Source organism: Pyxicephalus adspersus, chromosome 2, assembly GCF_032062135.1.
Source record: "Pyxicephalus adspersus chromosome 2, UCB_Pads_2.0, whole genome shotgun sequence".
Lineage (NCBI taxonomy): Eukaryota > Metazoa > Chordata > Amphibia > Anura > Pyxicephalidae > Pyxicephalus > Pyxicephalus adspersus.
Window position 1 is genome coordinate 116,962,767 of NC_092859.1, and position 72,089 is coordinate 117,034,855.

General features: G+C 36.7%; 3 protein-coding genes and 2 non-coding genes across 6 annotated transcripts in view; 3 read left to right on the forward strand and 2 right to left on the reverse strand.

Moving 5' to 3' along the window:
- The window catches only part of ALPK3 (alpha kinase 3), a 66,223-nt gene extending 60,941 nt beyond the window's left edge, over positions 1-5,282 (forward strand). For both annotated transcript variants that reach the window (XM_072402051.1, XM_072402052.1), the window contains 4 exons: positions 1,055-1,143; positions 1,681-1,898; positions 1,998-2,046; positions 3,378-5,282. In XM_072402051.1, coding sequence (XP_072258152.1) covers positions 1,055-1,143; positions 1,681-1,898; positions 1,998-2,046; positions 3,378-3,720 — 699 coding nt within the window. In that variant the 3' untranslated portion in view covers positions 3,721-5,282. The remainder of the gene's footprint in view (positions 1-1,054; positions 1,144-1,680; positions 1,899-1,997; positions 2,047-3,377) is intronic.
- Positions 5,283-15,293: 10,011 nt separating this feature from the next.
- LOC140324295 (sodium/nucleoside cotransporter 2-like) lies at positions 15,294-36,128 on the reverse strand. The gene is given in 18 exon segments (XM_072402054.1): positions 15,294-15,482; positions 16,454-16,565; positions 18,121-18,219; positions 18,314-18,395; positions 19,340-19,537; positions 21,064-21,232; positions 22,255-22,385; positions 22,490-22,615; positions 22,780-22,860; positions 23,069-23,150; positions 24,183-24,259; positions 24,390-24,503; positions 26,233-26,374; positions 27,547-27,736; positions 29,106-29,197; positions 30,278-30,369; positions 34,288-34,340; positions 35,777-36,128. Coding segments are annotated over 17 exon segments (1,959 nt in total). The 5' UTR covers positions 34,339-34,340; positions 35,777-36,128; the 3' UTR covers positions 15,294-15,361.
- Positions 36,129-50,564: 14,436 nt separating this feature from the next.
- TRNAH-GUG (transfer RNA histidin (anticodon GUG)) lies at positions 50,565-50,636 on the forward strand. Its single transcript has one exon. It is a non-coding gene; the product is annotated as a tRNA-His (tRNA).
- A 459-nt stretch (positions 50,637-51,095) lies between these two features.
- TRNAH-GUG (transfer RNA histidin (anticodon GUG)) lies at positions 51,096-51,167 on the forward strand. The gene has a single exon. It is a non-coding gene; the product is annotated as a tRNA-His (tRNA).
- A 3,750-nt stretch (positions 51,168-54,917) lies between these two features.
- LOC140322508 (stimulated by retinoic acid gene 6 protein-like) overlaps positions 54,918-72,089 on the reverse strand; it is a 19,381-nt gene continuing 2,209 nt past the window's right edge. Inside the window, exons 4-16 of the mRNA XM_072399069.1 lie at positions 70,097-70,145; positions 68,821-68,943; positions 68,670-68,743; positions 67,464-67,575; positions 66,625-66,745; positions 66,459-66,534; positions 63,634-63,703; positions 61,565-61,613; positions 60,337-60,454; positions 58,389-58,508; positions 57,907-58,070; positions 56,526-56,645; positions 54,918-55,797 (exon numbers count right to left, since the gene is read on the reverse strand). Coding sequence (XP_072255170.1) covers positions 55,535-55,797; positions 56,526-56,645; positions 57,907-58,070; positions 58,389-58,508; positions 60,337-60,454; positions 61,565-61,613; positions 63,634-63,703; positions 66,459-66,534; positions 66,625-66,745; positions 67,464-67,575; positions 68,670-68,743; positions 68,821-68,943; positions 70,097-70,145 — 1,459 coding nt within the window. The 3' untranslated portion in view covers positions 54,918-55,534. The remainder of the gene's footprint in view (positions 55,798-56,525; positions 56,646-57,906; positions 58,071-58,388; positions 58,509-60,336; positions 60,455-61,564; positions 61,614-63,633; positions 63,704-66,458; positions 66,535-66,624; positions 66,746-67,463; positions 67,576-68,669; positions 68,744-68,820; positions 68,944-70,096; positions 70,146-72,089) is intronic.

The window sequence follows — 72,089 nt, forward strand, 5'->3', positions numbered from 1 at the left end:
TGCTAGGAGTTCTGAAGCCTTCTTCGATAGTCCCAAATTACGTGCCAAATCACTCAACTCATGCTGATCAAATCCCTTTCAAACAGAGTCCACTTCAATTTCAAACTCTTCCTCATTGTTGTCACCTAGTTCATCACCATAATCATGTTCTTCAAGAGAGGGTAGTGTAACGAAAACCCGGCACTGGGATTTCATCTAAATGAGCAGTGTGGGCGTATAGCCGATGGTGGATCCGTGTTCCCTTTGTCCACATCCGTAAACCCTTGACACACTGTTTGCACACCTTATGAGGGGCCCTCAATTAAACTGATGTAATTTCTGGATTCAGCAGACCTGAAATACACTAAACATCTCAGGAACAGAATTGGCAGAAACAAAGATATTTTGGCAGCTTTATCAGAATATTTAGATCTTTTTCTGGCATTCAGCTGTATTCTGGATTAAACTTGTAAAACTGGGCTATGTAAGTCAATGTGTAATTAAAACTGAAAGAAAAATTCAATTTTTTAAACAATATAAATAATTCTAATATATTAAATTAAGTATAGCATAAACAATTGTTACACAAGCTATTTTAAAATACACTTACCTTCCATTTCATTAATCAGTTGATGCAATTTTCCAACAAATGTCCAACAAATTGACTAAATGCAATATTGCAATCTTTGGAAGTTCTGTGCAGTTCTGGTATATAGAAAACCCCCAGTTATATAATTTCGTATTTCTGTGAATTGCTAACTGATTTCCTCAAACATTTGCTCTGGAATACAAGTTCAATTTTACCAATCCCTTGTAATCACAATTTCAGTTTTGGTGAAACACTTTTAAACGATGCAGACACTGCAACGTTCCTTATCAGAACACTGCAAGTGCACCAAGTATGTATAATAAACCAGAATCTCATATTTCATAATTCGTTTTGTGAAGCAGATTAGAACAGAAAAGAACTACTACTTACAAATATCTGGGGGGAATGATTTTTTTCTCTTCAAAAGTAAAGTTACAATTTAGGGTAACATGTCAACACCTTAATATTTTTTCTTTTGCTCTCAAGGAATGTAAAGTTCAGAATACTACCCGTGAATACTGCAAGATATTTGCAGCTGAATGCAGAGGAATCGCTAACTTTGGACAGATCCTTGAGTAAGTTTTGAGCTGTGGTCTCCACTGTGGTTATCAGAATATGAAATCCTTTACTACTGTAAAATTGATAGACTAGGCCTTGTATATATATTAGGTGTTAATCCAAAATTTTAAAAAAACTGTTGGATAGAATAGAGAAGGACTAGAACTCCTTTTGGGATCTTACTTCTAACTGGGGCTTTGTTAAAGAATTTTCTTCTCCCTGTTTTGCCAACAATGGTTTCACTAGACAGAAAGTGAGAGAAAAAGGACAGAAGTCTAGCTTTCCCCCACTCTTCTAGAAAAAAAGAATTACATTTCTGGCTTTGTTGCTTGTGTCCTATCTTCTAACTCTTCCCCACCTCAAATGAATAATAGTGTTTTGACTCTTCATATACCGGAATGTTAGCTGATGGCCATAGCCTGTATGAATGTAACATTCTAGAAGTTGTATTATTTAATCAAGTGTCCTCATCACTTTGCAAGGGCTTTCTTTGTATAATATGGATGAGAGTGTTGCAGTCATGGTAAAATGTGATTTTTTTATTACTTTTTTAGGATATTACCCCTAAATTTGATCTATCGACCTGCCAACAACATCCCCTATGCTACCATAGAGGAGGACCTAGAAGGAAGATTTGAAAAGTATTGTGTCAAGGATATTACAGGAAAATTACACTTTAAGAACTCTTCAGAAATAGAGCAAAAATGTTGCACTTTTCAGCACTGGGTATACCAGTGGACTAATGGCAATTTCCTTGTCACCACTCTAGAAGGTGAAACTTTAAATTAAGTGTATTCAGTGCGGAAATTCAATATTAACAGGCAAATTTTGTCATTAACCTTCCTATAATACCATTTGTCTGTTTATACAGGTGTTGGATGTAAAATAACCAACATAGCTATTGCCACAAAGTCCAGGGGGTAAGTAGACTATAAACTTTGAGATTATTTAATTCATTACTGTTAAGTTAAAATGCATGAATGGCAGCGTTTCATCTATTTGATTGCTACTGTAATTTTCCCACAAGTAGAGAAATTTTAAATAGGGAAACCTGAGTCAGTACACGTTTAAAAATGTGGCATATTCTCTTCTATCAGTTACTAAAGGTATTCAGACCTGCAGTGAGGTTATGGAACAGTTCCTCCCTGGTAACATGCCAGCTGGTAAAAGCTACACAGGAATCGTTGTTCCTGCTCCCAGTCTAAATAATTCCTTAATCATTATGGCTTGATGTATCTCCAAAATTCTAAAAGGCACTATTTCAGGTATCTACTACCTGTAAGATAACCAGATTGAAAGCAAGAGGAAAAGGATGATATTAGAGTGGGTAGTTTCCTTGCATCTATTATTTGTATATAAGCATACTTGACTTCCACAAATCCTATGCAATTTTTATCAATGTTTTCATTCATAATATGCATTCTAGTCATTATATTACTAAAATGCTATATAAACAATTTTTGAAAACTTAATTTCAGCTTTACTCCCTTTTTTATAGTCGTACAGGTTCCTCTACTGTTCTGAAGTTCATCATTGTGATTTTACTTCACATAGTCAAATTTTCACAGTGTGCTTTTGAATGTTGCCTGGCTGATGGAATCCAACATCAACCACATCCAACCTTACTGTCTCTAGTCCTACCCTTTCATAGGATTTTAGTTCCTTTAATCATGGAGACTCAGAATAACATGTGGACATTAGCAAGGCTTCCTGTTTTCAGGAAACTTTAGACATTGTCCTGTCAGCCCCCTCAACCAGCCATTATCTGCCTGCATTGCAGATACCTAATGATATAGTCACTGGATCTATAAATGGGTATGTACTGAAATTGGAAAGGTTTTATTTAGTAGTTTCATTAGTATTTACATAAGAAAGGAAAGTAGCCACCAGGGAAGGCAAAGTATCAGCAGATTAAACTTCAGCTTTAAAGCTAAGCCAAGCAGATATACAAACACCAATTACTGCAGTAAGCTGTTTATTATAAACAATTACATTTCATTTCTAATGATTTAGTATCTTAATTGTCAAGACTGTTTAAATCTCAGAGCTTGATGGAAAGAATTACAAGTTCTTTCCCCCGTAAAACAACTACCACATATAGTATGTACAGTATATTTATCTACTTACCTAGAGGTCAGTTTTAATGTAATAGTTATTTTAATTCTTGTAAACTGTCCTTCATAAAAATTTTGGTGTAATTTGATGTCGCCTTAGGTATGTTTATTCTTCACAAAACTGTTTGTTTATTTAGATATCAAGGACTAAAGGAGAGCTGCTATCCAGAGATCCTCGAGGAATTCCCTTCAGTTCACCAGTGCAATACTTACTGTGAAATGTTTAGCTTGAAGTCACTCAAAACAGCAGAGAGTCTCCAACCTCCTGCCAAACCAAAAGGCTCAAGAAGTCCTCAGATGCAAAGGAAATCTGGCTCCGGGTCTGCTCAGTCAAGTCCTCAGATACAAAAGAAGACTTTAACAACCCCACAAAATAATAAAAAAGGTGGGCACAGCCCTAAATCTACAAGAAAAGCAGTTGAAACTGAAGACCCACAACTTGGTGCAAAAAATAAAGGAAATGGCGTAAAACTGCAATGATGGCTACAGCTATTACTATTATGACTCTCTATACCTTGAACACGACTGAAACTGGACTATTTCAAAGAACTAATAAGACATAAAGGACATCAACTACGGTGACATATTCTTCTTCTGCATTTCACATCATAAGCAGAAAGGCTGTTGACGGTCTGACCTGCAGAGGATTTTGTTATAAGTAGAGGATTAGCATGTTCTATGGACAGGATAAAACTTGTATGGAAGATGTCTCAATTTATTATGCTGCAAATACAAGAAAAGCTGTATTTTAGAACTATTGAATCCCAAAATCATATGTTGGGAAAAATGGAAAATGGCAAAACCAGTTCCAATGAATTATCCTAATATGTGAGATGATAACTGCACCTCTGTTAGACAATTTGGTCTACAGGATACACAACAAAAAAAGCACAAAAATGTATAAAATATTTTTACACTTCCAATACACTCTTTCACCAGCTTTGGTTTGTATAGGAGAATTAACAGGACATGTGTTTCTTAAATAATACTTTGTGATGTTTACTGGCCATAAGCAACAAAGGGCTGGTCCAGTGCCTCACTCAAACAGAAAAATTCATAAAAAGTCAGTGGAAGACTTTTATTTACACCATCAAATCCATGAAATAAGTCTGACTAAAACAATTGTTTTAAGTTTTTGATGATTGTACCAAGCTTCAGAAGACACATGTAATGCTGTTAACCTTTTTTCTGGAGCAAAAATATTGATATATGCACTAGCATGAACGTATTTTGCTATAACTCAGGGTGATTTAGTATTAAGTCTGTAGTCAAATGGTGTTTCTGAATCACTACAAGATTTACTAGCAGAAAATCTCAAGATGCAAGAAAACACAATTCACAGAAAACTCAAAGTATGTTACCGAGCACAAGTGTAATCTGTGCTGGTATTCATATGTATAAGGCCATGCCTAAGCTCATCTGGAACCTGATCCAAAACATGAACCGGGAACCAACCACAGCTGCTCATTTCTACTAATACTGACCACACAAATGTCTCTTCCATGTTGGAACCATGTTGGAATGATTACATCTTTTACCTAATGGTTTCTTTAAGGCCTCTTCTGCATTCTACTTCTACTCAATGCCTCCATTAGTGTAACAGTAAAGAAAGAGACAAGGTCAGAAATGGGCCCACTTGTAGCAATAGTACCTCGATAGCAATTGCCCTCCCTGCTACCCTTTTTTCTACACAGCAAGGAAACTCAGTACTACACTTCTCCAATAGTACCCTTGTGGTGCATAATAAAGAATGACTAAATGCAGTTATTCTGGGTATCCACATATAGCAGGGCTCAAGGCTAATCAAGAATAGGTCATGTCATGTCTAAATTATTGTTACCAAGCAAAACCATGATCTGATCTTCAGCTTATCCTCTGCATAAACATTAATACCATGTTTAAAATTTCTCTTCGCCTCCCCTAAACTTTAACTTGCATACAAATCACAACCAGAGTCAAAACATACACACAACATGAACACAATATACAGGCTGACTTCTTTTTGCTTAACTAAGATTTTCCCAGGACAGTTCCACTGTATGTTAAAAGCTACATGTATATGTGTTGTGGAAAAATACTGCATTCAGTTCAATTATAAGACCGTTATTCATTACAATATCTTTGTGGATAATCATGAATAATATTGTTACAAACTAACTGATGCCTGCCTCAATGGCTATTGTAGTATGGGCTTACATTCTGGCATTAACAAATTATGTGGTCTGTCCTAGGAATTGTAATTGTAGATTTTATTTTATTTTGGACTTTTCATTTACTGGTGTCTGCCCAATAATATAAGCATTTGTGAGACTGGTCATTAGCCCATAAGCAGCAAAAAATGCATGGTGCTCTGGAGGCAAAGTGACTATAGTACCATCAGCTTTAACACTAAATCTTACATAGATCTCGTACTAGAGTAAAATTCTAGGATGAATATCTCACTAGGTAAACTGTGTTAGCAGAAAACTAAGCTGTGTATATGGTGCAGACTTCAACATTGGCTTTGAACAGGTAGAATAGAAACTTCATGCATCTTGATCACATCTGAAAGTGTATGTGGTCAGTAAACAACAATTTCTATAGCCTCCCTAACAAACTGTTTGGCAGAGTTGCTAGACTTCGTGATCATGAAGATTTAGCTACACAAATATACAGGTAGTGCCTGAGTTAAGGGCATCGGACATACGGACAACTCCTAGACGCAAACGGGGCTTCCCTGCTCGCTCGTGTGCAGGACGGAGGCTTGATGGGGGGAGGGGGCAGTTTACATGACTTGCAGAAGATATCTTTTGCTAAACACAGTTGATGTTGTAGGTGTTCTTAAGAGCTGAGCTGATCTGTAACCTCATGTAACTCTTTAATGACCAAGACAAACTCTGCAGTTGTTTCTTTCAGAATATCAAAGCACAGCTTGCTCTAAAATTTAATGAATGTCTAGGCTCCAAAATGTTTTTTTTTTTTTTTGCTTTGTGATTTACTCACAGTGAGGATTTTAAACACTAACTGACACCTCACTGCCTAATATTATGTTGAGACAAACATCTGTCCTAATTGCATTTAATTAAATAATGTACCTGTTCCGACCTACATACATATTCAACTTAAGAACAAACCTACAGTCCCTATCTCGTATGTAACCCGTAGACTACCTGTATGGCTAAATCTGGTAAAGATTTGGCAGAATGAGTTAGAAATGTATATGGGGAGCCTATTTGTACTGTTTACCTAAATGTACTGTTAACGTGTAACCACTCTGCAGGTAAAGATATACAAACAATTATTCTAGCATCTTTAAGTCTACTGTTAGTGTAATGTGAGGTTCAAGTTTAGCAGAGGGTGGTCATGCACTTAAACTGTGACCAAACTTCTGTACATATGTGTAAGCAGGGCTGTATCACTTTGCACTATGATCGGTTGCTTCAGAACTGCCTGGCAGTGTGCCACAAACAGTCACTTTGCCTCGTTTGGTATGTGCTTTTCATCATTGTGGATATTTTAGCCTTGTTTATTAGACGTGACATGTGATACATTGAATGTTCCTATTTGCACATTTTGCTGTACTGGAATTCTTGAAGCACTTCATTAAAATGTAGCAGTGACCGACAACTGAAAATGGTTATTGATCATTAACTGCATTTACATTAATATAAGATTCTCCATAGACTAAGCCTTATATTAGTTATCAGTGCTCGCGTGTTAAGTAAAAACTAGTTGTATATTTGAATAGTTGAGTAAATATTTGAGTATAAACCAATATTGTTTTGCCCTCGAAATTAGAAAAAGAATCTCGGTTTATACTCAGATGGCACCTAGTGGCATGTCATCAAAATAAATTTATCTCTGGTGTGACAGATCAGAGCTGTCAAAGACTGTCAAAGCTGTCAAAGTTTGTAGCAAACTTTACATGAAATACACTTTGCAATAACATTTAACAGCAAATTACCCATTTTAACCTAATCAAAAGTACAAAATCTTTTAACCTGTAAAAAGGGGGAAAAAAGATATACAAACTGAGTACATGTGATTTTAATTTTTTTTGTCCTTTTAAATAAATGTTTTAAAAAACAAGATTTTGTGCCTTGAGTTTATACTCGAGTCTAAATGTTTTTTTCAGTTTTTTTTTCAGGTAAAAGTAGGTACTTCGGTTTATATTTGGATAATTTGATATTCAACTATATTTAGTGTATTTCTTGTAGTCTGTGGATAAGCATGTAGAATACAGAAATGTGTAAAGCCTGATAAAGGTATATTTATGTTAACTTAATAGCTTGGATTCATAATAATTTAAATGAGGTAATTAAGTCCATCACTTAAAACCTAAAACTTTTTGTAGTTATTCACAGACAGTAATGTATCTAGAGAAAATGTTGTAGTAACTGTTGAATAAGGTATATGAAGAGAAATCACAGATGATCTTCATCCCTTATAGTTTTGGTATTTATAATTTGCCAGCCATACTAAGGGCTTTTGTGAGTCTCTGTGGCAGTGAAGATTTTCTGTAACTTGTACATGATAATATTTACCGTATTTTTTGCCGTATAAGACTGGGGGGGAAAAGTTAGTGCGTCCTATACGACAAAGGTGTGATAAAATAATTAAAATAATATACTCACCCGATACCCGATCCTGCGTGTGTCTCTGGCTGCAGCAGCGTCTGTCTCCTCTTCTCTCTGGCAGCAGCACGTGTCTTCTCCTGTCTGTAAAGCAGAGCGAAAGAAGCCGGCACAGCGCCACCTGCTGTTCCCTGTCCTAACTGCCCTACAGTGGAAAAAAAGCACAGAGTGATCAGAAGGGGAATTTGAATGACAGAGTGATCAGAAAGGAATTTTGAATGACACAGAGTGATCAGAAAGGGAATTTGAAAGGCATAGAGTGATCAGAAAGGGAATTTGAATGGCACATGAGTGATCAGAAGGGGAATACCGGTATGAATGGCACATGAGTGATCAGAAGGGGAATAATCTTTCAGAATCTTTTTTTTTCTAGATTTTCCTCCTTTAAAATTGGGTGCGTCTTATATTCCGGAGCGTCTTATACGGCGAAAAATACGGTATATTATACCTGCAGGTGCCATACACCTGCATGAATAGCAATCCTTGTTTACAGCAATACTATTATTAGATACTTGTCTGGATGGTTGTAAAATGTGAAATTTGCTGTTTTAGTTCTGATAGTGTGACAGCAAATCTACTAAATGACCTTTTCTAATGGGTATATTGCCAGATTTAAATCAAATCCATGCATTGATAAATCCATAAATTAATACAACTTTGTATTCTTTAATACATCATTAAATGTGTTTTAGTCATCAGCTTCTCTTTTCACTATCCAGTCGCATGTTAGGGATGAGGAGGGGTCTTGTAAGTGTTACTGAACTTCAGCAGAAAATGATGAGGTCCCTTGCTACCAGACGGGTGTGCTGTATGTGTAAGTACAAAATGGGCAGGAATATTCTTTGACCAGAAAACTACCTGTTTGTAATTTGTATGTTACCTTTGTTTTTGTGTGAGCTTCCTCTAGGCACTCTAGGTGGTTATCCCCCCCATACGAAATAAACAACATTTTTTGGTAGGTTAAAACCACAGCTATATCAGGGTATCTGCCCCTGATTTTGCCAGGGGTGGGAGATTGGCTGGGATTACCCCAGATTAACACGTTTATATGGAGATTAAATTTAATTCTGCTATACAAAACACAAATATAACTAGATTTTAGGATTGGATTATTGGATGCCCCATACGAGTTCAAATCAAACAATTTTTAAAAAGCTAACAAACATATCTTGAGAAAAAAAACATTTGTCTGGTAGCATATGGACATACATCTACCACTTCTTGTCTGTCTAATGAACATTCAGATAACAATTGCCTTTGCTGATCAACAAGTCAGACTGTCTGCACGTGTCTATGATTTAGGTCTGTCAGACTTCTCTCTGTTCATACCCTAAATTTCACCTGTAAATGGTTTTGAATTTATTTGTACCCAACGGTCTGTGCTTATCCTGGTCATCCTACTCAACTGCCTCTGCAATATTTAGTCTGCAATCTGTTCACACATCTGGAACCTGGACCTATTTAGGATCAGTTTGTTTGTGCCTAATTAGACCATCATCTTACTGACTTTGCTCTGATCATCAGATCTAGACCACTTTGCTTAAGTCAGTAGCATCAGCCTTACCTATTATTTGGCTGTGGACTCCTGAACTTTTAAATTAAAATAGATGCAATGCTGTCCAATGACCAAGTCAGTTACTGAACCTCAGGCCCATTGCATGTCTCCTGCTGAATATGTATTTAGGCACGAAGAGCAATGAATGAGCAGTATCAGTAATGAGCATTGCACCTCTTTTTATCCAAAAAAGTGTTGAAAATGATTATTATATGTATATTTTGTTAGTTTATTATGTGTAAATGAAGCAGGCCAGTGTCAGAATAATTATGTTCTTTATTTTTCTTGGCTCTATAGAGAGTAATACAAGTTATCAGTTATACAAGTGTCTATTGCTTGTGCATAGGGATGAGGTCCACCATCAGCAATTTCTGGACCCCATACTAAGAAAACTTTCTATTCCCCTACCCCCACATTACACTTCATCGAGTTTCAGGCTGTAAAAATAGTATCCATTTCTTCAGTTTAAGTTTGAAATTAAATGATATTTGCTGATCCTTACCCAAAAAATTTGTAAGCCTGTTACCATAGGAAAACTCTTTCAATAAAGCCCTCACATAAACTAGTCCTAATCTAAACAACATAGTTATGATGCCACCACTACCAGAAATATAATAGCAGAAACACAATTTATACTGTATTGATGTCACCAGAAACTTGTAGGCATAGTCAGTACCGTTGTCACACTTACCTCTTCCTCACTAAAGCGCAGGCGCCTCTCTCCTGCGCATGCCTGCAATTCTGAGCACAGAGGCCTCTACTCTTCCAGATTTTATCAGTATTGCCACTGGCCAATCAAGAAATAGCCTTATAATAACCCTTGGCTATTTAGGTGGTTCAGACACAGCACCCAGCGTTCATGCATCGTGTCCCCACTAGGGCTGAGCCCCCTAGCTCTACTGAGCATTTCCTGTACACCTTTTGTAAGGTATTAGTAAGGTATTCCAGAGAAAAGTGAGCACAACTAATCCCTAAACTTGCAATCGTGAGTAGAAGGTATCCCATGGATCCCAGATCTGTTCAAATCTGTCCACTTTGTTTTGTATAAGGGCCGTAAGATATTCCATTAGGCAAACATCCTGGATACGGGTATATAGATCCTCTAAAGAGGGGGGCAAGGTGGACTTCCATCTGGTCGGAATCAGGGTGCGAGCTGCCACCAGTATATGGGCAATCAGTTTACTAGTAAGTTTGGGGAGGCCCGTTAAGGGTAGCCCGAATAGATGGGTAAGCGGATCCAGTGACAGCTGTTGTTGAGTTACATCTTGAAGCAGCTTATGGACCCGGTCCCAATAACTCCGAATAATGGGACAGTACCAGAACACATGTTCCAGAGTTCCCCTCTGTGTCCCACATCGCCAACAAATAGGGTCCACAGCGGGAAACAACCTGTGTAGCACATCTGGTGTGTGATACCATGGAAATATTTTTTTGTACAGATTTTCCTTATCCCAAATATCTGACCACTCCTCACTGTCCAAGGTGCGGCCTAGAATAGATTCCCAGGTGATCATATATGCAAATTTTCCAGAAATCCCTCATATACTTGTGTGAATGAGGCGGTAAATTGAAGAAACCAGACTTTTGGTGTATGGGCCAAGCATGCATGTCCTCTCAAAGGAAGTAATTTCTGTAAACCTAGATGCCTGGGTGAGGGAGATGGCATAATGTCTAATCTGCACATACGCGAAAAAGGCAGTTTGGGGGAGGTCAAACTGGGTTTGGAGTTTCGAAAAGGAGAGCAACCTCTTCTCCATGAGTTGTAAGATATCCCGAAGATGGAACAGTCCCCTCTCCCTCCAGGATTGCCACATGGCTCTGGTAAGACTATCAGGCAGTAGGGGGTTATGAATAATAGGCGTCAGAACCGATGCTCTGGAGGATAGACTATATTTATTTGTATAGGTCCGCCATAGATTTTTAGTACACAGCATTGGTGAAAGCAAATCCTTATCTGCCAATAGGAGGGAGGAGCTCCAAAGCATCACATTAGGGTGGATTGGGGTGATCCAGGATTCCTCCAATTCCCTACAAATAGTGGCGGCGAGTAATGAGGTCCAAAAAGGCAAATAGCATAAATGGGCCGCCACATAATATTTAAGAAGGTCTGGGGCTCCCAGACCTCCAAACTCCCATGGTGTACAGACTACTGACTTAGAGAGTCTATGTCTCTTATTGGCCCAGATAAAGTTCAAGAAACCCGCTTGTAGCTTCTTCAGGGTCTGGACAGCAACCCGCACTGGGAGGGTTTCAGATAAATTTAAAAGTTTAGGTAGGAGAATCATTTTTACTAAAGCTATACGTCCTAAAAGGGGGGTTGTTTTGAGGGGAATTCCCCCAAAAAGTAAGGTCCCCTTTTTAAAGGCCTGGTGGCTAATGAGCATCAGGCTCACGAGCACCTCCCACTCCTCAGGAGGGGGTGCCAAAGAAGGGAAGTGAACTTATTTTATGAGTTACCCAGTTAACTGTGTGCATGGGTGCGTAAGAAAAACATAAATAAACAAAATGACATATGTATATAATATTTTTTAATTATTAATATTTTATAATTAATGTAATTTTATCAATAATTACCTTGAATGTACCAGCAGCATTTAAAAAATTCTGCAATAGGTCTCAGCCACGACTGGAGCTCAAAAAAACCCCAAAACACAGCCCCTTACCATTTCCCACATATGTGTTCATATGTAAAGGATAAGGATTTTCTACAATTTTTGTAATATTTATACTTGTTTCAGGTTAGTAATTCAGAAAGTATTTAAGCCAAAGAGTTTACATATTAGCCAGGTAAGTACATTATCCTAGGACAGGGGTCGGCAACCCACGTTTCTGGAGCTGTATGCGGCTTTTCAGCCTCCTTGTTGTGGCTCCTTTCAGCCGCTGACTGGAAATCCCTGATGGGGGATCCCCTTCCTCCCGTAGACACTGCAGAGGAAGGGGATTCCTCTTTTGGTGTTCTAAGGAAAATATCTACCCGTGAAATAAATCTACCAGGGGGCTTGTACAAATAGGCGTGTACAATGATGTCATCATCAGGAAAGTTTCACAGCTGTGTTTGTGTATGAATGTTGCATGTCATGTTGTGTAGCCTTACATCTGTCCAAGTACAAACCTCCAGATCTCCTAAACAGTATGTCCTACCGACTTGAAATTTTCAGGGGACCCTCATAGCTAGCACTCCAAATTTCATCTCCCCACCTTTAACAACTTTCAAAATATGGGGGTCATAATTATAAAAAAATAGTAAAAATTGAACATTAGGGTTGCTGTTTTAAAAGTAAGTTTGTCTAGAAGCCCGAAATTAAACATACAAATTATAGACTCCCATGTCCACCTACATAGCAAGGAGGTGCGAATCCCAAATTTATACCTACCTGTCACAAAACTAGAAATGTCATACAACACTAACCTGTCCCCTTCCCTACTTTGAACCCCAATTTCTCTGGAACGGGGAGATGTACAAAACCAAAAATGTAGATGCAAGTGTGGGACACCTGTGACTAACACCCCCTAAAATTTTATTATTAGGCCATCGTCGGAACATAAAAAACTCCACCCATCAAAAAAATACACCCTGTTACACATTGCTGGAAGCTTCTAGCACCTGAACCCAATTTCTCAGGAATTGGAGGGGGGTAAAGGTGAACAAAATTGGAGGTGCAAGTAGGAGACACCTGTGACTAACACCCCCTAAAATTTATTCGCTAAGGCGTCATCAGAACATAAAGAACTCCGCCCTTCCAAAAAGCCTCCAACTTCTAACGTAACAGGATGACAGGATGATACATTAGAAGTTGAAGGCTTCTAGGGGCATAGTTCAGTGTTTAATTTATTTGAAAGTAGGCCTACACATGCTTTTATAAGTTTATAAACTGTGTTACGTTTTGCGGCTCCAGACTATTTTTTTTTAGTGGAATAGGGGGCAAAATGGCTCTTTTGATAGTAAATGTTGCTGACCCCTGTCCTAAAAGGTCAGCAATAGCATCCTTCATATTTCTTTCTTGACATGGCTACTTGAAGCTTGTAAATATGCTTGCAGGTTTTATTTACAAATATAAGAGTATTTTGTGCTTGTGTGTGTTCTTTAATGCATTAACTTCAACAATGATGCACTAACTTCAATGTGAACTATATTTAGGTAGGATTTTATTTTTAGTCTTGATCATTAGAACTGAAGATGAAATATATGTGTAAAGTAATATATATATGTATATATATATACACACATTATATTACATTTAGTTTTTTAATTGTTTGTTTTACTGTATTAGGCGACATATTCACATGACTATTTACAATGTTTATCTCAGGTATGCGTTCAAGGCATCCTTGTTGCCTATTCCAGGTGAAAATGTTTGTACTGCATGACTGGCATGAACAATAAATCTTTTTACAACGTGAGGCGGATGTGGGTGGTAAAGTCATTAACAGCCTTGGTAGAGTCAGAACATATTTATAGTAGATCAGTCAGCATATTATGTTTGCTTTGTGCTAGGGTTAGGGTGGGTATCACAGATAAATGATCATGTGAAATCAGAGTGTTGAAAAGGGTGAAGACTTTCTTCTGGCACATGTTGTAATGAACTGGGCACATAAAAGAAAAGATTCATATCAGAAGTGTCCAAGTGGATTGCAAAGCTTAGTCATGGTCTGTGTTATTTAAAATGAACATGATGTAGTGGGATATTTTCCAAAATGCATTTAAATTCTTGGACAGTAATCCATTAAAAACATCTAAACCCATCTGCCATTTATTCTGCAAACATCAACAGACACAAATATGCATGTTGTCCCCAGGTTACATACGAGATAGGGAATGTAGGTTTGTTCTTAAGTTGAATTTGTATGTAAGTCGGAACAGTTACATTATTTTAATAAATGTAATTAGGATAGATGTTTGTCTCAACATAATATTTCTTTTTACCTTTCTAAATGCCTAAACATTTTCAAATACAGTACAGCCTTAAAAAATGTTGGTAAAACTTCATGGAGTTGATGAAGAGGGTGAAGAGGGTAAAGATGAGCTCTTCTGCACAGCACTGTACAGTACACACTATCACAGCAGGAAGGCACCACTCCTTAACATGTCTGATGTATTGTACTGACGAGAGACAACTTCCTGCTATGTACGTGCAGTACAAGCAGTCCTCCAATGGAGAATGATTGTGGGCGGAAAGGGTCGGTTCACCACTTGCCAACCACACAGTCAGTTCTGTCTAGTCACAAGCAGTAGCTGCGGGACCGGGACCTAATTGGCAGGCAGTAAACTGCGCCCCTCTGCCCCATCAAGCCTCCGTCCTGCACACAAGCGAGCAGGGAAGCCCCGTTCGTATCTAGGAATTGTCTGTATGTCGGATGTCTTTAATGCGGGGACTTCCTGTATATCTCACAATCAGCATATTCTTCCGGCTTCATATTTGCCCAAATACCCCCAGTAATCTATATATAATTTATAAAGCCACATGGATAATAAACCTTTTATTGGCATTCATGAAAATGACAACCACCAGAGCATAGGGTTTCGGTGTGCCACTGGTTCCAAGGAATGATGGTAGATCATTAATAGGTAAAGATCAGCCACATGGAGGTCACAGTACATATCGATGACTCATTGTATGTCCTCTCCTTTCTTTTTTGGGTAGCTGATTAACTGTATAAAAGATGTGCAAACTTATAAAAGTCATAAACAGAAGTCAAACAAAAAAAAAACATGACATTTCCAAGGATGCCTTTTTTTAAATAATACAACTAAAAAGCATACAATTTCATAGAACATAAATACACAAAGGAGGAATGTTATCTTATACATAATTAGACAAACAGTAGATTGCAGTGCACTTTTTGAGGTACTGGTCAGGATTTATTCTTCAGGTTGTCAGTCATCAAAGTCCTGTGAAGCGTGTTTGTCTATCACTAAAAAAGTCCACAATTTAGTGTAGAAAGATGTGGCTGTTTATAAACCATTGCAGAGGTCATTGTTGTAAAATGTACAACAATTTCTTACTGCCATATCAGCAATGCCTGTGTTTAGCCATTCATCTTTAAAAGATAGTGTCCCATTGATAATGTCGGTCCTGTATTAGGAAAAAAAAACATAAAATTATCATAAGATTATCACAAAATGATTATTTACTGAAGGAGTTTAGGTAAAGTTAGAAAAATGAAGTATCTCTGCAAGCGTTATTAGGGAGATGGAGCTCTGCTAAATTCAGAGCAAAGCAAAAATCAAGTTTTTTCTATTCCCTTTGCATGTGTTTCCGTATTCTTTGCAAAGAGAATTTTCAGCACATGTACCTGGGCCCTGTCTTGCAGAGTGCTAATCCAGTTTGCTAAGTGAACAACTTAAACTCCTTCAGCAATTACCCGAATATATATATTACACAAGATTCAGAGATAATATATTCAAAACTTTAACCCTGCCCTCCCAAAAATGAAAGGAAATGAAATGAACATAACATGGTATGGAGGGTAACAGAAATGAATTAGAGTTAATAAATGAATAGTACAATGTGCCTACCTAATGGGTCAGATGAGGATTGAGGAGGAAGGGGTTTACATAAAAGTTCACAGGGTTGGTTTAAGGCAACTCTGCATACAGACTGGTGTCTGAAGGGCATCTCCCTTCAGCCCTCCTTACAGTTTTATTTAAGTTGTGATATGTCTTGGCTGCTGCTTACATGTTCCAAGGTTCTTTGGTTGAGAAATTGGATGGGAAACCCATTTTAGGTATGGCTTTGATGAACTAGTTGAACTGAAATACTGTAAACTGCAATTATTTTGCTTTATCGACCCAGAGAATGTTTGTTTGGGCTGGACGCTTAGTTATTTATACAGTACTGGGGTAAAAAAAATAGATGCTGTCAAGTACATTCACCCTTTAGATATTTCTTCATTTCTTATGAATTGATGTAAAAATCATAATTGGCATAATCTGTTTAATTAACGAGATTGGAGAGCGTTGGGTTGGTTTGCATAGCCACACTTTGCAATGATGGCTCCGCCTAAATTACTCATCACAGTTATTCTAAATGATAGGCACACTTACTTTGTATAAATGTCTTGACAACAGAAGTAGAGGTTATATGTTTTATTTTGGAAAGCCTCAGTGTTGCTGAAGAAGTCCACACAGTTAACATTTCTTTGGGTATATAAAATTCCTGCAATGAAATATGTAAATGTTATATTTCCAGTATTGGGTTACAAAAAACAATTTCGTGTGAGTTTTGGGATTGCATCCATGGAGTAAATTCTTTGTTGTTAAGTTTTACATTTTACACCTTGATATTGTGTACTTGCTTGTTGTACATTTTTTTTTACTATTATTATTATCCAGTATTTATTTAGCGCCAACATTACGCAGTGTTTTACAAAATCTATAGTCATTTCAATTGCTGTTGAACTAAGGCTAATAGTTGGGGAAGGGCCCTATTGAAAAAACTGCAAAAAAAATCAACACAATAGTTAAAATGTGCATATATATATGTATTTTTTTCTTTGGTGGAATGTCCCCATAATGTCAGGGTAAGTGTTACAAAGGCTCCAGGGAATAGAGAGTAGATATGTCTGTGTAGGTTTTTAGGAAGAAACCAGGTTCTTCAGGGCCCTGGAGCTAGCCAATGGAGTGAAAGGGTGGGTTCCTTGGCCCAACTCTGATTCTGGGGATATATCTCAGGTGCAAGGGGAGTAGTAGTAATCAGTCAGAGGAATCCAGGCTGAGAGAGAGCCAGTGTGTTCCAGGGAGGAGCAGGAAAGGGCCTGAAAATCAGCTTGTGGGGAGTCAAGCTGGAAGGAGGTTGCTGTTTTGTTTTTATCGACTGTGGAAACCCAAGGCTGACGTTTGGACCTTTATGAGAGACTGGATATGGATGTATCCTTGCCGTGGGGACATTCGAATGGGCTTTGGACATTCTCACCTAGACTCAAGTAAGCTTTCCTGTGTTGCTGAAACAAAGCAGTTTTGTTTTAGCTTTTTCCCAATAAAACTTGTGTTTTGATGAAAAGCGTATATATATATATATATTACACACACACTGTATATATATATATATATATATATATATATATTGGGGAAATGTATCCAGGCATTAGGAATCTGACTCACAGAAAAATGTGGTCTTGGGTGAAACTTAGTGTGCCCTGTAAGCTGGAATTCTGTACTAGGAGATATAACCTGACTATAAATCTTAACTTTTCTGAGGTCTTACTAATTTAAATCTTTAGTATCTAACTATTTTTCAGCTAAAGGACAAGAAACCTCTACAGAACTAAAATGCACACTGTAATTTCAAATAATATCGATGGCACACCCTAATATACAGTTTTGTAACAAATGGAATGGGATAAATTCTTACTTTAGTTCTTACTTTTTACAAATTCTTACTTTAGTTCTGACAGTGAAGTATATTACATAATGTGTATCTCTGTATATGTCCATCACTCCAGCTCCAGCCACAATCCTTTATCAATTTTGAATAGAATGTGAAAAGGTTGGTGCCTTTGTTCTCCTCCCCAAAATCCCCCCCCCCCCCCCCACACACACACTATTATACACACACCCCCCCACACACACACACACACACACACACACACACTTTCTATCAGGGCAGGATTTGATAAAAAGTTAGGTCAGATAAATAAAAACCTAAGAGAAAGTCCTAGACTCTGTCCTAAACTAAGCTTTCCATCAGCTTTAGATGTCAGGATTAGACCTACCTGCAATACAAGCATTGACAAATGAGACACAAGCTCCAGTCATCAGGGCCCGCACCACAACCTTGGCTAGATCGCTTTTCCGTTGTGGTGCCATTGAAGCTGTGAGATACAATAAAAACATTGTAAACATTTGATGGCATGCTAAGATGCTGTAGGTAACTTTTTGCAGATCAAAAAATGAATGTACACTTACATAATCCTCCTAGCATGATGCCAATGGAGCTGATATTGGCAAATCCACACAAGGCAAAAGTAGTGATGACCTCCGCTCTCTCCTGTTAAACAAAAATGGCTTTAGGACATGTTCTTGGACAAAATAAAAATGTATGACATTTCTAGTAATAATTTAAACAATCCCACTAAAGAAAGGTTATATATATATTTAAAGGTAACATGTAGTGTTGGGGGGCTGCCACTGATGAGGCTAGTTGCCTGGCAGTCTTTTAAGACATGTAGAATATAAATTCTGAGTGACACATCATCTAATCACATAGAGCAGGCATGTCATACTGGATTTTTGTGGTCCTTATGAAACTCTCTCACTTCTCATTTGCTCCATCAGCTGATCTCCATATGATAAAAGCTACACTTCCTTTTAGAGCTTTGCAGCTCAATACAAAAAATGTTTTTCAGTCTCTTTTATCTAGGTTGAAAAGTTGGAAATGCTAATATGATGTTAGTACCAAAATGCATTTATCCTCTGATCGAATTATGTAGTCCTGGCCCCCAGTAGACATAATAGGACCCCTTCAGTGCATTCCCATCAGTGCAGTCTTATGCTTCATTTAAATCTGACATACCTGAAGTTTACTTTTTATATCTATATAACTTTTATCCGAATGAACTTGCAGATTACTATTCTTACATAAGTGTAGCCAGAAAACATTCCATGGTTTATTCTTGGAGTGAAGCCAAAACTCCTGATATGCATACTTGTTCCAAGTGAGAAACTTAACTTAGGATGGCAACCAGGCAATGAATATTTTCAAAATGAGAGCATACATATTCCCATAGCATTCCGGAACCTCTTAGTTCCTGTTTTTCATATGGATCAGTTTTAATCCATTTTTAAATCAATGGTTACCCTAGCTCTTTTATGAACAGCTTGCTTTACAAATACTGCAAGTGTTGCTCTGTTGTTTCAATTAAGCAAATTTACATATTTTTACATTTAAAGTATGGTTTAATCTAATGTTTTTATGCATTAACCTTTACTTACTGTTATCCATTGCCTGGATCCATTTAAAAATTCTTCAGCACCTTCCAGCCGTTTAGCTTTGTAGTCAGCCAGTTGTCTATATGCAACAAATTCATTCAGAATGATCTTTGTTCCCAGCATCTCACCAACTGCATCCGCTTCATCCCATCTTACTCCCATCATGAAGGCCACAGGCATGAATATGTAGGACAGAATCAGCTATGGAAAATATAATTTAATAAATAATTCTCAGAAGTAAACCGGTGTTTGGCAGCAAACAACACCATTGTAGACTCACATACTAGACTAGATGGGCTCACAGATACTTCCAGCAAAGTTTAGTATACATCCAAGGATGTGATCAGAAAATCCAAAAATACATTTATTCCACATCCAATTCAACAAAATTTTCCAATCTGTTAAAATTATGTTCTATAAATGACGATTCAAAATATATTGATCTGTGTGTGTAAAATTGATACTTTATACTTCTTTTTGGATCAATAAATGGGTTTATTTAATAAGGCGCTCTTCACCATTATCAATTTTTTCTATTCTGAAGAAACAGTATCCACTTGAGGATTCTCATTTTGGATGTCAAATGTCATCTTCCAGTATCGAGTTCCAGGTATATTTCTGTGGTTTGATAATATGCAGAATAATCCTTTGTAAGGGTATGGTTGAAAAGTATTTGACTGGTATATTCAGGTTATACAGTCACATTGGGAAAATTAGAGAAGCTGTATTTAGCCAATACCTTTATTAGCTGACTTAATATATATTTATATATTAGTTTTTATATAGCTGATTGGCAATTTTGGAAGACAGCAAAAGGTCACGCTCGCTACACTGAGACACAAGACGACACATTAATGTATGTGTATGCTTAGGCAGATAGCACAAAAGTATTGCAACAGAATACTGATATGCACGAACTTGGGAGGGGGGTCAGCAGTTCATAAGGACCAGACTGGGGAGCTCAGGAAAACTGAGCAGAGGGAAGCAAAGAAACAGCATCTGCCAGTTTCCACCTAAAGATTATATTGTTTTAAAATTAGGTCTTTTAACAGATTTTTGTTAACATGCATAATGTACTTTTATAACAAAAAAGCAAAGAAAGTTTTGAAAGCATTAAAAATGTTTGTAAGGCAATGCAAAATTAAGACTGAACTCCAAACAAACAGCTCAACACAAAATTGTGAAGAGTCTTGTAGTTCTTTTCAAGCATCTTACTGACCCAGGCACCCTAATATTGTTAGATTCTCAATCTTATAATCTTCTCAGTTCCTTTAGGAATGTTTACTGTCTCTGCATGCAGCAGAACCTGATTGCCTTCCATCCCTTGCTTTCCCAGTCTGCTCTTTAGGGGCTTAATTTTAATAAAGACAAATTCAGATACCTTCACCAGTGAAATTGCTAAATTCATTAAATTATTTTTGCAAGGATGCAGTTTAAGTTTTTTTTTTTCAAAAAATGCAGGAAGGTTGGCTTTAAGCCAATCATATTAAATGATGAAAGGAAAAGTGATTATCCTATAATCAGCTTGTTTTTTGTACAGCTAAATATAAATGATTCTTTAGGTCTAAAAGACATTTTTCTGTATAAATATAGTTGGAGTCTCCTCTACTATCAACATGAACAGTATCGATATTATGAACACTAAAAAACAGCTGGAAACCTTACTACAAGTGAGCAGTCTTGTACAATCCAGAATACAGAACATTGCTAGTGCTGACTTAACTTACCTGTAGAGTAAGTTTGGGATAGTCTACCATTCCTCCAATCCAGGAGAAGGCAGCATTAATGAATTCAAGCAAGGCCATAAATGCAATCAGATTGGCGGCAATATTGGCAACCAGTCCCACTGAAGCAGAAGCCCCATTGCTGGCAGCTTCCAGTATGGTTCTTTCTTCCCTTTAAGCACATAAGAACATACACAACATGATCAATAAACATGCCACAAACACATTTGGGTTTACTTAATAAAGGGTTTAGGCTGTTTATTGTTGAATTATCACTGTTCAAGGAATAGTTTACTTAAGGTGGAGGCTAATGTCAGCAGAGAGATCAGAAGCTCCTTATTAGATGAAGAAACACACAATAATATAAGAAACAGGAAAATAGATTTTTTGAGCTATCTGTAAATCTAGCAAATGTTCTAGTTATGCATGTTAAAAGTTGAATGATTCCCATCTAACATATTCTTGCCCAGTACAATATGGATCTAGGTCTGAGAAAGAGAACCCCTCCAAAAACACAATAAAGTCTGCCATCCTGCTGTCCTTACCACCAATTGGTCCTGAGGTCTCTGTGAAAGCAGTAAAAAAATCTATTGTTGATTTACTTTCAGATTTTTTTAAATATATAAATGGAAATCAGAAGTGAAAATCGGTCCATTTGACTAGACCTCACATTAGAAGATCTAATGAATGATCTAACATCCTTTAAGGGTTTTTCACACAAGCTAACAAAAGAAATCCATTCCAGGTTTGCTGGATCACCATGGTTCACTTATGAAAGTGTATCCTGTCCAGCCCTGGAGAGCTTTCATAAAGCAAGCCCATATATATACCTTTTGTTCCAATCATTTAATCCTCACTGAGACATTCTTCTTCCCAAAACAATACTTTTACTACTGTGCATGTATGCAGCCCCACTATACTCTGAGCAACCACTGTAGACTCCTCTTTGTGTAGCTTTCTCTAAGGATTGCAGCACACATGTGTAGTGAAAAGTGGCCATTTATAGGAAAAAAGTTGTGTTCAATTCAGGATGCACAGTGAAGATCAGTAGATCTTTTTAGGATGACACTGTCCTTATTCTGACCTAATATTTGATTATTCACTATTAAAATCATTTAGTACAATGTAATGATTATCAAGCTGCTGGTGAATGTTGTTAATGAGACAAATAGTTTTTAGGAATGTAAAATATACCCTTTTTCTATCCTGACACCATCCTGATTTTTAAACTTGGATTCTTCTGTTTCAGGATAAACCAACTTGGAGAGAGCCAGAGCACAAGGTGCAGCCATGACAGAGGCAGCGATTAGGGAGGATGGGTCAATCTGAAACAATCATATGAAGTCTGTTTAGGTTCAAAATATCAGAAATTATAGTTTGGTTTTTGTCTATTGTTTTTTATTGGTAAAGAAGCATAGAACTTTCTTACCCCAAAAGAAATATATGCACCCATAACACTTCCGGCAATGGTGCCAAAGCCCCCTGTCATTACAGCGTGTATTTCAGACTTGGTCATATCTGGCAAATAGGGACGGATCAGCAATGGTGCCTCTGTCTAAAGTTTAAAAGAAATAAAAAAAAGGTTAAAAATCTCACAATATATTAGCTCAAAAATTACTTAGCAGACAGACATAAAATGAAAAAATATTTAAAATAGTTTAGTGTGCAGTCATTGAACTATTTACATGGAGAGAACATTTTGTTGAATAAATTCTTTACCTGTCCAACAAATATATTGCCAGCTACACTCAATGTTTCTGTAGCTGTTGTTCCCATTGTAACTTGCATGAGCCACGCAATCTGTAAATATAAATAATAATTACCATACACAGAAAAAGCAGTAATAATGACAACAATTACTATTGAAATCTAGGCCTGGACAAAGAGACCTCTGCAGGTTAGAGTTGCAAGTGTTGTTGGACATACAGATATCAAAAATGCCTAAATCATTGCTTACAATAAACTCTCTCACTTGTACCAATACATTTAATTATTTAAAAAAAACAACCTTTAAGAATGAATACCTCCATAAGGCCATTAAAGTGAGGAACTACAAAACACAACCAAAGAAAGCCAACAATAGAAGGGCCCTCCAAAAAAAAAAAAAAAAAAAGAATTATTAATTTGGGAGAAACAAACTGGTAAACAATTATCTATTACAAACGTTAAAGCACAGCGCTAAAAGCATTTAAACACACACTTTCTTCATTGCTTCTTGGTACATTACTGATGCACTAAGTACAAAACTTGATACAAGATACCAGCCTAAATCTTCTTGAGCTCAGATCCTGAATGGCAATGTTTCACAAAGTGTTGACTATGTATCCCTAATGGTACACATCCACATTGTGCATAGAATTGTTCTTCTCTTGGTACAAATTACCTTTACATTTTCAAAATCACAGATTTCGTGGCTTCTCCCAGAAAGCAGGAAGAATTTGATACTAAGGGTAAGCCAGATACATTGCCTTGTCTTAACCCACAATAACTTTGTCTAGCATTAAGGTGAATGCAAACACCATATGCCACACATTAAAGGCAGAACACCATTGAGGAGCAAGTGTCAGCTTCTCTGTGCTTCAATGGTAATGTTGAAGAGAATCGTGTCCTGATTAAGTGGACATTGTGGAAGTAGTGCAAAGAAAAGGAGAATTCCTTTTTTGAAATAAAAATATAGCTGCATGCTAGACAGCTCATGGCATGTATGTATTCCTTAGGAAAAAAATCAGGGCTGTTGGTATGACTGTGAAAGATTAGGGGTGTTCTTGGGCACCCTAAGGTGGAAAAATCACATGAAAAATAGGTGTGATAACAGTGAGAAGAGAAGAAACAATGTCTTTTTGCACATATGTCTTTCTGCATACAGAATATAAAAATAACACTTTGTCTTCATCCTAAATGGAACTTGTTTTTTTACTTAGGTTATCTAACAACTGCTGGGAGTCTTCTCTGCACCCCACTGCCGGGCCACACATTCTTTTCTCTTCTGCAGAACACTCAACAACAATTCCCTGGGAAGCGTAAGTATGTGACGGCTTGGAAAAAGCTTTGTGTGGGTGAATCACGCTTGCATGCCCAATAGGTCATTAGCACGTAAAATAGATCTAGTGTCATTACAAACCTGGAAAGCGAAAACATCTTTGATCAGCGTTTCTCCAAAAACAAATCCTGATCCAGCTGTAGTATAATTCAGAAAAATCTACAAAAGACAAAGTGCATATTAGTGCCATTACTTATCATCTGGTTCAAGAAACCATATGAAGAAATTGTGCATTCAACAAAAGAAAGACTATAATCAATGAGAGGTATTTTGTAACACCTGAATTTACCTGAATTTGTTTACCAAGAAAATTGAAGGCCTGGTACCCTGGCTCAGTGCGAATAATAAAGATACCCAAAACAAATTCAAGTCCCAACCCCCAAGATACGGCTCGCCAAGACACCTAAAAAACAGAGGACACTTGAGAACACATTGCAGTAGACAGAATGCATCTCAACTTAACTTCATTTTAATTCTCTAAATATTTTCTAATTTATTTCTTTTGTGATTCTAAACATGTATCATATACTACTACTAGTAGTAGTTCTATTAGAAGTACTTTTACTGTAAATCTGTTAGGTAAACACTGGATATTTGAAACAACAGCAATAGAAAAAACAAATAAATTAAACAAAATTTGGATAAAAAGAAAATATTCAGATCAAAAAATATTTGAATAAAATTTTTACAGAATCTAGACTCTGTCAGGAATACAAAAATGTAAACTAATTGGACAATATCAAGATAGGCATGTATTTTGTGTCCTTAAAAATCTTGCAAAAAACAGTTTAATTGATATCCTTGACAGCCGGCAACAGCATTTCAATGCCGGTTTCTGGACACTTAATGCATTGTCCTGGGTGGTTAGTCACCTCTGCAGCCTCCAAAGATTTGTAGTCCTAGTAGGTGCCCAATAACAGTAAAACACACATTTATTTTTACTGCAGATCTGAACAAACTATAATTCTCCAGAGCCATCATTTATCTTCCATTTACAAAGATTTTTCTGTGTTTTTCTGACAGAAATTGGAAAATAAGCTTAGAGCTCTGCCTGTTATTAGATAAAAGTAGTACATAAAAAATATTTGCATGCAAGTTAATAATTGTAATATATAAAAATGTTTTTATATGATTATTTAAACATACCAGAGTTAAACATATTTTAAAAATGAAACATGTCTCCAAAGGCTTATTTGATTAACTTGCAGAAAACAGAGGAAGATGTGTGATGGAGATGGATTTTTAGAAACATTGTAACCAGACCTTGTTGATCATTAAAATAAAATGTTTTTTTTTGTTCACTGGTACAGGATTATACAACAGCTTTATGGTTTAACACCTTTGATAGGCTTCTACTGTTATCCCCTCCAAATATTTCCAATATATATGCATTTGTTGCCTACTTTTACAAAAGAGTTGTTGGCTACTAATGTGAAATTGTGGCAAGCTGATTTTCCTGATCAGGACATAGTGGAACATGCTATACAAGGTTACCTGATGGTCAGGAAATGTATGGTCATCGAGACATGGAGGGAGTCACAGTTTATGATACTACATAGGGCATACAAGGTATATGGAGCCTCCATGGATGTACAACACACAAGAGTATGGCATCTTCAATGCCCTAAGCCCAATTGTGCTAATGCATGGTTATCTCACCGTCTGTGGTTTTGCCCTAGTATTAATGTATTCTGGCAACAAGTGTGGTTATTGATAACCACTGTAACAGGTCATAGTGTTCCAAATATTCCTGCACTGATGCCGTTTGGATATTGGGATCATCTCTGATCACATGGACTGGACGCTAAAATACAAGGCGATGACTTTATAACTTGTTTCCTCCAACAATGGTACCTGTTTTTGACCCATGCCTTTACAGACCCTGACAGGAGTCTAATTATGGACTCTTTCAAGTATTCGACATGGTATATTACCAATGTATCTGGCTAATACGCCAATGTTTATCTTTCCAGATAAAATGATGTGAGTGCTCCTTTTCCCTTTTAATTTTTTGTTGCTGATCCCCCACTGGTTGTTCTTGCTATTTTCCATTTTTACTGTTCTTTTGTATGTACAAAACTCTTTAATAAAAACAGTTTAAAAAAAATAAAATGTTTTAAAAATGCACTTACTGCTCGATGATGCTTGGACACAAGAAAGAGTAAAAGTATAAACATGCAGACACCACCAAATGATATAAGATGTGTTGGCCTTTTCGCTGTGTCCACTGCCAACCAAACAATGAGACCAATAAGTGCCAAGGCAGCAAATACCCTAAAAATTTGAAATGTTAAAAGTGAGGCCAAGTGAACCAGGATTTATCTGAATGTATAAAATCAAAAATCATAATAAGTAATGAAAAAAAACAAGAAGACAGCAATCCTTAATTTTCCTTTGTAATATAGCAAGGAGCCTTGATTTTATGAGAGATATTTAAATGATCTTTTGTAAATGATATACTGTTCCTGGGAATCCTATTTTATGATAGCTTAGTAGATATACATTCAGTGCTTACAGTTGTTTTTTAACAATCAAGCTCCTCATTTATGATTTTCTAGTCATATTCAAAGACTTTTTTTGCCGCCTCTGATTTCCCTTTTGTCTCCTCAGCATGCCAAGCACAGTAGGTTTGGCTTAATAACTGCAATATAATCATATAAATCATCACAACTTTAAAGCAGAACTAAAGTTCCACTTTATAAAATCAGAAATCAGGCAGGGCTTTATTGCAGAAAGGGGCCGGTGATGTCTTTTCTGCAATTACCCCGCAGCTGCTGGGACTAAAGGAAGCCTTGCACACCTGTGTGACGTGTGGTGATCCCGGCCCAGCCAAGCAAGATAGTTAAACGAACAACCAAGCAAGAAAAGAAAGAAACAAATAGATGGAGGTGCCCAGTGAACAAAGATTGGTAAGTGAATTTTTTATTTAATATCAGATAGGTAACGGTGTTTTATTGCAGAAAGGACAAGCAATATCCTGAAGAGACATTATTTTTTTAAAAAAAGGGTTTAATGCCACTTTAAGCCAGGAACTAATATGTGCTTCACACTAAGTTCCAGGATTCAACAAAGAAGCCATTCTTGACTCAGTTATGCATAAATATCCTGTGCGTGATGCAAAAGTACAGTAATTAAAACTTTTATTTGGCGATATCCACGTTCTATTGGTTACCTTTGAATATTCAGCTTTTTTCATGTAGACTACTCAGCTATATATCACTGCAAAGTAGAAGCAAAATAATGCAGACCATTTATTAAAACAACAGCAATTTATTAAACTCATAGGATACCAAAGCATTTAAAAACATGCTAACATGGGTAAGAATAAATATTTCAATCTTCAGGGAGCTGAGTAGTCTGTATGAGAAAAAGCTAAATCTACAAATGTAACAAGTGAAATCTCAGGTTGTCTCTGGAAAGTATTCTTTCACCTCTTTGCAGCTTACCATGCAAACCATTTTTTGTATTTTTTAAAGAATCGTCCAAGTGGTTTAAAACATTTTGTGATGGTCTTGCCATAATACTTCACTACAAGATCAAAAGCCAGAAAAAAAAGAACCACGCATGTGATAACCACCAGTGCCAGGGCACGATGAAAATTCAGCACACAAGCTGCAATGAAGTAGGCAGCATAACCTACAAAACAAAGGAGAGTAAATGAGAAAAATGTATTATGGTTTAAAATGTATTTTAAATCCAATTTAATGTATTCCCAATATCAATTAATAAGTTTATTTATTAATACAATTAGATAAAAACATTTCTAGCCACCTGCTTTGTATGTATGATTGGTGAATAAAAGCAATTATACAACTCAGCACACTGACTATACATTAATGCAGGTTTGTGAACATTTGTAGCTGGTATAATAGTAGAACAGAATCTTTAATAACATCAGCTGTCAAACTAAATGATCGATTGTCAATTTATTGAAAATTATTACATTTTTTTCTTATACAATGCTGGTGGAACGAATTCAAGCATAAAGTTGACCAAACAATTAAATAATCATAGCCTGACCTGGACAATGACTGTACCAGTTTCTGTATAATCTATGACCTCTGCAGACACACTGGCCAACCAATCTTAGGAAGTAAAATATTATTTAATTTAATTTATAAATTTTTAAATTTTAATTTATTTAATAATAAATTATTACATTTTAAAAGTTGAGTATATTTGTAACTTTATTCTTTACATTTTTTCCTATAAATAGATGATTTGGGGAGGAGTAGGGGGACAGTTGGCATAAGCAGACCTTCCTTTTATAGTCTGCTTTATATCTAGTTACTTGTGTTCTCTCTCTTTGCAGGGGAAATGGTCTTGCATCTCTCCCTTTCTTGTAGTCTCCTGTTGGCAGCCAGTAGTGGATGGACCTTTCACTTCTCTACCATGGCCCTACTTTCTCTACAGGTTATGTGCAGCACATTCATAATTTATTTGCTAATTTTGCAAAATAATACCTGGGTTTGTTAAAGCATTTGCTGTACACAATGTGGTCTTGTAACCCTTAGATATAAGGGATATATTTCAGTAAAAGTTTTTATGCCCATCTTTAGGTTTAGAGTGCTCAAACTACAGCATTTATTTGTCTCTATCCAACTGTTTTTTTGTTCTCAGCTTGCAACTGCATAGTTTAAAGGAAAAAAGAAAGCAAAAAGTGAAGTGTTCACCTAAATTTTTATCACCCATATTCACTGTCAGCCCTACCTATACTCATAAAATATAAAGACATGCATATATCAGTTAGGCTTATTATCTTTGCAAAAAGGTACCTTGTCTTTGGCCAATTTTACACTGCTTTATTGTTGTTAAATTGGAATTAATGCACGATAAACAGTTATTTACCACCTGTTAGCATACATCATTGTAAGATGCATTGACTTCTATGGGAAGAGGTTTAGGAAGCAATTGGGTTTAAGTGAGAGGTGCTGAGTTTTCAAATATTTATAAATATCTCAGTTTTCAGATGGCAATTCAAGAGAATTTAGTAGAAACTAGTTACCTGCACAGAGGATCGCAATTACAATGTATTTTATAATTCTGGAATGCTTCTTGGCATATTCTGCAGCTCTATCATATGGCTCAGCTACTTTGCTACAAAATGATCAGAATAAAGATGTCAGATTTTCAAGCAATATTTATTATTACTTATATTGAATGTTTATTAGAAAAAAAATGCCACATTAAAAAATAAGCTAAAATTAAATAAAACATATTGCATTTATTCAATGTTTTTATAAAGATTTAGCTAGCATAAAGAACAATATGAATAATACTTTAAAAGAGATCAAGGCATACGGTCCCCAACCCCTCCCCTCTCTCCTTTTTGTTATAATTCCCTGTAACATATGAGACCATTGTTGCTGATATTTTTACTTAGTTTTATTTGTGACGTTTATTTTACTGAATTACCATATATATATATCTTTGCTGAAAAATGTTATATGTTTTCACTGTTTCCATGTTTTGTAAAAATTTCTCAATAAAAATATTTAGAAAAGAGTTCAGCGGTATCTTTTGTAATGTAATCCAAAAATTTTGTGTATGATGTGTTAAAACATACACTGGCATGCCATTTTTAGAATGCGTTAATGCCCCGTAATTTTGGTGGTAAGTATAAATGTTAACAATACATTGGTGGTTAGTGTAAATACTTTGTTACAATTGCTTTTTTACGTTAGTGGTCTGTGTAAAGCAGGGGTGTCAAACTCAAATACACAAAGGGTTGAAATTAAAAACTTAGACCAAGTCTGGAGCCAAACTTGACATTTATTGAAAAAATTGAGGAAGTTTACTACTTCATCCATACCTAACAAAAACAAACCCCTCTACACACACTATAGGGTTGAAAAGACTAGTTTCTATCTATCTATGCAGGCTGCATATATTGAAAATGATGATGTGAGTTGGTAAGGCGGGCGGGTGGGCCAAATGCAATTTATTTTTGGAATTCTTTGGGGGCCCAAAAAAAGGCCAGAGTTTAACACCCCTGGTGCAAAGTAAACACCCCCTGTTACAAAGGACTGAACATCTGACACTATTAAAAGAAAATAATTCTACTTGAATAATATATATATATATATATATATATATATATATATATATATATATAGATATATATAAAATTATATATATAGATATATCAACATTTCAAGTTCTTTTGCCATCACTTACCTTAAAAAATTTCTGTGGTTTACATTTGCATTACTTGATTTGCTGTTTTCTGCATCATCATAAATATCAGCTGGTTTTTCATAATCTTGTTCCTATAAATAAAATTAACATACAACATTTAGAGAAGTCATAATTGTCATAACTGATTGCCTGCACAGCTGATGCAGAACATATTTTACAAATAATAACATAAAAACATATATGTGCACATAAATCAGGTCTTGGTCAGCTTGTAAAAAATCTTATAACAAAGAGAAAAAATCAGGCTCACGCTGCACATTTTAGTTTTCATAGACATTTTCCTAACTGGTTTATCTATAGCTACTAAATTATCATAAAATGTTTTCACAAACTTGCTTTTTAATTATACGATCACCATGTATTGGTTACGGAAAATCTGATTTATGTATAAGGATCAGCTTTTGTCCCGCGTACCTTTCTGACCTGGTAAATAAATATTCCCCCAGCCGCTCTCTCTGCTCCTCTGATCTCTGAGCTGCCCCAGTTCCTTGGAATGGTCTTCCTCGTCCTATTTGGCTTGCTCCTACTTTCTGCTCGCTTAAAAGAGCACTCAAAACCCATTTTTTCAAACTTGCCTACCCATCTTCTTCTGTCTCTTAAAATTTCACTATTCACCCACCATTCCATATCTCCCCTACTATTGTTTGATACTTCCCCCACCTCCTAGATTGTAAGCTCTTCGGGGCAGGGTCCTCTCCTCCTGAATCATTTTCTGTATTCGTCTGTCATTTGCAACCCCTATTTAATGTACAGCGCTGCGTAATATTTTGGCGCTATAAAAGTCCTGTTTAATAATAATAATAAATATATATATTCTACAAGTATAACCAAATTCAGTCTTTAGTCCTATTTGCAATTCATAGGGGCCTATTTATATCTCAGTGAATCTGATATTCACCAAACATTCTTTGGTGAAGAATCATCTATGTGCATACATGTTCAATGGCAGAGACTGATTCTCCACCAGAGAATGTTTGATGACTGACAAATTTACTGCTGCATAAATAGACAGATAGAAAGTCATAAAACACAATAATTGTTTATCACAAAGGCTAAACACTTTATTCACTCATTTTAGCAATGTATTAGATCATTATAAATAAGAGAAATATGAGCTTGTTCCATTAGGTATGGTATGTAGTCTTTATATTTGCATCTCCTAGAAAACAGTTTATTCTTTATAAAGTATATGAGCATATACCTCGGAAAACTAGTCAACAAAACAATTTATAAAAAGTTAACTAGAGATGGTTGAATAGAAACTAAACCAATGCAGTCCAATGTGAGATTACAAAGTCCACATGCCTATACCTAGCTGTAGTCATAAAGAGGTGTAGAAAGTCTTTACATTTCTTTGTAGGACTTTGGTCTGGCACATATATTACTAGATGGTAAAGGTAAAACTATCATTTGAGTTTATTTAGCGTTCATTTAATGAATTACCAAATAATACTGTGTATGTAAACATAAGCTTTCTTTAAACCTTTTGTTTTGACTAACTGAATATTTACCATCCTCTGCTTTGTTCTGCCATGTCTGTGCAGAGGTGACATGAAATTTTACCAAGCATTCTTACATGCATTAAAAAACTATGTTTTATTTTATGATACCCATTTATAAAGTGCTGACACTTTAAAGTTCTTTCACTGAACCAGTCACATTGCTCCTAGGAGCACACACCCTAATGTTCTATGGCTCATGTCATTCAGACACCCAAAGGAGGAAATTTATCAGTAATGTCAGGCAGCAAGGCAATAACAAAGAGAAGCAATAAAACAACATCTCTAATGGAGTTTAGCTTGATTCATACATTTCTCTCTCTGCTGCTCAAAAATATATGACAATATAAATCTTGCCCATGACCAACTCCTTATTGTATATTTACTACTTTGCTAATTCAGAAGCATCAAGTTCTACACAAAGATTGTAGCACTTTGTTACAATGTGGCCCTTTAAATTACCTTAAACGCCTAAATATTACACATTTCCTGAAGGAGAGACTCTTACCTAAAAAGTTAGTAGTTGGTGGCCTGGAGTATTTGGGTGCGCGTTAACACAATATCAAGAAGGAAAGACATAAGCAATGATCTTAGATCAGCAATTGTTGTCCATCAACCTCAAAATGGTTATAAGGCCATTTGCAGATAATGAAGTCTAATATTCTACAGCCAGAAGACTTATGCACAAGTCGAAACAAGGTAGTTTACCAATCTTCCCAGAAGTGGATATCTCAGCAAGTTTACCCCAGGCTCAGTGCAGAGAAATTGCAAGAAATCCAAGAGCTCAATCTTAAACTCTACAGGCCTCACTTAGTGATCCTGATTTATGAAAGCTCTCCAAGGCTGGAGAGAATACACTTTCATCAGTGAAGCTGGGTGATCCAGCAAACATGGAATGGATCTGGTCCAGGATTCAAAACATTTGCTGGCAAATAGCAAATTTTTTTTTAAATCCATTCCATGTTTTCTGGATCACCCAGTTCACTTCTGAAAGTGTATTCTCTCCAGCCTTGCAGAGCTTTCATAAATCAGGGCCAGCGTGTTAAATGCTAAAGTTCATGACAGTACAATTAAAAAAAGACAAAAGGGTACACTTTTATCAGTTAACCGGGGTGATCCAGAAAACCCTGGGATAGATTTCTTAAGTTTTTTAGCAAATGTTTTCAATCCTGGATCAGATATATTCCAGGTTTGCTGGAATCTCCCATGTTTACTGATGAAAGTAAATCTTCTCCAGCCTCTCCTGAGCTTTAATAATCAGGGCCTATGAACAGGATTATAGGACCCCATAAAGATGAAAATGTAAAATTTTCCATAACTCCAATATTGTCCTTCAAGCTACATAAAATGTTTCCCCCAATGCTGTTCTCCTTCTTCTCTTTTTCTTATTTAACCCCATGTTCCTTAGACATTTTGTGTTCTCCCTACACAATTTTGGTAAAACTGACATCAGTAATGTCAGTAAACTGTAATCAGTAACTTCCTTAGGCTGGAACCTAAGTATGAGAATTTTTTCCCTACTGACTTCACTGATGTTCTCTTTAGGATGTCCTAAACACCAAACATTTGGACCACTTCAGCCAGAACAAAGGCGTGCAAGCAAGAATACTAAGCTCCAAAATCCTGTCGTGTTCTGCCCAGTTTTCTCTTTTTTCAAACTACTTAGACCCACATATTTTTCCAACTTCACATCATAAGGGATAATTATTTTTTAGTCCCGAGATAAGAAATAGATGCTAACTGAGACAAGACCTGAGGCATTGGACAGCTCTGGTAATTATTTGTTATTAAAATTAACCATGATCAATATTTAGGTAATTTCTGCCCTTATCAAAGATATACTTAAAAATAAAGTAAAAGCTATGAGTTGTTTCCATTTTCGGTTAATAATCTGTTCCTTCAATATAGTCAACATGCTGATTTTGCCTTAAAGGCTGATCAAAAAGAATTAGGTTAGCATGCTGTGCCAGTGAGAAAGGTGGAACAGGGTGTAACAATACAAGGACAATGTTCTAACCACTGAAGAGTGTTTTCTATACAGTGGAAGTGTTTTATCCTTTTCTTTCAACTATTGATGGGTTTGTGTTAATTGCTCAGCTTTATTACAGCAACAATGAGAATTCACTTTATTAAATCAGGTCAATATCTGGATTTCTATAACTTCCTATAAACTTCTGCTCTTAACACTTTAGAATTAGAATGAATACTAAAAAAAATAATAATTATATTCAATGATATTATTTTTTAGCCTTGGGACAGCAGATGTGTGATAGACTAGTTCAACTGAGGCTTAGCAAACATTCAGATTTTTGACCTGACTACAATACCAGTAAGTTTTAAATATGTATCATCATAAATTACATATTACTTCTAGAAAGTTTTCTTTACCATACTTCGTGCTTTATATTAGTAGTAAGACTTTTTAAATAAACTTCAAAGATTTCCAAAATATAAACAAAAGCCCATGAAACATAATGCACATTGCCTTACCTGTGCATTAAAAGCTTCATTTTGAATCCCGGATTTTTCTGACATTTCCATTTCTGTTCAGAAAAAAGTGAGATTAAATAAAGGCAAAACTTATATTAGGTAAAATGTGTGGATGGGTTACTGGAAGTGGTAATTAATTAGCTAAATACCCCCTCCCAAAGAAGATTGCTCTTTGAATATTGAAAGCAAGGTACAATTAACCTCCAACTGCAGGTACATACAAAAGAAAACTGTAACATTTTAATCAATGAAATAAAATAATGCTAAAAAAAATAAAGAGAGCTGAAGACTGTTGACAAGAGCAAATTGCTGAACAATGGAAATATTCAGTCTTTATAATTCTGAATGCCTCTGAAAAACAGAACCTGGAATTTATGGATCTGCCATTCTGAACCTAGTTGTATCCAAGTAAGCATGTACAGTTTTATATACAAATCACATCATCTCTGATCAACAGTAAACAGGAATACACCAGAAGAATTAACTCTGCTATCAGCATCTAGATAGATTTACAGTTTATAAATGCCGAAGGATGCCATCAAACTACAATGATGGTTTGCCAACTAACAAACATGGCGGGAGATCTACAAAGGTATGGGTGGTCATAATTGGTCTTTCCTTCAATTATTTGCATTGCATTGTTGTTTAATGGCAATGGTATGTTTAAGATATTACTCCATCCCAAGACATTATTATGGCCTAGAAACATACAGCACTAGACACATTTAAGAATGATTTTATTAATGCTAGGAATAAATCAAACATTGCATTGTTCTCCCAGTCACTAGACCTAAACACAACCAAGTTTTTATGGAAGGTCTAGACTGAGTGAAAAAAGTTAAACGATGTTTCCAACATTCATCTCATGTTTTTTTGAAGTCATGAAGAAATTTTTACATGGTTATTCCCAAGTCACATTAAAAGCTAAAAAATGTCACCCTAAAGCTAATAAAAGAAAAGGGTTGCTTGCAATTAAACAGTTGTTGTATAGCAAATGTGCCTATAAATCCAATTTGTGTATAACATTCTTGCATGTAATATTTTATGTCTAAGAACTCAATGTAACGGTTATTACTTTCCCGTGTTTTTGGGAGCAAACACAAATCTGAAAAAAATAAACTAAAAATAAGATAGGAGCTGCATTTAAGCTGCTTTGTTTTATGTAACATGTTCTATTAAAATACTTTTAAACTGTGGGCATGGCAGGCCAAATATTATCTTTTTTAGACAAATAATTAATTCTGCATTTGAATGCAGTAGCATGGGTTTGAATGGATTGTTTAACAAGTGCATTGTTTAACAAGGATTTTCATCCACATGAAACCTTAGTTGAATAATAATAGAAAAAACATCAAAGTAGCAGAAGAATAGCTAGTCAAACTTTTTAGAAAAAAGTCATCAATAGCAGACTTCCCTTTCTATAAGTCCTCCTAAACATAAGACTATAGTGTCAGGCTTGTATTAGTGCACATTAAAGTAAGGATCTTACTTGTATTGCTGTTTGTTCCTCTTTTGGTTCTCCAACTTTTTAGAAGATATGAAGTATTTTCAGTTGTTCATGTCTTGAAGGATAATATCAGATTCAGCGGCAAGGAACAGCAGCAAAGTCCAAAGCTACGTCAGCTCAGCGATTCCAACCATGTAATGGTTTACTGCTTAAAAGTAGAGTAACTTATTCTTAAGAAGTGATCAGCATACCCAGGCAGATTGTGCTGTCACCTGAAAATGGCATTAACTAAATCTTACACAAGCTTTCAATCGTTTAGACGTCTATAAATTCTGACGATTACTAGACTTTATCAATGATATTCTGAGGTTAACACATTATACACACATTTACCAATAAAGTATGCTCCTTATTTCAGATAAATCGTTCTTGACTATCTTATTCTAGCTATGCCAGGGTATTGTAAAAACGCACACCCCTTGTGATCCTTGGACTTATTTTCTGCTCCGAGTAATTGCTTCCAATAAAATGAAAGATAAAAGGTATGTTTATTAACATATGCAAATCATAATTGTGTTGTAACCTTTAGCTACTAAGTATTGATTTAGCTATTCAAAGATATAATACATCTACTAATTCCAGTTGGTGGTACAAATAACACTAGCTATGCAACATAGCAAAAAATTATATCAAGCCTAATGAATATTTGTGTCTTGATTGTGTTTGGGAAACCTGAAACATGTCTAGAAGATGGTAGCTTCACGTATTTGCACGTGAAGCTTCACTTCAGCATACACAGGAGCAACAAATTGCAGTGCTTATACTAAAAAAAAAAAACACCATCATATAGCCTGCCACTTTTTGGAACATGTGCTTTCCTAATAGCCAGAAAACATTTTGGGTGGCCCAAACAGCCAATAGAAAAGCAAAAGCAGAAAGAGGTAGAGATTTACAATAGAAAACCTTGGAATTTGTGAATCCGGAAGAATGTGCTCTGGAAGAAAGCTAAAGCTATTTTCAGGCCTGTGGTTTCAACTGAATGGGAGCAATGGTTGCTGGCAGTTGAAGTTGCAGTGCGGTTGTAGTGAATTGCAGCTGTTGCCCTTGAGGGGCTTGACTTAAATACAATGCGCTCTCAAGCGCATGACACAGAGGTTGAAATCGGTTAAAGTTGAACCATGGTTGAAACAACAACCAGTGGTTGAAACATCAGTGGACGCCAATCTTTTGGTCATCACGAACCACTAATTTCAAGAACTCTGGACTGGCCATGTGCAGGGAGTCATGTGTCACTCGAAGGAGAAGAAACTTCCCCCAGAGTGACGTCATGATGCCAGAACCCGTCCACTCTCCCATCGCAGGTCTGAGAAACAACATGCCCACCACATGATCAGCTGCTCTGGCCGGTGCGCTTTCCCAGCTGGGTCCTTCTCCTGGCCCCACTGGGGGGCACATCCAGTGGTTTTCAAACACAAGAGTTTAAATGAGTCCACCGGTGCCTACAGTCTTGAACAGTAGGGGGTTTAACAAGCAAAATAAACTCACATGTTTGCTAAATAACATTTAGGTGCATGTAGCTTTTAAATATATTATGTGCTTTCCCGTGTTTTCTGTTTTAGATCCAGTGTTTTTCTTCTTTTTATGTATCATCGGAATTACCATTTTTTTCATAGAATTATCCTCAAATGAAAAAGAAAATGTAACAATACATTTTTGTTTTCAATAAATTTTTATTGGCATAGTAAAGAAAATTAAAAAAAAACGTCTTAAATCAATAGTAATTATATATACAGTGAATATACAGAACAGCGAGGATCATGCAGAGGCTGTTTAACAACACAAAAGGAGAGTAGAGTGCTAAGCTTCTCATGACATGGGTACCAACCATATTAATAAGGATATTAAATTGGAAGAGCCTAAAGAAGGGCAATAGTGACACTGACAGAAAGAGGCTCCATACAAAGAAGAGCTAGAGGAGAATGACAGGAGTACACAGACTAGGTGGAACAGAGGAGGGGTGGAAAAGTAGGTCATAAAACCACTGTTGGTGACATAAGTGTTTATAGTTGCCTTGTAGCTATGGTAGACATCAAGAGCAAAAGTGAACATTTTTGTGCTTACCTTGGGTCACTGTGGCCGTAAAGGACCACCAGGCCTTGGCTAAAACCATTTAGCAACTGTGAACAAATAGGTTAGAAGCCTAAATTTGATATTGGTGCATATAGAAGGTTTTTGACTTAGTAGAGCCTTTGCTAAGCGCTTGGGGAAGGAGTGACCTATTAGCGTGTATGCAGTTTATTACACCGAGATCCAATACCTCCAATTCTTAGGGCACTCCCACTAGATGTGGTACAAGGTGCCCATGGCTGTGCAACCACGAAAGCATGTGTTTGAGATATTCAGTTCAAATTTTGCCAAGTAGGCTATGAGTGGGCACCATGTACCACCGCATCAGTCATTTGTAATTTGTCTCAACTGCAGAGGCATTGATGCTGCAATGTGCTTACGTATTCCACATCTGTTCCCAGTTCTCCCATGCCAAACCCAAGTCCTCCTCCCAACAACGTATATACAATAGCAGGGTAGGAGAATGACTTCTCACCAAAGAATTATACAAAGTAGAGATCACCCCTTTCTCTTGTGGGTCTCGATAGCAAATGTATTCAAAGACTGACAACGATCCACTTTTGATTGCATATAGTGTCTTATCTGTAAATACTGTCATCTCTCGAAAGGGGCATTCTGCCAACCATAATATCTAATATATCTTCCAAGATTCCAACAAGAAGCTTAGATGGTGTACCAGCCCTGGGATGTTGGCAGAGTACAGCTGATCATAGGAGGGTGAAATATATACCCCTAAATAATGAAATCGGTGCATCCCCCACTAAAAGTGGAATGACACTTGGATAGCGAACACAACTTCAGGGCACAAGGAGATGTCATGTGCCTTGAATTTGCTATTGCTGCAGACCAGAGAATAATTGAAGGTGCCGTAAAAGGCAGACAAAGTTGGGTAAGGATACTAGAAGTTTGGATAAACAGAGAAAGACATAATCCGCAAACATACTTTTTATTTATTGTGATGCACTGCCACTAAAATGCCCTGAATATCTGGTGCGCTGGCACTACGCTCCATGGTTAAAGCAAACAAGAGCGATGAGAGCAGATACCTTTGCTTTGTGTAACAATACATTAGTATATCTACATAGATGCTCTGGATGTGATTTTGAAAATGCAGAGCAATTTTAGTATATTTGCTGCTCTGGTTAGGACTATCTTGACTCTAGTCATATTTGAAAGTCATGTGTTTCTTCTCAGTGCTTAGTTTCCAGATCACCCTTAATTCTTGTGATATTTGAAGCAAGCATAAGCTTCAAGCCCTAACTGGTGGTTTGTGATTATTTTTTTTACCTTTTCAAAGCATGTATGGGCTTTATTGGTTTATAGGCAAAACTGTTATATGCCTTTTTATTGGCATAAAATGTTCAAACACGGTTAACTCTTCCATGTTTGGTAACCCCCTAAAGGATTACTAAAGGTATTTTTTTCTCAATTATAGCTTTTTGTATTATAATGTGGACAAACAATATGGATACCAGAAAGTCTTAGGTTAACCTATTTTATGTATCCATTGAATTGTTCAGGGTGCAAACAATTACAGTGGATCTGATCACATTTGCAGACTTTCAGCTTGAGTTACTAGTTGATTAACAACTAGTGTTGATTCATGTTAAAGTAAGATTGGACCATAATACCAGTCATTCAGTTTTGTTCAGTCATTCAGAAAAAAATAACATTAAGTTTTAAACAAACTTCTAGTGCTGGGTATTTTAGTGTTTTTGTATTTGCAGGATATTAAGAACTTACTGCTGGCAGGGTCTGTCTCAAGCAGGGGCCCCAGTGTACTGTGTAGAGTTGTAAAGTAAAGCAGTTCTCATTATCATCACCGTTATCATCTGCATCATCTGATATGATCAGCATAATCATCATCATCAGTGCTTTCTGCTTTCATTGCGGTTTATTGTACTAGATTATTTATAGAATATTTGGAAAAAAAAGTTGTGCTTCTATCCAGGAGTTGAAATAAGTCATTTGCCATTTGTTAGCAAATGTTTTTAATCCTGGACCAGATCCATTCCGTGTTTGCTGGATCACGCAGGATCACTGATGAAAATGTATCTTCTCCAGCCTTGGAGAGCTTTAATAAATCAGGCCCTGTGTCTGAAGATGCTAAGCTTCTGCTGGGCTGAGATCCTGCCTAAAATGGCATTGAAAAGGCACTACACATGTGCCAAACTGTCAGGGAAATCTCTGTGCTGGGGAAATGGCTTTTTCCTTAACAGCTTGGCACATGCGCAGTGCCTTTTCCTAGCATAGACACCTCTCTGACAGTTTAGCACATGTGAAATCCCACAAAGATTCATCCTGTACTGGTAGCTCCCTGCGCACAGATTCACACAACATTGGGGTCACATTGTGCGGATGAGGCCTTCTTCCCCAAGAATGGCCCTTGCCACCGTTGAAGGCAGGTGGGGGCCTGATATGTCAAAAGAAAGGAGGCTACACACTTTTTATTACTTCCTTTTTTTATTTAGATTTAGGTCTGGTTTTAATAACATTATTTTGCAAATAAAAAAAAACAAAAAACTTCATCTTACACATCTTACACCCTAAACACATCCTACAAACATGTTATATATGTTTTATATAATATCTATATTTGTTTTATTTGTAGCTACAATTTTCTCCCCAGCCTGGAGCAATGCGATTGATTTTTCTGCAGTAGAATTTGTAAATTAATTAAAGTTTCTTCTTGAAATAAATGTATATACTGTATATACACAAGGATCAGGATTCTAATGAGTGATATTCTGATGCTAACTTCATTGCCATATAAATATGTCCTCCTTCCTTTATTTTCTCATTTATTTTGTCCTTTAGCTGGGTCTTAGCATCCTGCATGGCATTAAATATACACACGGACAGTTTGTAAATACTACTCTTCCCTAGCTCAGCCAAGCATCTGATTCCAGAATTTCTGATGCGCAGATCTAGTTTGGCCAAATAAATCATTTTTTTTTTTTTACAAATACTTGGTCCTGCAGACTACTTCAGATGGGAAAAAAATGCCTCTTTTTTTCTCTTTTTTTTACAGACTGTCCATTAATTAATGGCAACTCTGGTGCAGCAACAAGCCAAGCCCTAGTATGATGCATTTCATTAATTTTCAATTATAACAACATAAAACGGAACTACATCTACATTGCAGAACACCACACCCCACAGCGAGTGTACATGAAGCACCCTTTATTCCATAAAAACTAAAAGTTGCCAAATTTTCTGGGATGAAACTCATTTTATCAATATGCTGTGGTAATGTTTATATAATTGATAGTTTGGTTGTAATAGTTACCTCCTTTCTAATGTAATGTATGTAAGTAATATTTATGTTAAGGCAATATGTATTAATTAACACGTTATTTGAGTTAGACAATACAATTCTTTTTTTTCCAAATAATTTTTATTGTGAAAAAACATCAATGCTCATACAAAAATTAAAACAATCGTATAGTATGGGTCAAAGTTATACAACCAAAAATACATGTAAAGTGCAATAAAAAAACCATAAACAGGATCGTGTATAACCAAATGGAACCTGAGTATTTTCATTTTTCTTTTTTTGTAAAACAAAGGAAGGGCATATATAGAAAGGGGGGGGGGGGGGAGACAAATCCAATCAGTTACATAAATCTACTCACATTCAATACATTACCCACCAAAAGTATAACATTTAGCTAGCAGAGGTATGTAGTGAAGCGGGCTGAGGGGGCTGCAACAGTTCATTATATTCCACTGATGTAGAGAAATGTATCCCGTGGTACCAAGTCTGGACAAATTTGTCCGCTCTCTTGGAATCAGTGGATATCATATCTTCCATATGATAGATATCAGTTACTCTTCTCAAGCAGTGACGTACAGTCGGGGGAGAGGTGCTCTTCCAGCAAGCAGGTATACACGCTTTAGTACCGTTCAATAGACGTTAATAGACGTCTCAAAAGGGAATTCTTGTACAACTTGCGCGAGAAGTCAGAGACATGAAGAAGTGCCAGGGCTGGTTTGGCTTTGATATCAACATCTGTAAGTTTAAGGATAATTTCAATAAATAAATTTGCAATTTGGGTCACTCCCAAAAAATATGCAGCAGCGTGCCCTGAGCTATACCACATCTCCAGCAAATGCTGTCAATATGTGGAAAGAGCTTGGCAAGCCGATCAGGTGTCCTGTACCAGCAGGTAGCCAGGTTGTAGTTAGTCTCCTGAAATCTATTACATTTAGATGCCTTATGACAAAAGTGCAGCATCATGTCTTTTTGTTTGTCTGAGAAGCGCATGTTTAGTTCAGCCTCCCACTTAGACACAAATGGGGGGATTCAGGGGCATCTATGGTTAGCAACGTCGGGTATGCAAATGAAAGTGTGCCCCTTTGGGAGCATTCAGAAATACACAAAGACTAAATGGGCAATAAGGACTGGGCGAATGAACAAGCCCTCGGAAGGGACCGCAACACATAAAAGAGTTGTATATGCTTCCAGGGGGACAATGAAGCAGCTCATTATCTGATTACAAGGTCAGTAAGTGGGCCCATTCCCCACTGTGGAGGAAGTGTATAGCTCTGTAAACTCCAAGTCTATACCAAGAACGAAATATCAGGTCGGAAAGTCCAGGAGGAAACTTCGGGTTGCCCAAGATCAGCGAGAGACAATGCAATTCCTAAAGCATCTGTTACAGGTTGCCTGACATGAGAGGTGACATGGTAGATGCTGCAAGTAGTGGGGGGCCAGTGACCGTAGTTGCCACTGGACTACTTTGCTGCAAGGGGGTCACTGGTTCATGGCCTCCAGGCTCTCCCCACTCAGGGGTGACAGGGATCAGATGACAGGGAGATCACAGGCAGAGCCAAGGTCAAAAAGAAAAGCGGAATTGAGGGCAAGCTGGCAGATTAGTAGAAAATACACTGTGGATCCCCCAACCTAAGCATGGAACTAGTAAGGTTTAAATAGGCCTAGCAGCCAATGACAGGACAGGAATGGAATTAGAAAACAATCTGCTCGGTCTGCTGCAGTAAACTCCAAAATCCCTTTTAGTTGTGCACAGCTTCAGTTTCTGTGGTGCCAGGGATACCGGGAAAGATGGAAACATCATGACTAAAGGGAGGCAGGGGATGCTGAACAAAGGATCTGCAGGCGGAGTGGTAACAGCATCTCAACACATTATTATACATGGCTTGAAGTACATCACAACTAGTAATGCATTACCTTGTAAAATAGTGCACTTTGTTGAAAAAACAAAATACATAGTTTTAGTTTGTGTTATTTAAGTGAGCTCTCTTAATCCGAAGCACAATGTTGAGTAAAACAAACTGGGTAACATGACTGCATTAATCCAGTGCACAAAAATGGTCAACTGAAAATCCAGCCTTTAAAAAATGAAACTCTGATTCACTCATCCCCCTGCTAAGAGCTGTCAGAAAAATTCATATTGTGTGTTTCTTCTTGCTGTGAAAAGTATGTTTCCTTATCACTACTCCAGCAGTTATTACAAAAGTAGAGAGAAGGGAATTTGACCTGCTGATAAAATTTGCAAATGGATAAGAAGCAAAATAAGATTGTGGTTATGCTGACTTCATATAGTCATGAAATGATAACTAGTTATGCTACACGAAAGTTTATTTTACATTATCGGAATGCAAACACTATTTTTCAAGGTCTATGCATCACTATGACAAGCATCATAAATTTTTTCCCAGATTGTAAAATGGCAATCTACTTATGTTGTATGTGGATTTATTTCATGCAACAAATAGTAAATGAGCACAACAATAGTTACACTATGTATACATCAAATATGTTTATAAAATATCTCATAATGTTATGTTTGTATACTACTTAAAGCATTTAATACAGTGTTGACATACATTTAAACTACTAAATGTAGATTCTGTCTAATTTTTAAAATATTTGATAGGTGAAAACGTTTGGGAATATTAATAAACCATCATCTTTATTTAAGTATGCCTAGCTGTGACATTGGAATTTTTTTAGCAGGATTTAGGCCATACATAAGCTTATTCTAGAACAGGGGTCATCAACTCACAGCTCCAGTGCCACATGTGGCTCTTCAGCCTCCTTGTTGTGGCTCCCTTTTGCCCTTGACAAAAGAAGAAAAAAGAATACCAGGTATTTACCGTGGCCAGCATTGACACTTCCGCCGAGGAAGGGGACACTCTTGCATATGGAGGAGTGGGATTTTCCTTCCGGGGCATCCCTGGTGGAAGGTGGAGCCATCAGCGCAGGACTCTCGAGAGTCCCTTGCTCATAGGAGTCCCGTGTCCCACGTGTTCCCAGGTGCTTACCCGGAAACAAACATCAAGGCACATCATAGTGCCATGTGGGACACGGGACTAGATTAATTCAGGGACATCTGCTCATTGAGTGAAGATGCACGGCTCTTAAACTTACGGAGAGCCAGGAGCTCATGATGGGAACAAACATTTTTAAAGAAGGTTTTCAACATCATAATGCATTAATTGATTTTTTGAATGTATTTAGGTATAGAGGTATTTGATCATGCACTCCAATTTAATTACTTATTATCTGAATTTGATTTTATATCCTCATGAATTTAATTTTTTTTTTAAATTTGCCATTATAGATTTTTCATTTATATATCAACTAATCATATATCAATCATCTGACAAAAATACACTGGGGAACAATTTTTAACAAATTTTTTGTTGACTTCAGTTTTTAAGCCTTTTCACACTAAAATAGGTATGCTGATTCTGAAAGTGCAGTTAGTTTTATTCTATCACGTCATGTTTTTTCTCTACAGCCTATATTAATGTGATTACTGTAGCGTGGATTTGTATAGGCTATTCATTTATACGCAAGACAGTGTGGTCAGAGGTTGTGCGCTGCTCTACATAGTGAACAAGCAAAATTTACTTTTCTACTTACACACGTATTTCCTTTCTTTCAGATCATATCTGGTTCTGCTGTTTCTCATCGCAAGTGCCAAAACAACTCTGATTCATTTTGTTATATCTGTGGCAGTTTCATCACTCCCAGTCAAAGGGCGAACATCAGCACGTTTGTAGAGCAAGCCTATTTGGCATAATTAAACTTGGGGATCAAGATAAGTCTTGGGCCCCTCATAAGGTGTGCAAACAGTGTTTGGAGGGTTTACAGATGTGGACAAAGCGAACACATGATAAGATGCCATTTGGTATACCTATGGTTTGGCAAGAGCCCGGAGATCATTTCAGTGACTGTTACTTTTGTATAGGATATAACAAGAAAAATAAATGTAACATAGAGTATCCTAGTCTACCATCGGCTTTACGCCCAGTGGCTCATTCAGATGAAATCCCAATGCCGGTTTTCATTACACTACCCTTTCTTGAAGAACATTATTATGGTGATGAACTAGGTGACAACAATGATGAAGAGTTTGAAATTGAAGAGGTCTCTGTTCGTAGGGGATTTGATCAGCATGAGTTGAGTGATTTTGGACTTGATTTGGGACTATCGAAGAAGGCTTCAGAACTCATAGCATTGTGAGAAAAACTTACTTAAAAAAGGAAAGAAGGTATCATACTTCAATTCAGAGGAATTGCATTTCTGCAGTACTTTAGAACTGACAGTGGCTTTGTGTATTGCCGTAACATACCAAGTTTAATGGAGGAATTAGGAATTCCATTGTTTAACTCAACTGAATGGCGACTATTCATCGATAGCTCAAGCAGAGCTTAAAATGTGTCCTCCTTCACACTGGCAAAATATTAGTGTTAGTCCCAATTGGCCATTCAGTTTCTCTTTGTGAAGAATATGCAAACATAAAGAGAGTCATTAAATTGTTTCAATATCACCAACACAAAAAGGTGATCTATGTTGACCTTAAAATGGTACGCTTCCTTCTTGGTCACCAAAGCAAATACACCAAGTATCCCTGTTATCTGTGCATGTGGGACAGCAGAGCTTGTGAGAGGCATTGGGTGGAAAGGAATTGGCCTCTAGGATCTGCCCTAAAACCAGGTGATCCAAACATTCTACATGAGCCACTTGTTGATAGAAGGAATAACATATTCCCGCATTTGCACATGAAACTGGGTCTGATGAAGCAGTTCGTTAAAGCTTTGCCAACTGAAGGAGACTGTTTCAAATACCTCAATTTGGCATTTCCTAGCCTGTCATTTGAAAAAATAAAGGTCAGAGTGTTTGATGGTCCACAAATTCTTTAGCTCATCAAAGATGAACATTTCATCAGGACAATGTCAGAAGTCAAAAGGAATGCTTGGTTATCATTCAAAGCCATTGTCAAGGACTTTCTTGGAAACACACGAGCAAATAATTACACAGAAATTGTCCAGAAACTCTTGGAGAACTACAAAATGCTTGGTTGCAATATGAGCATCAAGGTATATTTTCTGCATAGCCATCTTTCTAACTTCCTAGAAAACCTTGGTGTGGTCAGTGATGAGCAAGGTGAACGATTCCACCAAGATGGAAGGACAGTATCAGGGTAGATGGGATGTACATATGATGGCTGACTATTGTTGGAGCATCCGGCGCGATTGTCCTAACGCTGAACGCTCCAGGAAAAGCTATAAACGTAAAGATTTACCTTAACCGCTTACCCGATTAATTTAAAATGTTTTACTGTAAAAAAAATAGAGTAACAAAAAATCCTTTGTATGAACAAAATGAATTTAAATAAACAGTACATTCAAGTTAATATTTCTTTATTTCTTCATTGTATGTAAAATTTGTATGTTTTTTGACAAAAATGGACTGTACACTGTATTGTAAAAACTGGATCTGTTAGCAAAAAACTGGGGTCATTTCTGGATTCACCACACAAAAATGAGTAAAAAACAAGTGTAAGATAGAACTCAACAAAAAATTTGTTCCCCGGTTTTATGCATTGATCTTGGGATAATGAATCATGATAAACATACATTTTATTAAATAGGTATATTATCATATGAATTGGATTAATTTGAATATGATCACAGTGAATTTAAATAAAATAATTGATAATAAAATAGGATGAACTATCCCACTTAAGTAAAGCTCCACATTATTTGTGCATTCAATCAAAACCATTGTTTTATTTCACAGATTATAAACTGTGTTATGTTTTGCGGCTCCAACTATTTTCTTTACTGGAAGAGGGAGTGAAATGGCTGTTTTGATAGTAAAGGTTGCTGACCCCTGTTCTAGAGGAATATTTTAGAAATCCAATGAAGATGTCCCTAGGTGGCATGTATGTGCTACACATATGGACCATGGACATTGACTGTTTTTTGTTCTTCTGTAATCATTGTTCTGCAGTTACATTTATTATCTTCTTTTTGGCCCTTGCTTATCTTCTGTATTCTGTTTATCTAGTTGCTGTCTGTGCTGACTACTGATTGCCTGCTATGACTGACTGTTCGTGATCTGTGTGCTTTTGCTATGACTCTACCTACACGTCAAATGCTCTTAAAACAGCTTGATTGGTGGACATTGTTTCTACTTGTGAAGTTTGTTCACGTGTCTTTTGTATGCACGTCAGCTTTCATTGGTGGGTACACCTAGGAGGTTTGACTAGGGAAACTTATATAAGAAAAAACAATTGTATAGGAAAAGTAGTCTGCTAGTGGTCTGCGGCTCTGGCCGGTGTGTCCCCCAGCGCGGTCAGGACAAGGAAGCCGCAAACTTTGTCTCCCGTAAGGATCGCAGGCTCGGGTGGTGGGCGGATTGTGTCTCTGAACACAACCCGCCCACTCTCCCATCGCAGGCTAAGTGAACAGTCTATATTCCTTTAGTAAATCAACCCTTGTGCCTCAGGCCTCCTCCCACACTATGCTCCATAGCACCCATGTGGGCTATTAATTCTATAGTTATGCAACTATGTGATCAGCGTCCCCAGAAATTAGTCTTTGCTGGGTCAGGGAGGAGAAGGAGGGATATTTCCAAGTACACAACACTACTAAGAATGATCCTGGTCATGTGGATGGTGGACAATGCTATTTACATGGTGACTGCTCAGTCAGGAATAGTTCAGGAATATAGCATGTTACGTTGTTGAGTCAGAATTGGGGAGAGTGGTAATTCCAGAAACAGTCTATTGCTAAACTTTGGGTTGGGAAATCATTATTATGTATGGGTGTGACATCTACAAGGATATGATATTGCTAAGTATAAATGTGAGTCATATACTGGCAACAGGTTTTTGCCAAATTTTAGGACTGGTAAACCAGATTTATGAACTAAATGAATCTGCCATCAGATAACACACTTTCAGGATTGCCACCCTTTCATAGTGTATGAGCAGCAGGAGAGGTAAGTATATACTGTCTTATTTTTTATGTATAGCTTGACTATGTAAAGTATAGTGATAGGATTACTTTGAAAAGTAAGTGGAAGGGTGTCTTACCTTTGTCTTCATTCATATCAATATCACTATGTAACAATAGGAAAACTAAGATAAATTAAAAAATTTATATATGTACAAGCAATCGAGATGTATTATAGAAGAGTGCAAAGTACAGAATGGGACAGTCCCGGTTCTTCTGGGTAATGCTAATCTTATGCAGGCCTGTTCAGAAATATTATCCATATGGTCAAAATAACCTATTTTTTCTCTTCTATGGGTACACATAGGATGGGCTAAAAAATCTAAAGGACACTAAGTTGGAGTAAAAATTACTCTTTTGACTGTACCATCATCCCATGTAAAGGTCTTCTGGAGCTAACATCACTGAACTATACTAATTGTTCTCGACATACTAAGGAATTCAAATCCAAATCTGGAAAAAATACTTTCACAAAATAAAAAAAGGTAGTCTGAAACTCTAAGGCTGTAATTGTAAAAATACAAATTATACCATAGTATACAAACATTAAACTATACATTTAAGGTTTTTGACCCTCAGGGTGGAACTTGGTTGAAATTCACTCTCTGAGAATGTTCTGTTCTATACAAAGCCGATATTTTATAACAGGAAGCAAAAAATATAAATAACAGTGAAGGACTGGGCTAGGGGTCTGAAGCACCTCTGTCTCCCCATCCAGTATTAATATTATGCTGAGATTGTGGCCCACAGTGGATATACTACTCCATATATATATATATATATATATATATATATATATATCTTAATCACAGCTGGAAGCACAGTTAGGGATTTTCCTGGGACTTTCCCTAACTTTCATAGTTAGTGACACAGAGAAATCCTAGTAGAGAGGACTCATTTGGAGTGTAGGAAAATTTTCAGCTTGTGTTTTTTATGCTAATATACATTTTTACATGACATGACATGAAAATATATATACCATGAGTCAGGTTTGTTGTGACACTTTATTAATAGGCTAATGGTATTGTAGATATTTAAATTCTATTGACCAGTCTGTTCACTCTCATTTTCTGCCTAAGATTGGATAAAGTCACCATCACCAAATAGGCAGCTCAGCTTCCAGCTTATAAACGCCTCTATTACAAAGTATGAAACTATTGCATGCAAAAGTATTAGTCACTCAGGACTGACCACAGGCGATCAAGAATGAATGGGAGCGCAGAGGTTCCCTGGATACCTACGTCACACATCCCGGGAGGCCCTTGGCTGCTCCTTCTGCGCATGTCCAAACATCTCCCGCATGCACAGAAGGAGCCCTTTCATCAATAGGGAAAATTGCAGATCTTACGCATGCACAGCGCGAGATTGGGTGACGTAGGAACAAGAACGCGGAAGAAGAGAGGAGAAGATGGTGGTGCCTGGTGTTCCCTCTGTGCCACGCTGAAGGCGGATACCAGGACGACACTGGGCCCGATGGAAGAAATGTTTTGGGTTAGTTTTGTGTTTATTTCTGCTTTAATTTCTGCTGCTTAATTTTGTTTTTTTGCGTCTCAGATGCAAGTCCACAGTCAAAACAACTTTGTTCACATTGGGAAGTCACTCTATGGCTCTCCCAGCATCACCACCACCAGACCAGACAGTATGATCCACTAAAATGTAAGTGTATTTTTCCTTTATACATAGAACACATATCAAACTTTGTCTATATTGCCTACTACATAGGGCCATGAGCAACGCAAAAAAATGACTTTTGAAAAAATTTCTTAAATTACACATTTTTAAAAGAGCTGCAAACCTGCAATTTGTGCTTTTCTGAACTGTATGGGTTGATGCTGATAGTGGTGAAAGGGTTAAACCCATTACTAATATACAGGGGGGATGAAAGGCTTATAATAGAGTACAGCTGGGATAAAGGGTTAATGGGAGTATTTAGTAAATTGATGGGATTAGTTAGTGAATACCCCTGTGAATAAGTGTTATTAAGGCAAACATAATTGACAAGGTGTGCAGCCAACAGAGAGAAAGGGTTAATGAGGACAACAGTATAGAAGTGTGAGCACCCAGTGGAAGGAAAGGGTTAAATGGTGCACACAGAAGGAAGATTTTTAATTATAACATCTACTGACTTGAATAGGTTAATTATTAGAATAAGCTAAAAAAAAGGCAATAAAAGCTTCACACACTAAAAGGGTTATTTGCTGCAATTAGGTGGGGGAATGCAGGCATGGAGAGCTCTGTGCACACTTGTAAACCTAATCACAAAGCAGTCCTTACACATGTGAGTTCAATGGTGTACAAGCTGAACATAGAAAGCCTTAAAAAAAAAAAAATAGAACTGCACATGCGTGGTATGATTGTATATTACGTCACAGCTCTCGCTCTGAAGAAAGCAAAAGACAAGCTGAAACATCAGCAGCCCGAGTAGCTCGCCGTGATCGTATAGTGGTTAGTACTCTGCGTTGTGGCCGCAGCAACCTCGGTTCGAATCCGAGTCACGGCATTGCGGAAAAGCAATGGCACGGCATGTGGGCTCATATGTTTTTTCGAATAAATTTGATATTAAGCATCTTTGGAAATTTTTATGAATTCTAATAAATTTTTTGAGTGTGTATGTATGTATGTGTTTATATATAGAAATTCCTGTATTCTTTCATGGTGTTTGGTAATTGCATTATTAAGCAAAACAATGTCTAGTCATTGTAAAAAAATTTCATACACGATTACAGTATACAATATAGAGTGATTGTGTGTTATTTTTGAACGTTTATTTGTTAAGCTGAGTTTTGAATGTGGTTATGAAGTGAGGATCTGGCTTTCAGTGCTGACAGATTCATGTATTCCAGCTATTGTATGAATTGAACACTAGAAATGCCAGATAAAGTAAGGTCGGTGACGTCACGGAGGGGGTGTAAATGAATATGACTTCTGCGAGACAACCCATCACAAGCCCAAGTAGCTCGCCGTGATCGTATAGTGGTTAGTACTCTGCGTTGTGGCCGCAGCAACCTCGGTTCGAATCCGAGTCACGGCATTGTGTGAAAGCAATGGCACGGCAAGTGGGCTTCTTTTACTATACTCTCATTTTAATACAATATGTTTATAATAAAATATGAAATTACCAATTCTAATATTTATATGTGAATTAGACTTTATGTTTTGTTTCATTTTATCATATAGTCATAATAATTCAGGGAAATAGTCACACTCTGCCTCTCTGTGCCTGTTGTTTTATGTATAATCATTACTAATAATATAAAATGTACAATGTATATAATAATATTTGTGATATATGTGAATAAATATATATTTCAATATTAAGAATTTTGATGAATGTGAAGCATTAATAATTTTTTTATTACTATTTTTTTTACTATTGTTTTAAGTGCTTTCTTTAGCATATGACAACCGCTTTGACGTGACGTTGCGGCGCTTTAGGAGAAAAAGCCACCCCACATCCAGAGGCGACTTGTCCCTTTTTTATGCTGTGTTGTAAATGTGTGATGTATGTTGTATATGTATATGCTTGTTTTTTATATTTCTATGCATGTGTGCAGTGTTTAATGATAAATGTAAAAACAAAAAAATGGGGATGATTCACGGTGGGGGTATGTGGGTTGAACACTTGATGTTACCTTGCTACCTATTCAGCCTATTTCTACCTTGTTTGGGGAATGAGCTCCCATCCAATTGGCTGATTAACCTGTCCTGAGCTAACCTCCTGTTCTGTCCCCCCCAAACAAACTCTATCACTTAATCACAGAATTTTAAAAAGTCATCAATTAGATCTCCCTCATATCCAATTATAGGTAACCCTGTCTTTCCACCGGGGATGATCGATTTAGTGTTTAAGAAATTAAGGGAAGTTGGACTGTATAGAGCTTGGAATGTATACACTTGGGCCTCGAGGGGGATTATTTCACCCGAATTTCCATCTAATCTACCCTTTTGGAGTGCAATACAGATATCTAATTTTTTCCAGGGTTGCAAACCGATGAGTGACTATCTACGATCAGGATTCGAGAAGTTATGTATGGAAGTGGGAAAGTTAAGACGAGGTCTTTCTAAACTATATTTAATGTTGGTGGATCCTATAGAAGAGTCAAGAACTGGGCTATAAAATATTGTCTAGATCAGTGGTCGCCAACCTTTTAGGCCCCGCGGATCACTAAAATTACTGGCTGCTGACCACACATATGCGGAGAGCCGGGTGTCACTCAAAGGGGGAGAGACCTCCCTCATGGTGATGTCATGATGGCAGAACCCCGCCCACTTCCCCATCACAGATCTGAGCCTGCGATTAGAGGGTGGGTGAGTTGTGTCCAGGGACACAGCCGGCCCACTTCCCTGAGCCTGGGATTTGTACGGGGGACCTGGTCCACAGCCGGTGTGCCCCCCCAGCAGGGTCTTCTCCTGACCCCGCTCGGGGGTGCACCAGCCAGACCTGCGGACCACCAAAATTTTCTTGCGGACCACCGGTTGGCGACTGCTGGTCTAGATGATATAGAACCCCTGAAATCTTACATAAAATGAGAAGCAGTAATCTGAAATCATGTTGGAGATGTAAGGAGGAAGAAGGAACAATGCTACATATTTTTTGGAATTCCTACTTACATGGGAAAATTGGAAGTAATACCAAAAATCTCAGGAGTATGCTGAATATTGTATAGAAGAAGTTAATTCATAAGTTTATAAAAACCTACCCTACTTACCCTAGTGTGTATTCCTATGTTGTCTTTGTCATTGTAAGTTGTTGACCAGTATTTTCAAGATGGAAGTTATGTATTTATGAAATTGGAGTGTGTAATAGGAACGAAACAGTAAAAGTTTATACATTTTATGGTATTAATGTTTGGAAAACAAATATGTATAAATAAAGAATGTTATAACATTACAGACACATATAGATTCACATTTGACTAGTGTGAATCTGTGGTGGGTGATTGCTTGAGAATGGGGGTAGGGATGGGGTTAATGTACAATCCAGGAAGGAGGCAGCAATTATAAAAAAACAAAGGTTAGGCTCCTGCCTGAGTTCTTTTTTTCCAGTGAAAAACAAAGATAGCCAAAAATATGCAAAATAAATTAAAAGCAAACAAACAAATAGCTTGGCTGGGTAACCAGCTCCCTGTTTTGGTAATTCACTCTCTTACTAGCAGAAATACACAGCCCTTTTGTTCAAAAACAAAGACAAATAGCACAATTTATTTTGGGTCAAACTCCAGACAAATATTTATTTTTCTAGTTTTAAAGCATTGTTTTCAAGCAGGATTCCTCCAGAGGTTGCTGGGGGATCCTTGAGCAATGAGCAGTTTGCGACTCTCAGGTCAGTTTAACTGGCACCAATGATCATTTTGGCTATCTGTACAGGTGACATTCTTCCCACTGGCCAGCAATGTAAGAGACATTCTTCCCACTGACCACCACACTAAAGTATTATGAGATGAGGATATAATTCTAGCCGGGTTTCCTGAAAACTTAAAAGTAATTTTGAGGGCTCCAAACATCTCCCCTTCATACTCATCTTATATAAAAATCTCTCTTCCAGGCACCAATCAGATAAAACCTACCTTGGAGGATTGAAAATCCTTGGTACAGGAAGTTTAGCGCCAGGAAGTTACACAGTGCAGTTAAATGCATTTTCACTAATCCTTTTAGCAAAAACATAAGGAAAATGAATAAGTGAAAAGTTGAAACTAAAAGTGCAGCATTTATTATGATGGCTTTATATTTAAACCCACCGTGGTATTGCACACTTGTTAGAAGCACATTTGTTCCCAGACAATGGACCAGTGTTTTCTGACGTTTTTACATGGGATAACCATTGAAATAACTCTCAGGTCTTCAGGGAACTCCTTCTATAATTACTATATCCACAGCTTACAGTATATTATTGTGGTAGTCAGTAGGAAGAATGTCACCCTTACAGACATTCAAAAAGATCATTGTTGTCAGTTAAACTGACCTGAGAGGCACAAATTGCTCATTGCTCATTAGACCCCTAGCAACTTTAGGAGGGCACACTGCACTGTTCAGTAAAGTATATTCTAAACAGGTCACATTCCCCAGGGCTAGATAAATGCCATGATTTGCTCTCCAAAAAAAAGTCTATTTAATTGTATTGGCTCAATTGTTAAATTTGAAAATTAATTTATCCACAATGCCTTTAGCTACAAAGGTAAATGATTGATTTTGCTGTGTGTTCAAAATGTGGCAATACTTTTATATGTATAATCCAATTTCTTTTGTTAGCATAACCACACTGAAGGCCGTACAATAAATAACCATGTGCAGAATACCACTAAGTATGTCAGTGATGGTAGCACACCGTCTATGCCACTTTAGTTACCAGAAGTCTGGTTATACCACCAGCTTTTATATAATAAGTATATGTAATATTGTACAACAGATACCCTGGTGCTAATACACTTGTACGCACAATCTGCAAGATGTCTGTTGTATTTATATTTACCTTAAATCTACCTTGTAAAAATTCTATTTTGTGTAATATACCATTATGGAATGGTTGCTTTGTTTGTGAAGGGGGTCAGGCATGACTATTGCATTTACTATTGCAGTTTTTCTCAGCTAAGGGTTCCTTGAGTAATGAGCAGTTTGTGGCTTTCAGGTCATTTACCACTGACCCCAATGATCTTTTTGGTTATCTGTAATGGTGACAATATTTCCACTGGCCAGCAATGCAAGAGGCATTCTTCAAACTGACCACCACACTAATGTACTGTTAGCAGTGGATATAGTAGATATAGATAAGATTCCCTGGAGACCTGAAAGTTATTTCAAGAAACTCTGGATTATTAGATATTCCAATATTTATTTAGCACTACAATATAACATTTCTTTTTATATTTACACAAGTTCTTGTATTTGATGTAAACAGAATTCTATATGATTTTATTTTTCAAATATGTTGTATCTATATTTCAAGAGTGGTTTGGCTATATTGGCCAATTGCTGGGCTAATCCTTGTTCTGACAAGCCGAGTGCGATTTTCTTCATTTTGTCCATCAGCTGTAACTCTGTGACTCCTGATTTTACAGATGACCATGCAGAAGACATAAAAATGTCTGTAATTGTGTTCTGCTTTGGCTTACTTGTCCATTGCTTGTAGTTTCTCAAGTGCTTGTGCCTTGTTATTCTGACATGTACATGGAAGAAAGAAATACCAATTCCAATGTACTGTAAAGAAGCAGACATAATAAGATTTAAGGGCACAGTGTAAACTACATAGTCCATTATACAACATTTGTTTTCATTATAGTTGTTCTATTTTATTTAAGGAAATGTTCAGCGGTGAGAGACTACTGAGCCTGAACTCCCATTTCAAGTTTGATGTTTTCATATTTGAGCTCCAAAATTTCTCAATCAGTCCATATATGCCATCTATTTAGGAACAGTTTCCATCTGGAAGGTAAGGTCTGTTGGTGTCGAATTTTCCAGATCTTTCCCTGGTATTATCCATTTTCTGCCAGTGCATTGTAAAGCTGAGAACAGTAATTTCTGTAAAACATCTGGACTTTGTGGACCAGAAATAGAATGACAGTAACTCCTCTTTCTGTTTAGTATCAGTGCAGGGTTGTTTATAAGGGTGTACGCTAAATGCCACCGGGTCCTGATTTGTCTGTTTTTGCAGTCCAGGAGAACATCTGGGGGAAAACAAATTAATAAAGAGTTAAGTTCCCTATATCATAAACTATCAACTTTCTCTGTTGGCAGACCAATAATGTGTCCACAATGGTTCTTATTTATCTAGGTGATGGTATCTCTTGTGTTTAGTTAGTCACAGATGTATCACAGCAGCTTGGATTCATTGTGAAATGTCCTCAAATTTACAGAACAATTCCATTCAAGAGGGACTAACTACTACTAACAAGGGTGGACTGGAAAACCTAAGCCAGGGAGAACTGGCTAGGCCTTCCTTGTGGAAATCACTGTGGAATAACCATGCAAAACATGACACATTAAAGTCTATTGTCAATTGTCAGGGTTCCTAAAGGCCTTGGTAATTGTAAAAGACTCTTTACCATCTATCAACATTAGCATATTTTACATTAGCTTGACCACATTATTCAGAAACCCAAAATAGTTGCACTGAGAGACTAAAATAATATATATAGGTAGGAGTAAGATGGTCTTAGCTACCACCCCTTACTTACCACCCTGTCATTTAGTTTCCATACATTGTATTTTACTTAGCATTATATATCACTACCATGGAAGCAAGGAGCAAGCCTTGATTAATTAGGAACTTTCATAATTAAACTGGTGCATTCCGCTATGGAGTGTTGTTATGTTGTGAAAAGAAACAAAAGCAAACAAAAGAAAATGGTGAAACATTCCGTTTGTGCACTATAACACATCGTTCCATCTATACCTGGACTTGTATGATGTCTTCTGGATATTGATTCATGCATGAGATGGTGACAAAAGGACAGAACAACAGGGTGAGTGTGGTAAAGATCCACCTGGAGCATTCCTGTCCATGTATTATAGCCTGGAAAATAACACAATTTAATAGTTTTCTCTTCTTTTAACATTCTATATAGTAAATTGTCAAATACTTTACTGTATCATATTTTTTAAAGCAGGCACTTTATTTACATTGCATTTTTGTCTAAGGCTCCATCTTATTGCAAAGTAATACATGATTTAGAGTGTATTCGGCCTTTTACATAAACTCCTGTCCTGAAATAAGTACACCACACTTGATTCAGTCTTTAACTGGTTAAATGAAGGGTTGCTGAAAAAGGCAGCTTCTTTATGTGCAGAGCTATGGAGAAGAGACTGGGCAGGGCTGCCTCCAATCTGTGCTGATGTGACATTCCAAGGATACATCTTAGTGGACAATAAATATCTACATTGGCATAATCACAGAATCAGAAGCCCATCTAAAGAAAAATGAATAAACAAAAGGGAGATAGCTGCTGCCTGCTAATGATGCATGGTAAGTTTTTTTTATTAAGGGTAAAGCTTGGTAATGCAAGCAATTATCTTTTATTTAAACTTTCCAAAAATCAATCATGGAATAGTGAAACAATCTGGGTTTTTAAGATGTCCTAACAATAAATCAGACTGAAGAGCATGTATTCTAATAACCATTTTGGCATATAGTCTTCATTTTTAGACATTGCTCATAAATTACATCTCTCCTTCCTTCCATTGGGTGGGATATGACAAGGATGGACAGAAGTATTTTATATTTGGGTGATTTCCTACGGGAATTTAAGCTGTTCACTTACCAAGAGCATAGCTTATTGAATTTGTAATCGTTTGCAAAGAATATCCAATAACATGCAAGGAAATCTAAAAACAGGTTTTTTTTTTGCATATGATTGTAAGTTTCATCTTTTCATCAGTTTCATCTAATCTACTAAATCAAGTGAACTTTTCCTTTACAATTTGAACAATCTATATTCCGCTAGTAACCCAAACTCGCAAGGTAACTATAAAATAAACTTTCTCATATTGTCTTTAGAAATAAAAAGCTATAAAAAAGAAAAAGTTTCCCCTATAATATATAATATATAGTTGATTTTTTTTTTCATGTAGATATAGTATGGCACATATACTGTAACTTTAATCTAAATAAGATATTGTGTTTTTAAAAAAAAAAGTGATCATGCTAAAGGATCTTCTTTTCATCTTAACCAACATTAACTCAGGCTAAATTACTGTATACTTTTATGATTAAACAACAAGCAGATTGAATTTGTTCAGAAATCTTTTGCATACACCACATATGTACATGTACTCACCCATATCAGCTCCTTCAAATCCTCTTGGGAAGAGTGGCCGGTCAATCCTTGCCAGCAGCCAGCTCCCCAGGAACACATTGAATATGACTCTGAGCAAACATGAGCCCAGACCAAGAATCGCAGAGTAGAACATGAAGAAGTAGCTGAAATTCTGAAATCCCCTCCTACAGTAATAAAATAGTATTCGGTTACTACAGACATCTAAAAGGTAACATTACAGTTTGTCAGCTGCTATCCTTATCCATGCCAGCAATTGCTTAAACCTTCAAGAATTTTAATAAAAACCATCAACATCTATGCCACAACCCCAATACAATTGTAGAAATGACTACAAAAACAAAAATAGTAGAAGTGTGAACGGGTCCTCAATGCCAAGTTCACTGAACCTTCAGGTTTGAATAAACTTTCTTTGGCTCATTAGCAGAAAATAAGCCATAAATTAAAAATAACAATAATGTAGCACTGTCATTAATAAAGCTTACCTGTTATTGATGGCCAGTGGTTTGCTCTTGTCAGTTGGTGATATTTTGTCTTGCAGAAATAAAAACTGAGCTGCCACAACTTGAGCAAGGATCACAGCTACCATGAGGAATATTCCTAACCTGTGGCAAGTAAAATATAATTTGTATATTAAAGATTGGACCTTCATAGATATAAATAACACAAAAATGCAATTCTGTATTAATAAATAAATTATTTGATGTGTTTCCTTAAGCATAAACTTAGTAATCAGAGAAAGCCTGCCTTACCTGTACAGCAGCGTTCAGAATGAGAGGAAGGAGCAGAAAAGGGTTAAACAGTTGTGCCATAGTGCAAGAAGCTTGCTGATAAAAGATATCAGAGTAACAGAGAGATGAACTCATCCGTCTGCTGCTTCTCCATTCATTGACCAGTCACAGGGTGGGGAGGAGACTTGTAAGTGTTACTTAGCTGCAAAAAAAAGTCAACAGGTCCCTCCCTTGCTCAACAGTGCTATGTGGTACAGCTGTGCAGATCTCGGAACTGGACAGACAAAATACATGATGCACATAAAAGAGCTTGCCTTTATGTAGTACATTTGGGTATTTAACTGCTTGCCTAGAGGTGGGCTTTTAACAAACACAAAGTACAATTATCAAAATGTATTCAATAGCCCCACTGCATGTCTTGTAACATTTACTCATTATTCATATTAAGTGCCATATTTGAATTAAATTATTTCCTTTTATATAAGCAGAAATGACCTGCAGGTCAGCATATCCTCTGTGCTGTGCAGTAGTTTCTTTGTTCAAGAATCCATTACAGCAATATGATTATTTAACACTAGATGGCGCTAAATAAACATTTAAAGAAACAAAGCAAACCATTGATTTATTTTCCTCCCAATTTTACAATTGGGGTATGTTAGATGCTTGTGCCACTGATTGTTATTTCTAGAACCCTGAGCACTTCCAGATTCAGAGCTTACGGATCCTGGCTGACCCAACAACATGTCAACTGGTAAATACTGTCATTTGTTTTGTAAAAGGGGTCCTATAGACCTCAATTGTCTCCATAAAGAAGACACACTGTATATCCTATGTACCATTACAGATAAATATACAAATATAGTATATTATTATTATATTATTAGGTGGCCCGAGCATAAGGACAGCTGAGAAACACATATTAGGTATTACCCCACACACTTTATTAAAAGGAATTTTTCTAAGACCAGTATTTATGGTTAACTAGTGGCAGAGGTAGCCAAGTGTAAAAACTGAGTTGGGCCCCTGTGCAGAAGGAGAGTCCAGGACCCTCATGGAGCAGAACATTTTGTACCTCTCCCCTCATGGTTACCTATAAACTGATGAGCTGTAAATTGTTTTAGAGTGTTGCCTATGGAGAACTATGGCCATTAAACCATATCTCAATGCTTGCCTTGGGTAGCAAAAGGTCAACAGTCACCAATGCACATCAGATCTGCTTTTATTAGTGTTCTTCCATTAATGTAAAATTAATCAAAATTTCAAGTTAAAAAAGGCATGCAGTGGAAAACCTCCCATCATCCAACCCTTCTGATACCTTCTGAAGGTTGATTGTGTTGATAATGATGAGAACATACATGAGCAAATTCATGTTAACAGCCAAGGGCCATGCAATAGATACTTTATACAGGGAACATAATATAAAATATTTAGGATATAGGCAACTTTTTGCCTACCTGTCTACTGTCTGTATTCGTCTGTCATTTGCAACTCCTATTTAATGTACAGCGCTGCATAATATGTTGGTGCTATATAAATCCTGTATAATATTAATAACTTCTATAGCCATAAAAAAAATCACAGGCTGAGTGCTTGAAGGTACTGAAACGGTGGCACTGCATTACCCTGTATCATATATACATGTGATTTAATGTAATAACTCAAGGCCATAAGGTAAGAAGAACAAACCATGCAGAGCTCTTACACTGTGTAACCAAACCCTTGCAGAATGTGCATTCCTCTTCCCTCTTTTATTGGAAGGACAAACCAGAATGTTATAATCAAACTGATCAAGAAGAACATGATATGCAGTAAAAAATATCCTGGAAGCAAACAGAGAAGACATAAGGATTGATCATTACATATGGCAGACATGGGCATACTATTCTAAATGCAACTCTAATTTTTATGAGCACATAAACAATAAATATCACTAATATACTTATGAACAACAGGTAACACAACATGTACAGTACTTATTTATTCCGGCTTCCACTGAGGAATCAGTGCCGACCCCACCATTCAACACAAGAAATGCCATCAGCTCTTAAGAATTTGTTTAGTTCCAATTAATTATTAAATACTGACAAACATAAAATCATCAGGAGTATGTCATCTTCCATATTCATCCCCCCCCCCCCCCCCGTATTAGCAAAGAAAGGGCCAGCCCACTGCATCATCCAGCTGAGATTGATTGTATATAAAAATTAGTTCTTCTTAGAACAAAACATTTGTCCCTATTTAGTCTCCTCCATCTGAGACCAGTTTTAATACTAATTTTACAAAATGTGTCAAAGTGCTGAATGCTCTTATGAATCATCTGTGTTGGGATGTGAATATAGCACTTCATGAACATGGTACACCACTGACAACTACTTGTTTACAGGTAACAAAATCATGTTTATGTATAACTGTGAAAGTTACAACCTGAAATTTTATTATTATTGTTTATTATTTTTTATATGTATAATTGGTGTTACCTACTAGCTACGCAATAACAAAGGCATAAACAGACATAACATGCTCACTGGAAGAAATATTCTACCTCACCCTTAAAGTAACATTGCCTGTTGTATATCTAAGATTGAATTCACCATTTAGTATATTTTTAGCTTACAGCAGAAACTATCTCACCTCATTGGACATGGGTCTTGTATCCCAAGCAAATGAGAACGAAATACATATAGAGGTAAATATGTATATTCTTTATAGATGAAGAACACATTGTTTAAATATTCTAATTCTGTTTTAAATGCACTGAATGCTACTCTGCAGTCAATATCACAATACAAGGAGGATGTGTGTCGATGGCTGAGCACAACAGCGTAATATGTATCCTAATAAAAAGTTCTAAGTGCTCAACCACTTCTAAGGAGATGGAGGGATTCTGCAATTCTACATGAAGCTGTATATATCTGCCTTCTATCACTTACCCCATAGTAAGTAAGCAATCTGATTTCCTGAATATCTGATACTGGCGGCCTGGAACAAAAGTGACAAAGTGTGAGTGACAGATGTCATTTATATTTAGTATATAGTATATAATACATGACATGTGGGGAATACAACTGACAAATACGGAATGGACTGGTAAATATTAGGTAACAACACAGGATTTTGTTTCATTTTTCAAGCATGGGTGGTGTGGCTGCCATAAAATGTAAACTTCAGGGGCCTCCAAACCTTTTCAATTTAGAAATGTTATTATTTAATAAAAAATAGTATTAGACAATCTATCCAGCATACATCAAAATAGGGTTTTTTGTTTTTTTAAGGCATTTTATCAAACAAAACCTAACTTTTATTTCTACATTTAAAAGGATAAAATATAAAAACAAACCAAAAACAATGCATACTCTCATATCAGTATAACGTTCTCGCATTGTCCCATAACAGTACAACAGTTTAAACGCGTTTCACGGATATGTCCGCTTCTTTAGGAAACAATGTTTTGAGACTTTGTTGACAATATCAAATACCACTCAAATTGAATACCTCTTGTGCAAATTCACAGTGGGAGCGAGCAGTAGGGCCAGACGCAGGATCCAGGAATAATGTGAATTGAAGTTTTATGTGAATAAATTGTGCATAATCTGGCCAGTATAAATTCTATTTATGTAAAAAAACAGTATTGATTTAGAAATGTGTGCATATTTGCCTAGGTTCCTGGTTCTTCTATCTTGGAAAAAAATGTGCAAGAAACTTTTTGTCATTTAGATTGTAAGTTCTTTTACTTTTGCTCCTTTGGTTGTCTCATTAGTTATTAGGGTACCAGAATGTATTAGGTATATATACACTTACTTTAAAAAGTTATATGTAACTTGCCAAAATCTAATTTAATGACATATCATGGAACATTAAAATCAAGCATACGGGGCAAAATAGCCCTGGGGCCTGGCTAGGCCGGTACATGATGCTTCTGGGAAAATGAGCCTTGTATAATCTCCCAGCAGCGAGAGAACAAATGTACCGGAGAGAAGCCTCTGGCATGGGTCTGTCATACTGGAAGGGATCTCCAGTCTAAGGAAGAGGTATTTCTCCTATTCCCTAGAGATGATACAAATACAAATCGGATTATCAGGAGTTAGATACTGATCTGTGATGTGGAATATCTGTCAAGCAAGATTTGGACTGAAATTGCCAGACACCCTACTGCCTTATCTTTCTCTCCTACAGTTGAGTATACAAAAAAACACCTCTAATTTAAGATGTGCGAGCTGGAATTTCATTTATGCTATAGCCAAGGTAACCCTGGGAAAAATCAGCCACTCCTGTGGGAGTGCTACATCTTTCAACCAGCAACTCTGTCCAGGAACAGAACCTGGGAGATGCTCAAACATATAGTAGTGGTATAAAACTACACATAGTAGTGGGATAAAATGAGAAAAAGCAAAAAAAAAAGCACTATCTGGGAAGTGATAAAATTTATGCAAGATAACACAATACTCCATGCTAGGTCTAATTTAATTTATATAAAATACTTGTTTATAAAAAAGTTTGTTAGCTATTCTCTTTGCATACTAATCGTTAATCCCATCCTCTTTATACACATTTATTTTTTGGTAAACATTAACATAAACAACGCAACCAACTTGGTTCTTTCTACTAACATACAGTAGTTATTTCTGTCTTAGACCCATGTTTCTTAGGAGATCAGATTTCTTCAGATGAGGGATTTTACATTCTCCCTTTTACCTCTTTTATTATATACCTTTCTACTTTGAGGTATGCTTTGAGAATGTAATGATTATACTAGCATGGCTGTTTGTATTATATATATATATATATATATATATATATATATATATATATATAGGGTGTGTTTGCCTTTCTTGTACAGTTTAATACAGGAAATGGGTTGGGGAGCATTCGGTTCTGTGATGTTTATTTGTTTGGATATTGTTAAATGTGTTGTCTTGTCTATTCATTGTAATCTTCTTGATGACATTTATTAAAAGAAATATCCAAAAAAAGTATTAGAAACAATGCAATTGCATATTACCAGAATTATAGGTGGTTTTCCTGTACAATCCATCTCTGATGTCCCTCTATAAAGTTTCCTAATATCCTTTCTAGGAAAAATACAAACATAATATCAAACAGCTGCAAGACCCTGAGAATATGATGACTTAAAATAGATCAGATTGTGGGGCATGTGGAACCTCATTCTGTGGTACTGAAGTTTTGTTGTTTTTAAGTGTTATTGGGTTCATCCAGTTAGCATAAATGTTCTCAGTTAATAACTAGTGTTGGTTGAATAGGTCACTATTCGATGCGACTGATATTCGGCCGAATAATGCATAATTATTCGGGTCGTCGAACATCGAATTCGAACACCATTAAACTCAATGGGAGGAAAAATTTGGGTTTTTTTCAGCACTGTGTAGAGCTTCTACAGCCTCCAAACAGGTGTAAAAAGATACATTATAAAAGGATACATAAAAAGATACATTGTGAAAAAAAGATACATTGTAAAAGGATACATTATAAAAAGATACATAACACTATTACATACCCCTGTACTTCACATGAAGATTAAAGTGCACCTGTCAAATCAATTTTAGGCTAAAGCTAGGTACACACTTCCAATAATTATTGTTAGAAAATGAACGATTACGACCGATCAACGATTATGCACGATTATACTTGAACAATCATATTGTGCACAATTCTGTACATGCTGTAACAATATGATCGTTCATATATAATCCACCGTGTCCACACACTAGATACAATCGTTTGGACGATGCAGGGAGGGACATGTAAAGGAGAAAGTGTACCGCAGAAACATGTACAATCACTGAACGTCAGGATACTGTACACACGATAGACAGTGAAAGATTGTCGGCCAATCAGATCAACCGTGGCGGTCGTTTATTTCCAACGACAATCCTTGTTCGTTGGCGCCCTTGGTCACTTTTTTTTGGCCAATCGGTTGTTCATCAGTCGTTTCTAACGATAAATATTGGACCTGTGTATGCAGCTTTAGTCTACACGGACTGTTTCCCCAGCGTTTAACCTGAGGCCTTTTAAAGCCCATGTTTGAAGTCCCCATGCATTCTCATGGGCTAATCTACACCAGGACGTTTCCTTCAGGCACGTTTTTGAGCGTTATCTTAAACGTTGCTTGCAACATTTAAAAAAAATAAAACGCTGGATAAACGCAGGAAAGCGCTTCCATTGAACTCAATGGAGGCTTTTTCAAGCGTTTTTAGGCTTTTATGAAAGCTTCCATTGAAAACAATGGGGGCTTTTATAAACATTTTTAGCAGGACTTTGGAATCTGGAAGCCCCCTTTAATAAGGAGACTCTCAGATCTCCACCGCCCCACCCTGGGGAATGAGTACAGGGGTACATAAATCCCCTTACTCATTCCCTGAAAGGGTTAAAATATACGTAAAAAATAGGACAATGCTTTAATTTAAAATTATTTTAATAATGTGTGTGTTTGTGTAATTTAACTTGGACAGGCCTCTCCATTCACCCCTATTGCTCTGGCTGAGGTTTTATATTTCTCAGCCATTCAGCACCAGAGATAAATGGGGAGACATGTGCCCATTCATCCCTAGTGCTCTGTGATTGGCTGAGAAATAGGAAACCCTGATGACAGCTGAAGCTTCATCAGGATTTCCCTTTCCTCTAGAGGAGCTGTGGCATGTATTACACATACAGAATACATGTCACAGTCCTCTAGGGCTGCAGAAACGATCAGTGGAGCAGAGCTGTCAGCATAGTAAAGCTCCGCTGATTGCTCTGCTCCCTGAGTTGCTGAGGAAAGGGAAACCCTGATGATGCTTGAGCTGTCATCAGGATTTCCTATTTCTCAGCCAATCACAGAGCAGTAGAGGTATGAATGGAGATAGTATCTCTATTCAACCTCTATTGCCCTCATATTGCCTGCGGTTACAGCTAATTGAAGGCACCTGCTTTCAATTAGCTGTGATCGCAAAGTTCCCATGGTCCAGGAATCCCACAATGACATTATGATTCATAATGTCATTGTCGGATAACCTGTAAAAAATAAAAAAGAACAAGTTTAAAATAAAAAAACACATACAAAATAAATAATTTAAAAAAAAAAAAATTTTTTTTTTCCCCCTGAATTTTTGCTGTCGAATCCCGTGTTTTTCGGGTCGGGTCTACCCGAATTCGAACAGCCATATTCTGGTCGAATATAGGGACAACCCGAATTCGAACATCAACACTATTAATAATGTATGTATGTAAATGATGTATAAAAAAGATTGTTAAAGAAGTATTGCACTGGAATAAAAAGACAATTACTAAAATAATTGAACCAGTTTAAATAATTTGTCTAATTTCATTAGAATATGTCATCCACGGCAAGGGATATCCCATCTTCTCCATCGTAGGCAGCTTATATGGTATAAAGAAAACACTACACATGGCCATACTTGGCTTTACATGAAATTGTGTTTCAAGCCCAAATACTGCAAAAAATGTTTTACACCAGGGGTGCCCACACTTTTGCTTGCGAGCTACTTTTAAAATGACCAATTCAAAATGATCTACCAACAATAAAAACTTGGACATAATAACTCCTGTGTGCGGTGGAGTTTATTTTGAAAGGCAGGGCTCCAGGATCTACTTGTGTTGCCTTTGCGATCTACCGGTAAATTGCGATCCACCTGTTGGGCACCCCTGTTCTACACCCACAGGGTTTTATTGCTGTTTGGATAGAATTCCCTTCACTTATTCTTCTACTGGCAATGTGACAGTGATAGAGATGGGTTTCAGCCCCTGTGAGGTTACTAATACTGGGTTTTTAGTTATATGCTACTTGCATAATGAAAGGATTTATCTTACCTATAACAGGAAAGCACATGCAGCATGTAGATAACACTTGTCAAAGCTGATGGAAATGTAGCATAAAACCAACACTCTGCAGAAATACCAAAGAAAATGTACCATCATGGGAACAGTTTTACTTTTTACATACATGTGAAATGGCAAACAATGGTAATGGCCTTACCTTTTAAAATATACAAGATCAACTTTGTCTGGTCAGAATAAGAAATATTAACTGTACTTAGTATCCAGGTATCCAGACCTTTCACAGCTTTAGGTGATACCAACAAGTCCACCAAGACAAACTGAAAAGAAACAAAGTCATTTGTTTAGTATATGGAAAGTTTTCATGTTTCTAACCTCTACCTTTTGTATTGTACCAATTATTCAGTCTATGGATTCTAGTCGTGTCCAGAATTTATGTTTAGTGCCTTGTTTTCCCTTTAGTGGAATAATAGAAACTGTTTTTAAAATACTTTAATTCTTAGGCTATGTACAGAAGTAGGAAGCTGGAAATGATCTCTCATAATTGTTTCCAGTGACAAATGAGTAAACGAGTGCTGTACACAGAATGCCAGTCTGTTCTATGGAGAACGGAGGAGTGGCACCCTGATATTCTCTCCTCCATTGACATGCATATCGGTTCCTGATTGTCATTCATTGATCTGCTATGGCAGATTGATGAATGTTGTCAGGTGACCTTGTACATAGGTAAGTGTGCTTGTCCCAAATTTTGGGATATTTTTAACAGTAAAGCATATGGACACCAATAGGTTTAATAATTAAATGTAGTTTGCATTACACCCTTTTTATAAAAAGAAATAGAGTGCCTATCACCCAGCTGATTTGGCCAATTGATTAAACATTCATCTGGGTAATTTGCCCAAAAGTTATTTTAAATTAAAGAAATATAGCAGATTAGGTCTCATACAGTTTTATTTGATTTAACAAATGGACCTTATATAGTCAATTGTAGAGTGGTAATAATTTGACAGTATTGTGTTTACAAAGATCCATTCTTACATTGTATAAGCAGATGAGGCAAAGCACTGCTGTCACAATCATCCTGGTGGGAAATTTAAAATAATCATCCCATTTATAAATCTTCTCTTTAATTGAACGAGTCTGTACATCCCTATACGTAAAAGAACAGTGGACAGTTTTATTTGATATTCTGTAAATATTACAATTTTTCTTTTGTATATTGTTTGTACTTTAGAGTGCATTGTAAAACAAAAATGGTGGAAAACATGTCAATATACTCCAAATGGTTTTTTACAAAAATCAATTTGTCATAGATTCTAAGTATAAATATTACTAAAGTTATGGTGCTTTTGGGCAAAATATTGAAATTTTACTTTCAGGTCTTCAGGGAAGCCCTGTTATAATACATACGTATATCCACAGCCCACAGCACAATAATGTGGTGGTCAGTGGGAAGAATGTCTCTTACATTGCTGGCCATTGGAAAGAATGTTACTCTTACAGATGGCTAAAAAGATTATTGATGCCAGGTAAAATGACCTGAAAGTCACAAACTTTGCCCATTGCTCAATGAACCTTGGTGGAGAAAGACTGCTCCAGTAGGTAGTTGCATTTCTTTTCCAATGCATTACAAAGAATCATAGGTCATTTGCAATTGCAATTGCAACTGCAATTGCTTCCAACTGTTTGCTAATGTAATTGGAATTGTAATTGGAAAGTATTCCCATTCAAGTATCCATAAGCAGTTAAAGGACGGACAACCCTTGAGATGCTGCAAGCGATACCAATATATAAAAAATGCCTATTTGAATATGCCTAGTGCCTAGATTTGTGCCGTTTGTACATAGTTTGAGATGCATATTTAATCTTCCGTTTTGATTTCAGCAGGTTTCTGTACCATGCCATATTTTTATTTAATTTAACAAAGTAATTTCTCAGTGACATAATAAATTATGCCTATATTATTCTTACAGATGGTCAGAATGGATTACAGCACTGCTCTTTTGTCTGACGGCATTATGCAATATTACCAGAATGCGTGCAGAAGCCAAAGCTCCAAGTATACCATTGAGGAGTCCTTTATGTCCAACCCATGAAATTTCCTCAAAATGAATATTATCTCCTAAAATATCTATTCCTCCCTGGGATAAAAAAATTAAAGTCTGTTTCTGTTATTCAGAATATATAAACTTACAACCTAAACAGAAAGAACTTAGTGCAAAGAAATTTGCAAAACAAACTCACTTTTCTGGAGCTGGTTTCAGTAGATGTCTTACATAATTTTTTAGGTGTTCAGGCAACAATGGCTCTTCCTCTTCCTTTGACAAAAAAAATTCCTCTTTACTATTTGAGTAAAGCAATGTGGACAATATTAGATACTTTCTCATCTACCTACCTTTATTCCTACTTGTCTGTAAATAGACAGAACCGAAGTTATCAGTATTTGTAGAAATCTTCCCATGAGAAAGAGACAACAAGCCAGAGATGGGATTGGTGTAAGTATAAGGATGATGGAGTCCTATGGAAAACCGCCCATGGTTAGATATACGTTATTTAGCACTGCATAATTACATGTTATAATATTTTTGTATGCTGGAAAGATAAACAACATAATGAATATATGATATCCTGTGATCGCTAGCTGCTTAACTTAATTGTGTGCATTGAGAACTAATTTTCTCTTTATGTTTGATTGGTAACTTAGCAGATCTCTACAACTTACATAGCAGGAGCCTCAACCCAATTTATATATATATAGGAATATGTTTACCAACCTCACTAGTACATGCAGACATCTGTTTATGAATATTACCTTTATGAAGAAATTGCATGTAGGTGGCCAGTATGAATTCTAATAACTAACTACAATCACATGTTTAAATTGGAATTATCTGAGGGAAGGATATAGGTTGTTATAGACATTAAAAAGAGGTAGGTAAAAATGTAGAGACATGATCTTCTCATTTTCACATATTTATGCCAGCTAAATGTCCTTAAATGTGATTGTTCATATTGTGTGACCACCTATATTTATCTTATGGAGAGTGATAATGGTGGTAGTGAGAAAGGAGGGTACTGAACATATCACCAATGTCAGATTATCAAGAGAAAACTAAAGATCTATTTATGAGGATTGGGGAATAAAGTATAATTATTATTAATTTTTACTTGTGTTTTATAGCGCTGACATATTAGTCAGCCTTTTACAAAGTCCATTGTCAGGTCAGTAGCTTCCTCCCTTAAAAGGGCTCACAATCTCATGTCCTTATTATAGTAATATTTCATTATCACAGTCAAAGGACAAATTTAGGTAGTATAGTGTAACTTCTGATATTTCTTCTTTATATCTTCCCTTCCTAAATTACCTTTACCTAAATTGTGCATCAAAAATTCATTTGAGATAATGTATGATAAGTCCACTCGATCCATACAATTTAAATGTCCTTGAGTGTCAATAACACATACTATTAGGAAGGCAGAAGCTGGAAATATATCAACATATCTGCCAAATGTATTTATGTTAGGTTATAGAAAAGATCCGTGTCCTTAAATTCTACTGCTACAAAATCTGTTACACTGAATGGCCTCTTAACAATAATCTAACATTTGGTAGGGTATAATTAGAATTAAATATATCATATATACATCATAGAAAAAGAAAGAAAACTTACATAATTCATTTCCCGACATTCAAACATATCTGCCAGTTGTACACAAAACCTGCAGAATAATTAGAGTATATATAAAAATACCAACTTGTGTTTGGGATAAATTGTAGGAACTTGTATAGAACTATTCACAGTAAGGCAATGTGTGGCATTACCGATGATAATTACCCTCTCCTGAAGGCCGAAGGAGAAGCCTAAGGCTACAGATACACATCACATAATTCTCATCCGATACGAGTCCTGAGGCCGCTCGCTCGTTCTCTCCATAGAATAGAATGGCGCTGTATGCACAGTGCTTGTTCACTCATCTTTCTGTCTTTTGTCAATGGAAATGATGGTGAAATTTCCAATGTCAAAAGTCTAACTTAGTCTGTACATAGCCTGACACATCTGTAGCATTACACATTTATAACTATGTTTATTATTTCCCTTAATCAAATATTACATATGTTCAACCTGGAAAATTTCAATATTAGCTGAATATGAGGCTGGGAATCGTAATGTTTTATCACAAGGTCCAACCCCAATCAAAGTCATTTTTCTTTTAATTAAAAGTTGAAAAGGTAAAAAAGTGTCTCCAGGTCACATTTGCTGTGTGCTATGAAAGGAGGGTACATCTTTATCAGGGAATCTGCACATACTCCAGCTGGTTTACTGAAAACTTACAATTTATAATAAGTGGCAGTGCACAGGAAAGAGGAAAAATATGTTATAATTGAGTGTACAGTGCTCTAAACTTAATTGCACCCAAAACTAATAAGCATAAGTCCAGTTTAATTTTTAAAGAAAATCAGCTAAATACATCACAGCTGCATCAAAATATGCAAACAAATGCAGTGACAAACTGAGTAGAAAAGGCTTTAAGTATGCTGTTAAGAAGAAGCAGTGGTCTCTGTGCAAAGGTTCAGCCCCATGTTGAGTCAGAGCTCTCCAGTTCACAAGTAGTGTGAGCTATGCTGATTACAGAGCTATTGGTCTGATTAGTCAGTTTTTGCTGCTACCTAACGCTGCTTCCTGTATCTAGGTCTACTTTAAACAAAGCAGTCGGAGACATAAATATACAAATGGTGCAAATAGAGAACTCTTTTCCCAATTATTTATCACAAAGGACAAGAGGGCACTCTTTGTGTCTGGAGGAAAAGAAGTTTAAGCTCCAGATAAGGAAGGGATTCTTCACTGTAGGGTCTGTGATAATGTGGAATCGGCTCCCTCAGGAAGTTTCAGCAAATACTATAGTTTGCTTTAGGAAAATGCATTGTCTCCCAAACAGGTGGCTGGCTGCAAGCAGGTAGGTAGAATGCACCAAGCCTCATACGTAGGTTGACAGGATGTAAGGTAAGTGTACATTACAACCTATCTCACCCCCCCCCCCCCCCCACACACACACACACACTGCAGATCATCCTATGAGTCCCCCATTTTTATTTTACATTGATCATTAAACACTGCACACATGCTTGTAAATTTGAAACACAAGCATATACATATATACAACATACAACACATGTTAGGTCAGCAAATTAACCCCCACATTTTATACACTTTCTGAAGAATATATTCTTTCTGATCACCATATTTGTGCTATTGGTGATCAAATCAATGGTGGATGTCAGTGCTTAAAAAAAAAAGATTAGCTTGTGAAAAGAAGAGATACCAAAAAAGCTGGATGTTTTTGTAGAAGCACAGAATATAATGAGTTATTAAAAGGAAGGATAACTAAGACTGTTCATCCAGGGAACATCCGATTAACTCATGGGATCAAGAAGGAATTTTTTTCTCCTATTTGAGCAAATTGTACCAGGGTTTTCCTTCCTCTGGATCAACTATGTCTATAGGGTTTTTATCTGGGATATGTTTTTTACCATAGTGGTTAAACTTTATGGACTTATGTAACTACTAATATAGATAGGCAGATATTTCTACTTGGACCGTTCACTGCCATAAGTGCTGCATCTCCCAAGGCACAGCTTTCACAGCTATTTGAATAAAAGTGTAC